At 45.6% G+C, this 72,089-nt stretch overlaps 1 protein-coding gene and 1 long non-coding RNA gene across 2 annotated transcripts; both read right to left on the bottom strand.

Moving 5' to 3' along the window:
- Positions 1–26,899: 26,899 nt before the first annotated feature.
- LOC109765040 (uncharacterized) lies at positions 26,900–52,003 on the bottom strand. The gene is made up of 7 exons (XM_040393603.2): positions 51,779–52,003; positions 30,356–30,619; positions 30,174–30,293; positions 29,157–29,358; positions 28,193–28,327; positions 27,557–27,639; positions 26,900–27,138 (listed from the first exon to the last, which is right to left on the bottom strand). Exons 1-5 carry the CDS (start codon positions 52,001–52,003, stop codon positions 28,224–28,226), a joined length of 915 nt encoding a protein of 304 aa, XP_040249537.1. The 3' UTR covers positions 26,900–27,138; positions 27,557–27,639; positions 28,193–28,223.
- A 10,825-nt stretch (positions 52,004–62,828) lies between these two features.
- On the bottom strand, positions 62,829–66,528 carry LOC120965822 (uncharacterized). The gene is made up of 3 exons (XR_005758829.3): positions 66,199–66,528; positions 65,056–65,128; positions 62,829–64,409 (listed from the first exon to the last, which is right to left on the bottom strand). It is a non-coding gene; the product is annotated as an uncharacterized lncRNA (long non-coding RNA).
- Between the last annotated feature and the right edge of the window lie 5,561 nt (positions 66,529–72,089).

Here is a 72,089-nt window from a genome sequence, read left to right as displayed (position 1 = left end):
GCTGATATTGGATCATGGAATTACAACCGATTGAAATTGGAATTTCATCCGAAGTTTTATCCTATGCATCTGGTTCATCGTGATCGGAATTATATATATAATTTTTGGCCTCATGAAGGAGAAAGTATCTCTCAAGCTTGGGGGAGGCTTAAGTCAATGTTATATTCATGCCCCAATCATGAGCTCTCAAGAGAAATTATTATTCAAAAAATTTATGCTCGGCTTTCTCATAATGATCGATCCATGCTCGATACTTCCTGTACTGGCTCCTATATGAAGAAGGATATTGAATTCAAATGGGATTTATTGGAAAAAAATAAACGCAACTCTGAAGAGGGAACTCGAGAAGGTAAGGAGTCAGGTATAAACCTTAAGTTTTATTGTGTTAAATCTTTTATGGATACTGATGCTTTTCGTGATTTTAGCACTAAATATGGACTTGAGTGTGAGATAGTAGCTTCTTTTTGTGAATATTTTGCTACTCATGTTGATCTCCCTAAGGAGAAGTGGTTTAAATATCATCCTCCCATTGAAGGTAAAGTAGTAGAACCTATTAAAGTTGAAGAATAAACTATTACTTATAATGTTGATCCTATTGTTCCTACTGCTTATATTGAGAAACCACCTTTCCCTGTTAGAATAAAGGATCATGCTAAAGCTTCAAATGTGGTCAACAAAATTTATATTAGAACACCCAAACCCTCTGAACAAATTAAAGTTGAACCTAGTATTGCTATGGTTAAAGATCTCTTGGTTGATAATATTGATGGGCATGTTATTTACTTCTGTGATGAAGCTGCTAGAATTGTTAAACCCGATATGAAAGATAAACATAGACCTGTTGTTGGCATGCCTGTTGTTTCTGTTAAAATTGGAGATCATTGTTATCATGGCTTCTGATGTGGGTGCTAGTGTGAGTGCAATTCCCTATACCTTATATAAAGAAATTATGAATGATATAGCACCTCCTGAGATAGAAGATATTGATGTTACTATTAAGCTTGCTAATAGATATACTATATCACCAATTGGGATTGTTAGAGATGTTGAAGTCCTGTGTGGGAAGATAAAATATCCTAGTGATTTTCTTGTTCTTGCTTCCCCACAAGATAACTTTTGTCCATTATATTTGGTAGACCTTTCTTGAATACTGCTAATGCTAAGATAGACTGCAAGAAAGATATTGTTACTGTTGGTTTGGGGGATATGTCTCCTGATTTTAATTTCTCTAAATTTCGTAGACAACCCCATGATAAAGAATTGCCTAGTAAGGATGAAATTATTGGTCTTGCTTCTATTGTCGTGCCTCCTAATGATCCTTTAGAACAATATTTGTTAGACCATGAAAATGATATATTTATGAATGAAAGAAGGGAAATAGATGAAGTATTCTTTAATCAAGGACCTATTTTGAAACACAACTTGCCTGTTGAAATCCTCGGAGATCCTCCTCCACCCAAGGGTGATACTCTGTTTGAGCTGAAACAATTACCAGATACTTTGAAATATGCTTATCTTGATGAAAAAAAGATATATCCTGTTATTATTAGTGCTAACCTTTCAGAGCATGAAGAAAAGAAATTATTGAAAACTCTGAAGAAGCATCGTGCCGCTATTGGATATACTCTTGATGATCTTAAGGGCATTAGTCCCACTCTATCTTAGCAAAAAATTAAATTGGAGAAAGATGCTAAACTAGTTGTTGATCATCACTGACGGTTAAATCCTAAGATGAAGGAAGTGGTAAGAAATGAAATACTAAAGCTTCTGGAGGCAGGCATAATTTATCCTATTGTTGATAGTCAATGGGTAAGTCCAGTTCATTGTGTCCCTAAGAAGGGAGGTATTACTGTTGTTCCTAGTGATAAGAATGAATTGATTCCTCAAAGAATTGTTACAGGTTATAGGATGGTAATTGATTTTCGCAAATTAAATAAAGCTACTAGAAAAGATCATTACCCTCTATCTTTTATTGATCAAATGCTAGAAAGACTATCCAAGCATACACGTTTTTGCTTTCTAGATGGTTATTCTGGTTTCTCTCAAATACTTGTGTCAAAAGATGATGAAGAGAAAACCACTTTTACTTGCCCTTTCGGTACCTTTGCTTATAGATGTATGCCTTTTGGTTTATGCAATGCACCAGCTACCTTTCAAAGATGTATGACTGCTATATTCTCTGACTTTTGTGAAAAGATTGTTGAGGTTTTCATGGATGATTTCTCCGTTTACGGAACTTCTTTTGATGATTGCTTAAGCAACCTTGATCGAGTTTTGTAGAGATGTCAAGAAACTAATCTTGTCTTGAATTGGGAGAAGTGCCACTTTATGGTTAATGAAGGTATTGCCTTGGGGCATAAAATTTCTGAAATATGTATTGAAGTTGATAAAGCTAAAGTAGATGCTATTCAAAAGATGTCGTTTCCTAAAGATATCAAAGGTATAAGAAGTTTCCTTGGTCATGCTGGTTTTTATAGGAGGTTTATTAAAGACTTCTCTAAAATCTCTAGGCCTCTCACTAATCTCTTGCAAAAAGATGTTCCTTTTGTTTTCGATGATGATTGTGTAGAAGCATTTTAAATACTTAAGAAAGCCTTGATTTCTGCACCTATTGTTCAGACACCTGATTGGAATCTACCCTTTGAAATTATGTGTGATGCTAGTGATTATGTTGTTGGTGCTTTTCTAGGACAAAGATTTGATAAGAAATCAAATGTTATTCAGTATGCTAGTAAAACTCTAGACAGTGCCTAGAGAAATTATGCTACTACTGAAAAAGAATTTTTAGCAGTTGTATTTGCATATGATAAGTTCAGACCTTATATTGTTGATTCCAAAGTAATTGTTCACACTGATCATGCTGCTATTAAATATCTTATGGAAAAGAAAGATGCTAAACCTAGACTTATTAGATGGGTTCTCTTGCTACAAGAATTTGATTTGCATATTATTGATAGAAAGGGAGCTGAAAACCCCATTGCAGACAACTTGTCTAGGTTGGAGAATGTTCTTGATGACCCACTACCTATTGATGATAGCTTTCCTGATGAACAATTAGATGTCATAAATGCTTCTCGTAGTACTCCATGGTACGTTGATTATGCTAATTACATTGTTGCTAAATTTATACCACCTAGTTTCACATACCAACAAAAGAAAAAGTTTTCCTATGATTTAAGACATTACTATTGGGATGACCCACACCTTTATAAAGAAGGAGTAGATGGTTTTATTAGACATTGTGTACCTGAGCATGAACAGGAACTGATCCTACGCAAGTGCCACTCCGAGGCTTACGGAGGACACCATGCTGGAGATAGAACTGCACATAAGGTATTGCAATCCGGTTTCTATTGAACCACTCTCTTTAAGGATGCCCGTAAGTTTGTCTTGTCTTGTGATGAATGCCAGAAAATTGGTAATATTAGTAGACGTCGGGAAATGCCTATGAACTATTCACTTGTTATTGAACCATTTGATGTTTGGGGCTTTGATTATATGGGACCTTTTCCTTCCTCTAATGGGTATACACATAATTTAGTTGTTGTTGATTACATTACTAAGTGGGTAGAAGCTATTCCAACTAGTAGTGCTGATCATAACACTTCTATTAAGATGCTCATAGAAGTTATTTTTCCAAGATTTGGAGTCCCTAGATATTTAATGACTGAAGGTGGTTCACATTTTATTCATGGTGCTTACCGTAAAATGCTTGCTAAGTATGATGTTAACCATAGAATTGCATATCCTTATCATCCTCAGTCTAGTGGTCAAGTAGAATTGAGCAATAGAGAGATTAAATTAATTTTGCAATAGACTGTCAATAGATCTAGAAAGAATTGGTCTAAGAAACTTGATGATGCATTATGGGCTTATAGAGTTGCTTATAAGAATCCGATGGGTATGTCTCCGTATAAAATGGTTTATGGAAAAGCATGTCACTTACCTCTTGAGTTAGAACATAAGCAATATTGGGCTATTAAAAAGCTCAATTATGATTTCAAACTTGCTAGTGAGAAGAGGTTATTTGACATTGGCTCACTTGATGAATGCAGAACCCAAGCCTATAAGAATGCCAAGTTGTTTAAAGAAAAAGTTAAAAGATGGCATGATAAAAGGATACAAAAGCGTGAGTTTGATATAGGTGATCATGTTTTGCTATACAACTCTCATTTAAGATTTTTTGCAGGAAAGCTTCTCTCTAAATGGGAAGGCCCCTACATTATCGAGGAGGTCTATCGTTCCGGTGCCATAAAAATCAACAATTCCGAAGGCACAAATCCGAAGGTGGTAAACGGTCAAAGAATCAAACATTATATCTCAGGTACTCCCATAAATGTTGAGACCAATATTATTAATACCGTAACACCGGTGGAGTACATAAGGGACACTTTCTAGAATGTTTCAGACTCTGAAAAGGAATAGGTATGTGGTACGGTAAGTAAACCGACTCCAAAATGTTTCCAATGATATTTTTTCTATGTTTTGGAATATTAAAAAAATAGGAAAATTAAAAGTAGTCAGAACGAGACACGAGGCCACCACAAGGGTGGAGGGCGCGCCCCCCGTCCTTGTGGCCACCTCGTGTGCCCTCCGGGCTCCGTTTTCTTGCACGATACTTATTTTGGTCAGTAAAAATTCATTATATAATCTCCCAAAGGTTTTGACCACAGTACCACAACCACACCCTCTGTTTTCGTTTTGAGTTGTTTCTGCAGCAGATTTGGAGCAAGATGTCTTCGCAAGAGTTGGTCGGGGAGAGTCGTGTATCTCACCCGACACCAGGCCCAAGAGCATACAGCGAAGCTAACCCGGGCAAGCGACGGAGGAAGAGATGGAGGCTGACCTGAAAAGAGTGGATGCCATGGAGGAGCATCAAGAAGTCACCTCTCGTCTTCAAGCTAGATTCATGATGGAGGAACTTCAGAGCGCAACAATACCAAACTCGGTCATCCCTCCTAATGCTAGATTTCTCTCTTATGAAAATATGAAAAAGAGTGTTCGTTTTTCTCCCGCAGCTATGAAATATCCTTGGGTGATTGGAGCTCTAGCCGTCAGGGTAAACTTCACAAGGAAATAATGGATCTTAAGCGGCAAAATAATAATCTCGAGGAGGAGAATCATATCTTAAGGGGAATCATCGCCAAGAATATCACATCATCACCCCTGAAGAAAGAGATCTAAGTACATGGGTATAGGCACTCCCCTTGGCAACTGCCAAGCTTGGGGGAGTTGCCCTAGTATCGTATCACCATCACACCTCTATCTTTATCGTTTTTCTTAGTTCAATCCTTTTGGTTATATCTTGATCTAGCAGAATAAAGATTTTTGTATGATCTAGCTTTGAGTTTTATTTCGATCTCTATCTATGTAATCGAGTCCTTGAGATATATAATAAAGAGTAGTCTTGAGTTAAGGGCTTTGCTTTCTTGCTATGAACTTGAGGTAACTAAATAAAAGAAAGAAAGAAAAAAGAAAAAAATATCATATATTGATCTTATGGAGAGTAATGACTTAACATATAAAGAGTATGTTGAATAAAAGTTGTTGAGAGTTGACAAACATAGTTTTGGTTAATGTTGCAATTAATAGGAAGTAATAAAGAAAGAGAGGCTTCACATATAAATATACTATCTTGGACATCTTTTGTAATTGTGAGCACTCATTAAAATATGACATGCTAAAAAGTTGATGTTGGACAAGGAAGACAACATAATGGGTTATGTTTTCTTATATCCGAATAGAAGTTATATTGTCATTGATCATCCAACATGTTAAGCTTGCCTTTCCCTCTCATGCTAGCCAAATTCTATGCACCAAGTAGAGATACTACTTGTGCTTCCAAACATCCCTAAACCCAGGTTTGCCATGAGAGTCCACCATACCTACCTATGGATTGAATAAGATCCTTCAAGTAAGTTGTCATCGGTGCAAGCAATAAAAATTGCTATCTAAATATGTATGATCTATTAGTGTGAACAAAATAAGCTTTATACGAACTTGTGATATGGAAGAAATAAAAGCGACAGACTGCATAATAAAGGTCCTTATCACAAGCGGCAATATAAAGTGACGTTCTTTTGGATTAAGATTTTGTGCATCCAACCATAAAAGTGCATGACAACCTATCTGTCCCTCTGCAAAGGACCTATCTTTTACTTTTATCTTCTACCCTTATACAAGAGTCATGGTGATCATCACCTTTCCTTTTTATACTTTTTCCTTTGGCAAGCACTATGTGTTGGAGAGATCCGGATATATATATCCACTCGGATGTACATTATCATAAAGTATTATTGTTGACATTACCCTTGAGGTAAAAAGTTGGGAGGCGAAACTATAAGCCCCTCTCTTTCTCTGTGTCTGATTGAAACTTTGAACCCATAAGTATTGCGTGAGTGTTAGCAATTGTGAAAGACTAAATGATAGTTGAGTATGTGGACTTGCTGAAAAGCTCTTTAGTTGACACTTTCCGATGTTATGATAAACTACAATTGCTTCAATGACTGAGATCATAGTTTGCTAGTTTTCAATGAAGTTTCTGATTCATACTTTACCTTGTGAACGAATTGTTACTTTAGCATAAGAATTTATATGGCATTATGTTAATGTTCTAAAGATGATCATGATGCCCTCATGTTCGTATTTTATTTTTATCGATACCTCTATCTCTAAACATGTGGACATATTTTTTCGATATCGGCTTTTGACTGAGGACAAGCGAGGTCTAAGTTTCGGGGAGTTGATACGTCCATTTTGCATCATGCTTTTATTGATATTTATTGCATTATGGGCTGTTATTACATGTTATATCATAATACTTATGCCTATTCTCTCTTATTTTATAAGGTTTACATGAAGAGGGAGAATGTCGGCAGCTGGAATTCTGGGCTGGAAAAGGAGCAAATATTAGAGACCTATTCTGCACAACTCCAAAAGTCCTGAAACTTCACAGAGCATGTTTTTGGAATATATAAAAAATATTGGGTGAAGAAAGTACTAGAGGGGGGCCTCCAGCCAGCCACAAGGGTGGAGGACGCGCCCCGCGTCCTTGTGGGCCCCCTGGCAGGCCTCTGATGCCCATCTTGTGCTATATGGTGTGTTTTGAACTGGAAAAAATCAAAAGGAAGCTTTCAGGACGAAGCGCCGCCGTCTCGAGGCGGAACCTGGGCAGAACCAATCTAGGGCTCCGGCGGAGCTGTTCTGCCGGGGAAACATCCCTCTGGGAGGGGTAAATCGAAGCCATCGTCATCACCAAGGATCCTCTCATCGAGAGGGGGTCAATCTCCATCAACATCTTCATGAGCACCATCTTCTCTCAAACCCTAGTTCATCTCTTGTACTCGATCTCGGTCCAAATGTGACGCCCCTGATTCAGTCGTACACTAATCATGCACGCAAACGTGTACGATCAAGATCAGGGACTAATGGGAAGATATCATCTCTAAAATAAAATAAGTCATACAAGCATCATAATACAAGCCAGGGGCCTCGAGGGCTCGAATACAAGTGCTCGATCATAGACGAGTCAACGGAAGCAACGATATCTGAGTACAGACATAAGTTAAACAAGGTGCCATAAGATGGCTAGCACAAACTAGGATACAGATCGAAAGAGGCGCATGCCTCCTTCCTGGGATCCTCCTAAACTACTCCTGGTCATCGGCGGCGGCCCGTACGTAGTAGGAGGCACCCTCGGTGTAGTAGGAGTCGTCGAAGGTGGCGTCTGACTCCTGGGCTCCAGCATCTGGTTGCGACAACCGAGAAGAATGGAAAGGGGGAAAAGAGGGAGAAAAGCAACCGTGAGTACTCATCCAAAGTACTCGCAAGCAAGGATCTACACTACATATGCATGGGTATCAGTGTAAAGGGGCAATATCGGTGGACTTAACTGCAGAATGCCAGAATAAGAGGGGAATAGCTAGTCCTGTCGAAGACTACGCTTTTGGCAGCCTCCATCTTGAAGCATATAGAAGAGAGTAGATGGTAAGTTCACCAAGTAGCATCGTATAGCATAATCCTACCCGGCGATCCTCTCCTCGTCGCCCTATGAGAGAGTGATCACTGGGTTGTATCTGGCACTTGAAAGGGTGTGTTTTCTTAAGTATCCGGTTCTAGTTATCATAAGGTCAAGGTACAACTCCGGGTCGTCCTTTTACCGAGGGACACGGCTATTCGAATAGATAAACTTCCATGCAGGGGTGCACCACATTACCCAACACGCTCGATCCCTCTAGCCGGGCACACTTTCCTGGGTCATGCCCGGCCTCGGAAGATCAACATGTCGCAACCCTACCTAGGCTCAACAGAGAGGTCAGCACGTCGGTCTAAATCCTAAGCGCGTAGGGGTCTGGACCCATCGCCCATTGCACACCTGCACGTTGCGAGGGCGGCCGGAAGCAGACCTAGCATCCCTAATACAAGAGCAGGCGTTCCAGTCCAATCCGGCACGCGCCGCTCAGTCGCTGACGTCAACAAGGCTTTGGGTGATACCACGACGTCGAGTGCCCATAACTGTTCCCGTGTAGTTGGTTAGTGCGTATAGGCCATTGGCCAGACTCAGATCCAATACCAAGATCTCGTTAAGCGTGTTATTTTGAAGTAACCACCGACGCCGACCAGGGCCAGTCCCACCTCTCACCTAGGTGGTCTCAACCTGCCTTGTTGCTCCGCCACAAAGATCCACCCAGAGGGCCATCGGGACAAATGCCCTTTTAGCCCCCAATATGTGAATCACTCGCGCGTACTCTACGAGCCGACCCGACTTTAGTCACCACATGTATCATATATTATGTATATAAGTATATACCCGTGATCACCTCCCGAGTGAACACGGCCCGATAGTATAGCATGGCAGATGGACAAGAATGTAGGGCCACTGATGATAAACTAGCATCCTATACTAAGCAATTAGGATTGCAGGTAAAGGTAACAACAGTAGTAGCAAAGACAGACTATGCAGCAGAATAGGATTAACCGAAAGCACTAACAAGCTACTCTACTCTAATGCAAGCAGTAGAGAGAAGGAAGGCGACATCAGGTTGATCAAGGGGGGCTTACCTGGTTGCTCTGGCAAGAAAGAGGGGTCGTCGTCGATGTACTCGATCACGGGGGTATCGGCGGCGGTCTCGAGGTCTACCGGAAAGAAGTAACGAAGGGGGAACACAAATAAATAATACAGCAATCAAAGCAACACCAAGCATAACATGGCAATACGCGGTGCTACGGGGTGACCTAACGCGGTAGTAGGTGATACCGGCGAAGGGGGGAAAACATCCGGGAAAGTATTCCTAGTGTTTGACGTTTTCGGACAAACGAACCGGAAGGGGATTGTTGCATGTTCGCTATGCTAGGGATGTGTGGCGGACGATCGGACTACGCATCAGGATTCATCTCATCGTTCTGAGCAACTTTCATGTATAAAACTTTTTCATTCGAGCTACGGTTTATTTATTATGATTTTTCCAAGTTTTAGCAATATTCTGGAATCATTATTAATTCGAAATTAAATAGCTATAAATGCTAGGTGCACCCAGCTCTACATACACAGAAGTGTAACAGAGGCTGACAGGTGGGCCAAGGGGTCCCAGTTGACCAGTCAACGTTTGACTGGTCAACAGGGGGTGGGGGCCCCCTGTCATTGACTGTTACATTAACTAACAAGTAATTTAGTCTAACTAGGTTATTAGGCTAATAAATTTTATTTAGTTTAGTTAAACCTATCTGATTAAGGTAATTAATCATATAATATCATATATATATTAATCTTTATTTATTTCTTTTTCTCTTAACAGGGGGCCGGGCCCCACCTGTCATAGGCCCAAGTGGCCAAGCGGGCGGGTGGCTTAACAGGCGCGGGCGCCCGTGGAGGCCAAACCCGCCTGGGCGCAGGGCGAGGCCGAAGCCATGGCGAGGCGGGCCGGCGATGGGGAGGTGGTCAGCGGCCAGGTGCGGTGGTGGCTGGGGTGGATGGCGGAGGGCAGGGCCACGAGCTACGGCGGCGGGTACCGAGCAGCGGCAGAAGGAGGAGGCGACGGTATGCGAGGGAGGGGCCGTGCGGGCACGAGCGGCCGCGGGGAGGAGCAGCGGCGCCGGGGGAAGCGGGGCACGAGCGGGCGGCCGGGTGCGGCAGTGGCAGACGCCGGCGGAGCCGCGTGCGGTGGCGTGTGGGGAGGCGCAGGGTGTGGGCGAGACGGTGCCTCGATCCCGGGCGCTGGCATGGTCGGGTGTTGTCGGGGACGACGCCGGTGACGAGCAGAGGCCGGAGGCGAGCAACGGCGCGAGCGAGGCGAGCGACTGCGGGCGCGCCGACGCAGCAGGCAGCAGCGGTCAGCAGGCGAGCGGCAGCGATGCGGAGCGGGGAAGCGAGCGGGGTCGGCGCGCTGGAGCGGAGCAAGGGCCGGTGCAGGAGCCGCGGTCGACGGCGGGCGCGAGCACCGGGCGGAGCTGCGGGGGGAGAGCAGTGCCAGCATGACAACAGGTGGTCGAGCACTCGCGCTCATGGACATGCACGAGCAGGGCAGACGGGCACGGTGGCATTAGTGGCTGAATCAACGGCAGCAAAAGCAGCAGTAACCAACAGCAGCACGAAACAGCAGGCAGAGCAAGAAAAATAGCAGGAAGCAGCGGCGGCAACAGCCAGTAGCAGCGCAGGCAGGGCATCGAGGGGGGAAACAGAGGGGGATCATGACGGAGCTCACCTAGGAGTGCAGGATGGCTCGGTGGAGGTTTAGGAGCAGTACATGTGTGGACCGGCGCGGCGGACCTCCGGTGGCCGAAGACGAAGCCGAGGCCGATGACGACGTCGTGGTAGCTCCCGACTCGATCCGTTCCTTGCAGTCGATGCGGATAGGGCCAGCGGAGCTCCCCGACACGTGGTTAGACGTGGGGCGCTCGGGAGCGCGTGGACCATGGAGGCCATGACGGCAGCAGCTCGGCCTTGCATGAGGAGGAAGAAGGGGGCGCGAGGAAAAGAGGAAAGTGAGCTAGGGTTTGCCCAAAGGCGTCGGGGTGGAGTTTTTAACCAATCTAGGGCTACAGTGGTGTCGCGGTGGCAGCATCCGCGCAACGCACAGCGGCGGACGGTGATGGCGTGCTCAGGCTCCGTGTGGTGACGAGAAGGGGAAGAAAGGCCGAGGTAGGTGGATTGGGCCACACTGTGGCTTCAGTCGGGCCAAGTGCACAGTCCAGCTTTGCCATTTATTCTTTTCTGTTTTATGTTTTTCTTTACTCTTTTTACATTTTCTGTTTTCTTTCTAGTTTTATTTATTTTAGTTTTATAGAATACCAATTTATCACCTAAAGTAGTATCATTAATACAGGCTACTGCCAAACTTAGTTTGGACCCAAAATAAATTAGTTTAATACTTTCATAATTTAAAAAGTTGTTAAATTATTATTTTAGCCACTGTTTTTAACTAGTTTAGGGCATTTAAACACTCTATAAAAGTGTGGTTTCTCCACCATTATTACTTATGAATTATTTGACACATCCAGAACATTTTAGTCTTAATGTTTGAAAAGTTTTATTGTTTAACTTGAATTTGAATTTTGAATCCGAACGGGATTGAATCATCGGGAGATTAACAACAGTAATCGTGGTGACGTGGCATCGTTAGCAGAGATTACTGTAGCTTAATTTTTCAGGCGTCACAATTCTCCTCCACTACAAGAAATCTTGTCCCGAGATTTAAGAGGTGGGTAAGGGGGAGGTTCTCGCTACGAAATTCTAGCGAGTCTTCTCGGTCTTGGTTGCTCTTCTCGAAGAGGTCGATCCATTATGTTGATGTCTTCATTTCTCTGCTTCGGGTCATCACGATGAAGTCGTCTTCCTTTCTTCGAGAACTCCATCGTACTTATGGATAGATAAGGGGCAGCTCGGCAACGACAGAATGTTATAAGGGTAATAACCTGGGGTTAACCCATGAATGAGCATAGGAGTACCTCTCGAGTTGGAACTTAGGAAATACATCGAGAGAGATATAAGTAGGCATGAGAATCTTCAAGCGGGTAGGTAAACATTCGATGCCTGAAACAGAGTATGAGAGGGGTTCAGAGCAACCGGAATAGGTATCAAGTCTGACTCCAAAATAGGTGATAATAAGGTGGCTCATGAATCTCATTCAAAGCCAAACGGTTGGAATAACTTTGGAAACAGGGGTATATAAGAGAGTCAGGTTTCAATCATGTGGAACTGTGGGTTATGGGCCCACCATGTGGGTTAAAAGAAGGAAGGGCGTTGACATATTGCACGGTCATGATAGCAAGGCATGTCAGAGAATAACCGGTCAGTTATGTTGGCAACATCGTTGGTACCAAGGGCGAGGGACGAAGAAAACCATTTTCCTGCTCGCTGAAACGAGATGGACCAATAGGCAAGGTTCTTGTCCATCGGTGGTTACCGGAATGATATCAACAAACGCAAGAGGGTCTTACTGACACGGTTGTACACCAAGGTGTTTACATATGCAGAAGAATACTACTGCTTAGATCATATAGATGACAAGAAAGGTTACAAAACAATGGAAAGGAAAAGTGATTAGTATACTAATCAGAACAATGAAGGAAATTGTGGTTATACTCGAGTATCAAGAGTATATCTTTCCCATCCATGTCAGGACAGCAAGTAGATGACCAATTAAGTAAAGGGGCAAGGGATTTCATGATGTTGCCCATACCATGGTGTTTGGATAACAGATTAAGAAACATTTAGCATTGCACTTCAAATGTTCTTATTGATGACCGGAGTACAGAGACATGCTTCGGGATAGCATTGACATGGTCTTCAAGCAAAGGTCAGACTTTGGATACACAAAGGATCCATCATGAACAACTTATAGATTAAGTCTTACAATTTCAGCAAGGAAAAGATGAGAATGTGGCTGATGGGCTCAGCAACAATTCTTCGAGATTTCCATAAACAAGGATTTCATAATTATGTGAACAAGGTGATAGCATTGGGCATCCCAAGGTGTGAAATGGAGTATGTTCGGGGAGAATATCCACAATTAAACATTGATCAAAAAGTGCAACTGGAAATATGGACTAGATAGCATGATCAATGTTAGAATGGCGATTCAAAACCAATAGACTAAGAATGAAACTATCGCCCATTGGCTCCAAGCAATAGGGTTGCTAGAAGTTTTGAATTTCACACATCATAGTTTATTTGTTGGTATTTCGGTTAGAACAACACGGAGACCAAGAAATGAATAGAGATGGCGATAAGTATTACTATATCAAGAATTCTTAAGAGGTGGTGAAATTCTAACAATATTCTTGGCATAAAAGATGATAATACTCCAAGGTAGAACATAACATAGGTTGGATAGCAAGGAGCTCATGGTACAACACAAAACAAGAACAAGTATTGTGTTGGAGGGAAAGCAAGAATGTTCTCGATGATAACACAAATCCTCGAGGGGCAAGGATGGTATTCCCCATCATGAATTAGATTGATATCCTGGAATAGCTCAGAATGTTGATGATGATCATGAAACATTTGTCGAGAGGTTTCATGAAGATGTAATCGATCATCGACGACATAAAGCAAAAGGACTGATGCAGCGAAAGATTATTGGAACCACAGATACAACACAAACTCGAAATTAAGTTTGTTGTTCGAGGTGGGACGATAAGATGAGGAAATCGATGTAGGCTTATCTCATCATCGAAAGTTGTGCTCCGGGATTAAGAACCAGGTAACACAGATAAAATCAGCACGATAATGATATAGCCAATCAGGCTAGGAATGATGTGATCGGGTACGAACTAGTAAGCAAAGAAGATTGCTAAGAATTGTTAAATCGCAGAGCGGACATGATTCAGTTATCGGTGTCCTTGAGTGTCTAATAACTCAGAGCCCATGAAAAAATTGGAATCAGTGAGAATGTAGTACTCGATAATAAAAGAACTCATAAGAAGTTATGCAGTTCCGTGATAATCTCGATATACCAGGGGGTAATACTCGATGACAGATCAAAGTAGAGATTGGACTGGGGTATTTCTCTGCAGAAGACAAGTGCTTAAACATGCATGACAAATGGTATTTAAAGGAGAACATGGTCGGATCCCAGATATAAGATGAACAAATACCAAGGGAATAAATAATTTAAGAGAAGCTCTAATGATAAGATCTACATTAAGTCCATGGGCATGTACACAAAGTTCAAGGTCGACTCCCACTTCTCCAATGCATGACCATTCATTCACTACTCTAGTAAAAAATAAATTGAGTGTGAGAACCTACCTGGTGAATTACCAGAGGAGTATGACCCGTGAAAACTTTCAGGTTCGCACAGATTAAGGAAGGCATAAGTTCAACCCATCGGGGCATCTTGAAAACATATACCACAAGCTTCAAGAGTAAATATCACCATCTCGAGAGTAGAGCATGGTTGGCCAAATCAGAGAATAGGATTTACCAATGGAATATGTATCAATGAAAGAACTACTCAAGGTTTTTCGTATACGAAGGACACTATCAGATGATAATTCAACAAAGGATCTAACGGTCCACAACAGAGTTGATGTGAGCATCGGCACACAATCAGAGGAGGAAAACAATGCAAAGACATTGGATTATAGAAACAGCCGACTAATTCAAAAGCTCAAATGCGAAAGAATTATGATTTCCAAATCAAGGGATCAGAAGCAAACACTTTGATTAAGGATGGATAAGTTGAGAAGGCTTAAGGTACAATCGATGGCAATTTGATTAGTCGAGATCCATCTCATGTTTAAAATGACGTCTGAGCCGGAAGGATGAATTCTATGATCTGATTGAGGATTGCGAGCATTCGCAAAATATGGAATCAAGGGAATCGAAATGATAGTGACAAAGGACATCAACGAAGATTGCTAGAGATATGGAATTAACCATAGTGTCGGAAGGCAAGGAATTCAGGAGCAATAGGCTTCAGAGGATTTTCAGAAACCCGAATAGTATCCCGAAGAATTTTGTGAAACGCAAGAACAACTTGGAATGAAGAAATCCTCGATAAGTGTGAGGAATTATGCGTAGGTGTAATCATGCAGAAACTGGGCTTCCTAATACCACCCAATGGTGAAGTGGGCCCGTAAGCCACGCAGCCATGTTAGTAAAAGTTTTTCAATGACTAAACTCAACTTCGGCCAAGGAGTTGGAAAGGGGGATTCCTATAGGCAGTTGGCTCTGATACCAACTTGTGACGCCCCCAATTCAATCGTAAGCTAATGATACACGCAAACGTGTACGATCAAGATCAGGGACTCGCGGGAAGATATCACAACACAACTCTAAAATAAAATAACTCATGCAAGCATCATAATACAAGCCAGGGGCCTCGAGGGCTCGAATACAAGTGCTCGATCATAGACGAGTCAGCGGAAGCAACAATATCTGACACTATAAAAAAAGACACATCTGTGACATTTTGGGCCGAACGAAAAAAATCCGTCATGCTTATGACACTTCTATGACGATAATTGTGACAAAACCCGGTATCATCATAGATGTGGTGGGCTCCTACTTCTATGACAAAAAATCATGACAGAAAATGGGCTTTTTGTCCTGGGCGGGCCGGAGACGCAGCTGCATGACATTCTTTGGGCCGTCCATGACGGAGAAAACCGTGGTAGAAGCGAGGGAGAGGAAAATATTGGGGGAGTTCCAGGTTACGGCGGGTGGTCGGGGGAAGAGTGATGCGCGTTTCTATCGTACATACGCTCGTGTGTGCGAGGCATTGCGCTCTAACTGAACCCGAGCGAGGCGTTGGGCTCTAACTGAACCCGAGCGATTGCATTGCCGGCTACGCGTTACTGAACCTAGGCGATCGATCGATCCCTTGCTGTTAACTGAACCCGATCGAGTGATTCCTTCGCTACTGCTGCTAACTGAAGCCGGTCGATGCTGCCTCTGGATGAACAGTGAGTGTTGTTGGGGGTTTGGATGAACAGTTCCCGGTAGGGGGTTGGATGAACAGGACCCCGTGGTAGTAGAGGCCATTACCGCTGGATGAACAGGACCCCGATCGAGCCGGTGGATGAACAGGACCCCGTGGAGGGCTGGATGAACAGGACCCCGTGGAGGGCTGGTTGAACATTAGCCGGTGGTGGGCTGGTTGAACAGTAGCCGGTGGAGGGCTGGATGAACAGTAGCCCATGGAAGGGTGGTTGAATAGGACCCCGTGGAGAGGGTTGTTTGAACAGTAGCCGGTGGAGGCTGGATGAACAGGAACCCGTGGTTGAACAGTCGATGGTGGAGATGAACAGTATCCCATGGAGTCCCGTTTTGCGGTACGCCACACCCCTCCCGATGAACATGACCCCTGTTTCGACCGTAGCGCTCCAACACAAGTCTGTTTCCTCCGTTTTGTGGTACGCCACACCCCTCCCGATCAACAGGACCCCGTTTCGACCGTAGGAGGTCTGTTTCCTCCGTTTTGCGGTATGCCAGACCCCTCCCGATGAACAGGATCCTGTTTCCACCGTGGTCGGTCAAACACAAGGCCGTTTCCTCCGTTCTGCGGTACGCCAGGCCTCGTTTCCATCGGTTGTTCCATCCAAGCCGGTTGGCTCCCGATGAACAGCACGCGTTCTGTTGCCTCCCGATGAACACGACGCATTCCATTGCCTCCCGATGAACACGATGCATTCTATTGCCTCCCCATGAACACGAGATGACGCAGTTTTTCTGTTCCGACCCAGCCACAGCCATGTACACGAGCCCTGGTCGTACATATGCGCGAGTAGGCGTTCGAGACCTCGCCCGTATGTACGTACGTGGCCGTATTTACTTTCTTGCACCCTGGCCGCTGTACATACGTATACATGCTACGTGCGCGCCTCTACATCGACCAGTATGTACGTACACATTCGCAACCAGAATGACAACACTACGTACGCCTCGACCGGGTGGGTCCCGACTGTCAGGCACTTCCTTGCGTGCGAAGATGTAGCAGGTGGGTCCCAGTAGTCAGGGGGAAACGTTTTTTTTTCGTGAAATACGGTGGCGCGTCCGGTGGGTCCCTGCTGTCAGGTGGAGGAATCATTATTTTCCGCGTAATAAGGAGGCACTTCCTTGCTGCGGCCATGGACCTAGCTGTCAGCCTCTCCATGTACAGTACTCTTTCGATCGAAGTCGTTCATTGACCATGTTGACCACGCCGTGCCGAGAGCAATAGGGCGGTGGACGACGGTGAGGCCTAAGAAGGGAACGACGCAGAGACGGGGAAGACGCGGAAGTGGATGCCCACGCGGAGAGGGGTACGAGGGTTCATTGGTTCGGCTACGGTGTGAGGCTGCCGTCACCGCAGGGCCTGGCCAGCGATGGGAGTGGTAGGGGCGGTGAGGCCTCCGCGGCAGCACAGCCGGCCACGGGAGGCAGGAGCAGGTGGCGCGACCGGCGCTGCTTTGGGCGGCTGGAGCAAGAAGACCAGAGGTTGAAGAATCACGAGGGTCGTTGGATGGACATCGTACGGTCACTGCAGCTAGAATCGTTTATATTGACTAAGTTGACAAAGCCCATGGTACGCGTCAACTTAGTAGGCCCATAGGTCAGCCTCCGAAATGGTGCGCCCCAGATGTCAGGGGGAGGAATCATTTTTTGGGCGGCTGAAGCTAGAATATCTGAGATTGAAGAAGAAGCACGACATCCGTTGGATGGACATCCAATAGCCACTGCTGGTAGAACCGTGTGTTGACTATAAGTTGACAAAGCCTTGCATACGCGTCAACTAATTTTTTTGGGGGGAACGCGTCAACTTAGTAGGCCCACAAGTGTGTGGCAGAGAACTTATAGCCCATTTGCGATTTGTAAGAATGTACAGCCCATTTTTGAATTCTAATGGAATTTACTACAGCCCATTTACAGTTTGTTAAAAGTACAGCCCATTTTCTAGCTAGGACAACGATTAATAATTTCAACCAACCGTTCAAAACAGAATTCAATAAAAATTTCCCACATTTTGATGGGAACCGAAATATTTTTATCCCGAAATTTCTAGTCAGATTAAATACAATTTCAATATAAATTTGTATTACGTAAATATCCTACGAAACATTGCGCGCGCAACAACTAATGAAATTAAAATTTTCAAAATCCAAAAGTAATATTTTATAAACTAATTACGTGTTTGGTGCATGTTTTTGTAGTTACTGCCTAGTTTTTATAATTACATCCCATTTATTATTTCTTAAAGCCCATTTCTTGTTAAGCCTAATGCATCCCTCCTAGGAAAGATTTGCAGCCCAGCGGGGCGGAGAATAACAAGTTGACCCAGATTGTGTACAACTATCGGCCCAGTTGCATTGCTGATGTTGAAAAAAAGGCCTGTGTAGTACAGTACAACCTTATATGGCTACTCAGCCCACATTCAGCGACGCCGAAAAGGCGCAAACAAGGCTTCTGTACAACTTTTTGAAGTCACTAAGATCAATTAATAATTTAAGAAAAAAGTTCGAGTACAGTGGAACCTAATTAAAAGCTGTCACGAGCGAAGAAATAATTCAACGGGTCCCACTTGTGCGTGTGTGCATGTGTGTGTGTGTGTGTGAGAGAGAGAGAGAGAGAGAGAGAGAGAGACCCATCGGTCGATGCTCGTAAATACATATTTCAGTCATATGCATTGATGATGCTCAGTAAAAACTTATATAGTTGACACAATCATATAGAACATCATAGCACACTGAACTTGCATACAAAAATTTCACGCAGGCGGCACAATCAGGGTGGAAGCAGTGGATCGCTACGGGTAGGGCTATGTTGAAAACAACGAACTCGTACATAATGGTTCATGGTCTTTATCAATGATGGGGAAATATCTTGAATGTTGTGCAAAGAAAGCAGACAGACAACGCAATATATAAGTTCTGCTAGAACATTAAGTTGATGTACAGCCCTTTCTAAAAAAGAGTTCAGGTAAAAAAATAGAACAGGTCACAATCAAATGTACTGGCACATCAGTGCTTCACACCCATAGCTCGGATTTAACTAGATTCAGTTGTTACCTCAAATTAGAGCACATCCAGGCAGCCAGCCCTGCCTCTTCTCCCAAAGAAGCAGTGGCCTCCACCGCGCGATGGAGTAGGCCCTGTGCCATCCATCTTTCCGAGAAACACAGGGAAAGTCTGACGTTGACTCCTGTAATGGACGTCGTCGACGGACCCAGGCACCAGCGGCGGCGGTAGGACTTCGATTGATGGATTGACCACTTCTTCGACATGCACGAACACTCGATACATTACATCCCTAACGTGGTCCGCGGCGGCCTTGGTGGCGATGAATAGTACAACCCCGGTTCCTGCACCGGTATCTCAACACCAATCACCTTCGGTATGGTGGACGGCTTCTTCATCCATGCCATAACCGTCAGAGCCCAGCTGTCTGGAGGAACAAACATACTTACAAGCTCACCTCCAAGGTCGTTGATAAGCTCATTCATGGACTCGCTGTTCCAAGCACGTTGAGGCATGCCGTGGAAGGTAAGCTTTGTTAAAAACTCAAGCTCAGAGGGCACCGAGCCCCATCCTAGGTGCCACCGATCAATGCTCACCAGCGCGCCATCGCAGAACAAACGCCGGGAAGATTCGAACACACGACTGCAGTCGAAAGTTTTCCGGAACCTGACGAAGAAATCAGCCGGTGGCGGACAGACTTCGATGAGCAAGTCACTTATTTGGATGCCGTGCACAATGCCAAGAGCTTTGACAAGGTTGTCCGGTGAGACGGGAGGCCGGTCGCCGTTGATGGTTACCATCAGCACTTTGCCGGCAAACTGGTCATCAAGCGCCGCCATGCCACTATTGAGCGACAGCACGCAACGCCCGAAGGCAGGATGGACCTCAGGATCTCCGGCTCAGAGATCCACATTGACCGGCGACATGATAGTGCCCTTGAGTACAGGGAGTACAGGAGGGGGATTTGGGGGAACTGGAGTAGGAATCGAGGTTCCAGAGGTGGGGGAGGGGTGGGAGATTGGGGATGAAAAGGTAGCATGAATTTCGAACACGCGCCAATATGCTCTCGGCGCACAAGCGCACGAAAACATCGGTGGCGCCCACATGTCGGCCTAAGAGTCCCTGTTCTTTCTTTTTTGAGAGCTCGGCCTTTTTTTAGGATCTTTTGAGAGCCCGGCCTGAGAGTCATAATTGACCTATTTGGCATTGCGTTACTACTCGGCCCATATTCAACGACACCTCACTAGCCCAGACAAGTGTACATCATCGAAAAGACACTGAGCTCAAATTATAACTTGTAAAAAGGAGATATACTCTGAACACTGGAGAATGGTGATGCCCTCATTTAGCCCGCCAGCAGTTCGAGACAATAAACAGTTCGAAACAACGATATATACATCATTCAAACATTGACTAGTGAATACTACTGACATAAACAGTAAGACATGATAGTTCATAAGAAGTCTTGCTACACCACCAAAACGCACCCATCTGCAGCGCTCAGACTCTCATGATCCAGACGAGAATGACATTGTAAATACAGGCAACTATTACATAGTAAGAGTGACAAAGACGAGGATGACCAAATGACAAGGAATATGCATAACAAAAGAGAGAACTATCCATCCAGAACAAGCAGCAAAGACAACAAGTCATTCGAAGAGGGATGATCCAACACCATCATAATTTGCAGCCCCGGTTCAGCCACCAGTGATCCGGAGACACCAGTTCTCCACCCTTTCGACGCAACAACCCAATTACCTATCAACCTGAAGGCTTGAACCACATCACTGCCTGTCGGACTCGACACATCCAAGGATCAAAGTTAATCCAGATGCCTTTGTCATTCCCACCTTCTTTTGGCTGCAGGCTGTATCGTTGACAATCAGGGGAGTTTGCTCCCGAACTCCTAGGGCTCGCTGTGTAGACATAGTTTTCCATAGCAAACAGAGCCTCTGTGCCATCAAGGTCCTTGCCAACGGTGATCTCCTGGTTAATCGAATAATTGAGTCCGAGAAACAGAGAGTGTGAACCAAGGCTGTTTACCCGCCTCCAACTCAAAAATCCTGAAGGCCCCAACAAGCTGGTATCCTGCTCATAGACGTAACAGCCACTGTCCGGAAACTCACGTATTTCACGGTGCTTGCATACAGTGGGGTTTTTGCAATATAACTTTTCCGGCTCATTTGTCGGGATGATTATCAGTCTTTTGTCGTCACCTGATCGAGCGAGCAACTAGTTGTGCTTCCCTGTTTTTGGCAAAGGTGGTGTGATTACAAAGGGCAGTAACTGTAGGGACACTGCATCATATCAAAAAGGACAGACATTGTTAATGTAAGATCAGCATTGTTCAGAGTATGAGTACGATAATGCAAGAAACAGCATTGATATGTCCGTGTTGGAACTGGGAGGAAAATATAGGCAAATGTATACTGGGTTCGAAAATATAGAAGTGCCATGCATGGTTATACTCATGTTATCTCACAATCAATTCTTCAAAGGAAACTACCATGTCATGCATGTTATGTAATCATGTTCTGTTCTCACAAACAAATTCTTCAAGGAAACTAACAGACCATGCATTGTTATATACTCATGTTCTGTGGGCAAAAATTTTGTGAGCATATTATTCTAGCCATTGATTGCTGAAGGGCGAACATAGGTATGTACACATGGTAAGCATTACAGGATTTCACTACTTCCGATTATAGAGTTCTCCATATGCACATTTACTTCCCTAATGTATGGTTAGATGAAACCAATAGTGTGATGCATGTTTCTACATCATGAAAATGAGGAAACTTACATGGCCATTGATACACACTCATATTTAGTAGTATATAGATTACTATAAAATAAGGAGAATATCAATATCTTCCTAACCGTTTGATTATTCAGGGGTACAAATTGGCTGTAATGACATGGTCACAATCGCATGAATTAACTCATTCCAAATAGAGCTGATTTAAGGCGTCTCTAATACATTGCCATAGTTCTACTCAAATTCTGCTAAAACAGGGATATGTCAATCATCAGAAAAAGTTCAAACAGTGTCATGGCGTCATCATTAACATCAGACGGAAACAACTTACACGCGTCGTCCCAGCAATACGTGGTGCCATCTACTTTGTCGATCGCGTAGATGATGCCATTGTGTTCAATAGCATCACAGAAGTGTGTATCAGCTTTGATGATGATCCACTGTGAGCTGAGTTGTCTCCAGCTAAAGAAGGCACCGGCGGAAAGATAGGTGAGTCCCTTGTCGAACAAGGCAATTAGCTTGAAGTCTGCGTAATCCGCATGTCGTGTGGGCACTTGGCAGATTACAATCTTCTGCAAAACAAGATGCGTCCAATTGATGACGTAATCTAGATGACTTGGACCGCGACGGTAAAACTCTATATCATGCAACGGAGGAAGGATAATCTCATGGGAGGTTTGTAGTTTCACGAGCACCAACTTTTTCCCGTCTTCTCTGACGGCAGCCATCCAGTGGAAGTTCATGCCGACCCAGTACATACCTGCAAGAAGTTTCAGGCGATGGTGATCGAATCAAAGTCGAGGGAAATGATGTACGGCGACCCACTACATACCTGCAAAGAAGTGTCGGCTAATGGTGGTCAGATTGAAGTCGAGGGGCATCATGTATGCCTCTGTATCATGGTGAGCAAATCTCGCAAGACCAGATAGCAGCAAGCATGGTGTCTTGAAAATCTTAGGCCTCGCTTCGATGATGGCCGTGTGCATGCCCCTCGAGCATGCAGCCAGCCGCAGGGCGCTCAACATATCCATACACGAACAACAGAGGTCGAGGACGTCATTGGGGAGATCAATCGTGGCTCATATGGATGTTGTGCGGTTCTCGTTCAGCCATGGTGGAGTTTGGAAGGTGGGGTTTTGGGGGGCTTGATTTACGGGGGAGAAGGCTCTCGGTACTGGAGCGGCTAGCGAGGGAATAGTGGTACTGCGGGAGGCGAGCGGAGCGAGGGTACGCGGGGGCACAGTGAGATGATGAAGAGTGACTTCAGGATCTCCGGCGAGACGGAGATGGAGATGGAGATGAAATGGTGCTAGGGAGAGGGAGACGAGGTGAGGCATGCAATACAGTGGCGGTGATAGTGACTACACAGTGCACAAGGTGAGGCTGACTTTGGTAACCCGGACACGCCGCCTGGACTGGTGTCACCTCGGGCGCAGGGTCTTGTCACTTCAAAGTGAGGACCGGATGAATAATAGTATTTTGACCATCAAGTGTACCACAGTTGTACTACTACTAGTAGTAGAAGAAGTAGTAGGAACATGAGTAGTACTCCCGTGCTAGCATGCCTCTGGGTTCACTTCATCCTCCAGGTATCATCCATATTGCAAGCAGAACCAAATTCTCGTGCATGCGGAAGCGCGAAGAAGGACTTTTCTTTTTTGAGGATCACCGCATATTCCTTAACTAGAGAATGTTGTGTCTCCCACGCACGCGCCAATATCCATCCGAACTAGCTACAACACATTTTTTTATCCATTTGCATAGGTCCCACCTGTCAGGAGGGGTGCAGAAATAAAAAGGAATCATAAAATGTCTCGCCGCGGTGATTCGAAAGGACCTCAACTAGCCAGTGGCACATGTAGTGCTAGAAGGATGGGCACGTACAGGGACAGGTACCACTCCTCAGTCTACTCGCGTAGCCTTTTCGTTTAGTCTACCTAGCCGTCTAATCAACTGCCTGCAGTCCACTTCTCCCATTTACTTCTCCATCGGGAACCGGTTTTCCTCGGCTTCTTCACTACTCCTTCATCTTCATTTGCATCCAAACCACACTGCATTCATGTTGTTTTAACCTCTTCACATCCTCCTGGAGTAATTCCTAAGCCCCTTTAAATAATCATCTTCTTCAGTTAGACTAGCCATCTAATCCTAATTCTCCAAACCATAGCCCTCCGGTCCAGCGGTTCCAAATGGCGAAAGAGATCGAGATGTAGGTTTTTAGCGTCCAACATGTCCTCGTCGAAGGCTCGTTGACCATAGTTGCCACAGTCACCGACCACCCAAGGGTTGTTCGGAAGTGGATCAACAATGTATCCAACTCCCTCCAAAAGGTGGAGATGAAGGTCATCGGTCTCGATGCAGAGTACACGGAGCGTGCCACTGGGAAGATCCAACGCGACGCCGTCCTTCAGCTGTGCCTCGAAGATGATGTTTTGGTGTACCACATCATACACGCGCCCTCCATACCAGGTGAGCTTCATGATTTCTTGTCAAGGGAGGACATATACTTCTGTGGGGTAGCCATCGCAGGGGACAAACAGAAGTTGGAGCCGTACAACCTTGATTTGAAAAGCATCGCTGACGTACAAACCAAAATAAAGATTCCTGTAGAAGATTGTGATAAACTGACACCATCCCTATTCGACGTAGAAAATTTTGTGCTCGGAACAAATCTTCAGAAGGGTGACGAGACACTGGCATTAAGGTCGTCTGGATGGGAGAATTATCCCTTGACGTACGAGCGGATAAAATATGCTGCCCTCGATGCCCGTGTGAGTTTCAAGATAGGTGCAAGGTCTAGAGAGCTTGTTGCGAAGCCGTCTCCCACAGAAAATGAGAACAACAACAACAACAACAACAACAACAACAACAACAACAACAACAACAACAACAACAACAACAACAACAACAACAACAACAACAACAACAACAACAACAACAACAACAACAACAACAACAACAACAACAACAACAACAACAAGAAGAAGAAGCTGCACCAGTAGCAGGGCATTATGGATGGATGAACTATTTCCTCTCTTGTAAAAAAAATATTCCCTCTCTGTGTATATTGATATAGATGGAATATTTCGATGGTGTGCATGTCTTTGAAACAAGTAGTAGCGTGGGTCCGCTTAACTATACGGAACTATTTATCCCCCTAGCTTTTTCTACTACTACTCCTTCCAGTGATCGGTATGCAATGCATGTGTCCGTAGAGATGACAGCTTGTCCATGGAAGTTCAACTACGGCGACCATCACGTTTCATCCACTGCCACTCGCGATTCCCATGATGCCGCTCCAACCCACGACACCACGTCCCCCGACGTGCACCTCACCCCTCTCGGCCGCACTGCCCCTCTGCCTTTGTGTGCTTGACATGTGGGCCACCTGAAATGCAGCGAGCATCAAGTTTCTACCACAGCCACACGCGATTCCCACGATGCCGCTCGAACCCATGACACCACACGTCCCCCGACCTGCGGCTCACCCCTCTCGGCCCCACTACCCCTCTGCCTTCGGGAGCATTACATGTGGACCAGCCACCTATCGGGTCCACATGTTATTGACTCAAAGGCAGGTGTAGTAAGGCGCAGAAGCTCAGTCCCGAGGGCCCCGAGAGGGAAATGTAACTCATGTGCCAGACCTTGTGGTGCTACCGCTGCACGAACTCGTGCCAAACTCAAGATTTCTTTCTTTACTATACATGCACGCAACGATTTAATGGGCATTGTAATCTCAACATGTCATGAGGAGCTCTAAATTTGAATTTGAAACTTATAAAACGAAAAAATTCAAAACAAATAAACTGGGAGAGAGCGAGTATACCGTAGGATGTGTCCCATACGAAACAAGTCCCCTGGTTTGTCACCGCAAAACTGGGAGACAGCATGGTCCACCTTTGACCGCCATGTGCAAGGTTCGTGCTATCTTCTTCAATCTCACTGTGGTTCCATCGTACCAATTCAGGCGGTGGCCCGTTGCATGGCTGATCCCAATGTTGGACAAAGGTTCTACGGGAACGGTGTCACCGTTGTAAATGTTGTGCAAATTGATGTTGGTACCCTCCCGTACATATGCAAGCCAATCTCCACTCGCACCGAGCCTAACCAGTGAAACAGTGGCGAGGGGGAGAATTAGGAAATGGACACGGAAGTAGTCTTTAGAATGCATTTACTACGTGATCAAACTCATCTTACCTGCTCATCGGACAAAATCCGGGTGCCCCTCAAAGTCGGCATCTCAAGGGGTGTCAACTTGCAACTACGGCCACGCCGCGCTAGAGAGACCCCCAAGGAAACATCCTCGTGCGTTGCACGGAACATCAAGATGCATTTGTATGAGTAGTTTATCTTGTGAGAGAGAAGGATGAATGAGGGAAGGCCTTATTTGCAAATGTGGAGAGGGGTGTGCCAAACTACGGCCACGCCGCGCTGAAAAAAAATTGAGTTTGGGTCGGTGGCACACCTTGCGGCAAGATGCCCGTGTGGGCTTCTTCTATAACTAGCAAGATGCCCGTGCATTGCAGGGAACATCAAGATGCATTTTTTACAAAACACCTGTTGTGATTGACCCTTGCAGGAGTAATCCCATGTGTAAAAACTAATGATATCCACCACAAGAAATATGTCAACTTGCGACCATCACTATTGGTCGCTGAATGGTCATTGTTTTTCATTTGCGACCTTTTTGCGACCAAAAACAGATGGTCAAAAGCTGGCAGTCGTAAACTGAAATTAGCGACCTTCTTTGTGATATGTAAAAGGTCGTTGGTTCCACGACCAAATTTTTGGTCACTAGCAACCTCCCAAGGCCACGTAGGATCCAGCGTGGCAAGCTGACATGGAGAAGAATTAGCCCGGTCCAATTCGGTGTTTTACATGGGCCGAGCCCATTAATTCAGCCCATTTATATACTTTTCCCTATGAATTTTTGTCAGCTTCATAGACCAAGCCCAACATTGCAGCCTTTTTATTTTTGGGCCATGGCCTTTTTGTCTCAACAATTTCATTTTTTTCTTTTTGGATAAAGTGGGTTCACTAGTCAATTTCATTTTTTTTCTTTTGTGATAAAGTGGGTTCACTAGTCAGGTGAGTCCCCATTGTCATGTTCTAGTAATGGGTCCTAGCCGTCAGGGCAATATTCTTCAATTTTTTTAATTTAACGCAAATAAATACCTAGTATTTAAATTGGCACACAGAAAACACACGAAATACTTCAAATATTATCAACCATCAAAGTGCTACATCATATAACACACATACAAATGTGATCAGCATCAAGTTTACAATCAGATAACAAGCTCCACAATTAGAGCAGTTTACATCAAGTTTACAGTCAGATGAAACCGTATGCACGACTCACTAGGCGACCATAGTCGACTAGGCCACCTTCGCTACACTAGAACAGCAATAGAACTATCATCATGCCTTCGGCCGTCACCCTGTTACATGAATCAGAAGAGAAGAATCAAAACACTGGAGCCAATATATTATGAACAGGCCATTCAAAAAAAGGACAAGTTCTTTAGAATGATAACACAATTTCTGCTAATACAATGATTTTTGTTCCCCAGATAGCACTTTACTCATAGCATGCAGAGTATCATTATTATGTTCATATCAGCTTATTCTTATGCCTACAATAAGGAAATAAATCTGACCAAATAAGCAACAACTCCATAAATTAAAACATCTGGGCTAAATAAGAAGACTAATCTCTTTGTGAAAAATGTATTGGATAATTGGTTTTACATATACAATACCTTGCATTTAGGGAGAACTTGACGCACAGTGTGCACAAAACTTGGGAGAGCAACTAGAGAAAATACATAGTTGGTGCTGGAGGGAGTGGTGAATTACCTCGATGGCATACTTGATGCGTGATGCTGGTCCTTCTTAAGGAAGTAGTTGTCGTCCACAGCTAAGAAGTTTCATACATTTGTCTACAACAATCAGCAAACCAGCAAACCAGAAATCAGAACGAATGCTTCAATCTCATAAGAAGTTTAAAAAAGACTATAGCAGGACTTAATTAATGCTGCAAATTGTTGTCCCCTACATTTTATAGCTAGGATCAGACCATTGTCAGGTATGCTTGAATGCTAAGATCAGGTCCTGGATCTGGCACTAGAATGTGTATGGCATTAAAAGCCAAGGCCATATAGACCAATGCATCATAATTATTAGTTTTAAACACTACAGGACCAGAAAGTAGGCGATGCTTCAAATTTCAAAACTCAAGCATTCATCATTAATAGTAGCAATTTAATCTTACTAAACATAGGGGCATGTACAACATGAGAGCACACTACAACCAGAACTTGCAGCCAGACCTTCCTAGAATTTTATGCACAACAGCAGCAAATTAGCTATATGAACATGTATTAACTCAAGCTAACAACTGACAAGAACCAGAGACTTGATGGCAGCAGGATCACAATGATGGCTTTGGCATGGCAGAGAGTAAACTAAATAAAAATGGCTTAGTTCACCCACTGTCAAGCTGAAACCATTCATGTGCTCTCTGTCAAGCTGAATTTAGGTCTTTCCATGGAGGAGAGAGCATAGACTCGATCACCGGCCTTGTGCCAAATCCCCCACTCCTTCCCTTGGCGGCCTTCACAAAATGACCTGCAAGAAAAACACAACAAAAACTAAGTCACACATGCATGCCACTAATCCACTATCCTGTAGTTGTTTGGTTATTATTTTAGATTAATATATGAATAATTCAATATGTATTAGCTGTTTTAAAAAATGAAGTAAATAAGTTATGCTAGACTATTGTTTCAAAGAAATATATTAGAATGTTAAATTTAACATGCTAGAAAATTAAAGGAGAGTGCCCCACACACAGCGTAAGTAATACTAGCATATAGTAGTTTGTCTTGTACAGAATGCTTCTAATCTAAGTAAGAATGAGAGTGTATGTGTTGGAACTTTTTCATGCATGCAAATATTTTATGAGGAGAACTAGATACATGTATGTGATCATTAGAATGCATACGTGTGTAGTCATTCTTCCAAGCTAAGTAACGATGCATGCAAATAGAGGTTGTGGTGGCAGCTTTCTATTGGCTGGACTTCACTAGTCTACATGTTGGATTTATGAGTGGCTTGGTACAAGAAATAATACGTGGAGTACAATGTAGCGAGATATTAGACCAGACTATGCTAACCTGTCAGACACTTAATTTTGCCACATTCCAGTTATGCTGTGAGCATAGAACACACTGACAGATTTAATCATTTAAAATAGCAGCCAATCCATTTTCATGTTCACGGTTGCAAGAATCTGAACACTGACAAGAAATAATACATGGAGTACAATGTAGCCAGAAATTGCAGCCAATCCATGTTCATGTTCACGGTCAAAATAATACAGCACAACAACTAAACGACCTCAGGCATTGTGGATTCCGAGTCCAGCGACGAATGAACAGGCAAGTTTCGTATATACCGATGTTCTTGTCGAGGGTGCGGGTGAACTGGTGGAGTGCCTGGGGCACCTTGAGGCGCTGCTTGAGGATGCGGCACTGGCGCTGGATGCGCATGACCTTGGGCCAATTGACAAACCGGTGGAGGTCCTTCTTGGGCGGCAGGGCGCCACTGATGCCGAACTGCTTCGGCCTCTTCTCGAACAGCGGGTTCACCACCTCGTCCTGCAACCACACACCAACGCAACCCAGTCAGATCACACACGCTAGGACCGGGAGATTCCAAGCAGGTGTTATTTCTGCCATTTATTAATTACACATGCAACAGTTATATTCAGAGCACTACTGGTGCTTGCTGTACCAGGAACAGGATTCGGCAGTGGAGCTTCAAGAAAAATATTTAGGGGCCAAAACAAAGAGGAAAACACCAATTGTTCACGTTGAAGATTGAACACATATGTCATTCTGGCATATCCTTGAAGGAACAATTCTCATAACAGGAACACAAGAGAGGGCTGTTGATTTTGATGAGAACTAAATCATAGCACTACTAATGTTATTCTGTTAACAGATACTCAAACATTACTGGAACAAGAAGATTTGCAGAACATCTAGTTGTCCACTACAAGTGCTACTTGTTTCTCCACACGAGTCTCAAAAATGATTATTTTGTGTGTGAAACATACAAGGTCTTCAGTTACCAAGCTACTACAGTGGATTAATTAGGAAGATGCCAGTTCTATGTGAAGAAGTTCTTTTCTGCAATGTTCCAGCAAACCAAATGAAAGATGCCAGTCTCACACTATGCAGAATATGAACCCGCATGAAATGCAAATGAACAGATGACCCAGTACCTGCTAGCATTTGTACAAGACCGAGATAATGTGATCATGCGTTGGGCAAGAGAAACTATTGACAGTGACCTCATAGCACAAAATTCAGCAGACCAACAATGTGTAAGGTAAGACCAACGATCCTAAACTCCAGGAAGTGTCCCAACAAATCTCGCGGGGCAGTGAGATGTGCAGAGACGATGGAACCTTCTTGAGCGCGAGGCTCTGCAGCTTGGGCAGGTCCTCCTCGAGGAGCTTGGCCTTGGCGCGGCGGATCTCGGCGTTGAGCGTGACGACCGTGGCCTCCTGCTTCGCTGCCTCCGCTTTCTGCAACCAAACCGATCAGATTCAGACCAGGGCAGCGGGGGTAGGGGTGGAGAGTAGGGTACCTCGACGCACTGGGAGATCTCGGTGTCGACGGAGCCGCAGAGGCGGGCGAGCGCGTGGAGGGTGGGGCGTCGCGAGGAGAAGACGGAGGAGAGGAAGGGGAAGGGATCGAGAGGAGTGGGGACGGAGTGGCGATGCGGTGATGAAGGGCGAGGATGAGGATGGTGGAAAGCTCCGCCCGATGGAATTGGCGGCGGTGATCTAGCCTCGCCGTCGCCGGAAGTGGTGGATCCCAGCGAAGTTAGGGGTGGTGGCCAAAACCCTAGCTAGCCACGGGGGGAGGGGTAGAAGGCGGGAGCGATGATTCTGGCCGTAGGGGAGGGAAGGGGAGGGTGCAGACCAGTGGGAGAGGTGGGTGGCAGAGGCGAGGGGAGAGGTGGGCGGTGGAAGGAAGGGGAGGACGGGGCTGCGGCGGAGGGATCTCGATCGGGGAGAGGAGTGGGCGCGGGGAGCGATCAGGGAGAGGAGTGGGGGCTAGGGTTCACGCGCGTGAGATAGAGAGAGAGAGGCTGCACTGGGTTGGATCGACGGATGGATTGATGTATGGATGGACGGATGTTTGCCACGTCATCGATCCATGTCACAACGGATTCCACCAATCAGAATTCAGCCTATGTTTCTCTTATAGTTTTTATCCTCTTATTTAGGGCAAACATTCAACATATTAACCACTTATAGTTTGTTAAAATGAAATAATATTGTGCACATGTGTGTATCTTGTGATGACAAACAATGTTGATCTCGAGAGTTTTCATTTTCATTGCAAAAAAAAGCCGTTTTCTATTTTTCAAGTGCCCGAAATGAGTTTTTTGTGAAGGACCTACCATATATTTGTTGCAAATTGTACCAAATCAATTTTCTAAAATACTAGGACATATTTAATGCACAATTGACCAAATGGTTGGGTGTAAAAAGTTTTGATCCACCTCTCATGAAAAAGACAAGTTTCTGCCGATTCAGTTGGAAGCGGGTCAAATTTGAACAGCAGCTGCCTCGTAGTTTGCTCTTTATTTTTTCCAAAAATCATTTATAGGTACATAAGTATCAACTTAATCAGAGAAACATCAAAAGTTTTCCAAGATTCAACCACTAGTTAGGAACGGTCAAGCCCGCCGTTTTGACCGCATTTTGAAACGGGCATAAAAAATTCAAAAAAAATAAAAATTTGGAAAACCTTTGCATTGTGTCATTATATGTGACCAAGTTGCCACAAAAAATTATAAACTTGTAATACGGCAATTATTTTAAAAAAGTGTTCTCAGAAATGAGCTATCATGCGTGAAGATTCATGGCTTTCAAACCAAATGATCAATCTTATGGCCATATTCATGGCATAGTTTGTTCAAATGATCTCATATTGTGCACAAGGGTGCATCTTGGAATTCCAAACAATGTTTCCTAAGGGAGTTTTCATTTTCTTTGCACGGAAATTTCATTTTGCATTTTTTGAGTGCCCGAAATGAGTTTTTTTGTGAAGGACCTACCATATATTTGTTGCAAAATTGTACCAAATCAATTTTTTAAAATACTATCACACATTTAATGCACAATTGACCAAATGGTTGAGTGTAAAAAGTTATGATCCACCTCTCGTGAAAAAGACAAATTTCTGCCGATTCAGTTGGAAGCGGGTCAAATTTGAACTCCACCTCTTTATTTTTTTCCCAAGATCATTTATAGGTACATAAGTATCAATTTAATCAGATAAACATCAAAAGTTTTCGAAGATTCAACCACTAGATAGGAACGGTCAAGCCCGCCGTTTTGACCGCATTTTGAAACGGGCATAAAAATTCAAAAAAAACAAAAAATTGGAAAACCTTCGCATTGTGTCATTATATGTGACCAAATTGCCAGAAAAAAATTATAAACGTGTAATACGGCAATTATTTTAAAAAAGTGTTCTCAGAAATGTGCTATCATGCGTGAAGATTCATGACTTTCAAGCCAAATGATCAATCTTATGGCCATATTCATGGCATAGTTTGTTCAAATGATCTCATATTGTGCACAAGGGTGCATCTAGGAATTCCAAACAATGTTTCCTAAGGGAGTTTTCATTTTCTTTGCACGGAAATTTCATTTTCCATTTTTTGAGTGGCCGAAATGAGTTTTTTTGTGAAGGACCTACCATATATTTGTTGCAAAATTGTACCAAATCAATTTTCTAAAGTACTAGGACATATTTAATGCACAATTGTCCAAATGGTTGGGTGTAAAAAGTTTTGATCCACCTATCGTGAAAAAGACAAATTTCTGCCGATTCAGCTAGAAGCGGGTTAAATTTGAACTGCAGGTGCCTCGTAGTTTGCTCTTTATTTTTTTCCAAAATCATTTTAGGTATATAAGTATCAATTTAATCAGAGAAACATCAAAAGTTTTCCATGATTCAACCACTAGCTAGGAACGGTCAAGCCCGCCGTTTTGACCGCATTTTGAAACGGGCATAAAAAATTAAAACAAACAAAAAATTGGAAAACCTTCGCATTGTGTCATTATATGTGACCAAGTTGCTAGAAAAAATAATAAACTTGTAATACGGCAATTATTTTAAAAAAGTGTTCTCAGAAATGAGCTATCATGCGTGAAGATTCATGATTTTCAAGCCAAATGATCAATCTGATGGGCACGTTCATGGCATAGTTTGTTCAAATGATCTCATATAGTGCACAAGGGTGCATCCTTGAATGATGAACAATGTTTCCTAAGGGAGTTTTTATTTTCTTTGAACAGAAATTTCATTTTCCATTTTTTGAGTGCCCGAAATGAGTTTTTTTGTGAAGGACCTACCATATATTTGATGCAAAATTGGACCAAATCATTTTTCTAAAATAGTAGGACATATTTAATGCACAATTGACCAAATGGTTGGGTGTAAAAAGTTTTGATCCACCTCTCGTGAAAAAGGCAAATTTCTACCGATTCAGTTGGAAGCGGGTCAAATTTGAACTGCAGCTGCCTCATAGTTTGCTCTTTATTTTTTCCAAAAATCATTTATAGGTACATAAGTATCTATTTAATCAGAGAAACATCAAAAGTTATCCAAGATTCAACCACTAGCTAGAACGGTCAAGCCCGCCGTTTTGACCGCATTTTGAAACGGGCATAAAAAAATCAAAAAAAATAATAAAAAAAATTGGAAAACCTTAGCATTGTGTCATTATATGTGACCAAGTTGCCAGAAAAAATAATAAACTTGTAATACAGCAATTATTTTTAAAAAGTGTTCTCAGAAATGAGCTATCATTTATGAAGATTCCTGGTTTTCAAGCCAAATGATCAATCTTATGGCCACGTTCATGGCATAGTTTGTTCAAATGATCTCATATAGTGCACAAGGGTGCATCTTGCAATGAGGAACAATGTTTCCTAAGGGAGTTTTTATTTTATTTGGACAAAAAATCAATTTTCCATTTTTTGAGTGCCCAAAATGAGGTTTTTTTTTGTGAAGAACCTACCATATATTTGTTGGAAAATTGGACCAAATCAAATTTCTAACATACTAGGCCATATTTAATGAACAATTGACCAAATGGTTGGATGTAAAAAGTTGTTGATCCACCTCTCATGAAAAAGACAAATTTCCGCATATTCATTTTCCATTTTTCGAGTTCCCAAAATGAGTTTTTTTGTGAATAACCTAACAAATATTTTTTGTAAAAAAATTGTCCATTTTTCAAGAACATTAGACCACATTTTATGAACAAATTTGTGTACACTAGAAACATTTTTTATAGATATTAAATGGTTTTTAGTTACATCATTAACATTTTTAATAAATATTTTCATGTCTAATATTTTGAGCACATGTCTACATTTTTAAGACACATTGTATATATTGTTTATATATGTTTAACTTTTTTCAAATACATGATTAACATATTTTCATATATTCCTAACAAAAAAACATCTTTTCATACATACGTTTTGATGTCTATATTTGTTTTTACACATTGTACATTTTTATATACATATAAAACATTGTTGATATTGGTTAGAAATATTTAAATACATGAAAAACTTGTTATTTTCCCATTTTTGTTGGGCCGAATTTTTTTTAGTAGCATGAGGGTATCCCACATTTCTTCCTGGATGGGCCAACGCCTACATGGCACACAGATTTTTTTTTTTAAAAAGAAGGTGGCCTCGTTCCACCGAGGCCCAAGCCCACCTTGAGCGACACCTTAAGTACCAATGCATCCACGTTCACAACCTCATGACCATTTATATTGGTCGTAATCAGGTAGAAATAAGGTTGTTGACCACTCTTGTCTGCTTTATGACCATTTGGTGTAAGGCAATTTCAGGGTTTGAGCCCTTCCAAGCGAATAGCCATGGATTTATGACCAATTCAGCCGGGGTCACTGAGAGAAGGTCACAAGTTGACATATTTCTTGTAGTGATCTCGAGAATTTCATCGGGAAAATGGTACCTTTGGAACAAGTTTTCTCTACTACTGCTCCTTGCAGTGAGCGGTATGCAATGCATGTGTCAGCAGACATGACAGCTTGTCCATGGAAGTTGAACCACAGCGACCATCACGTTTATTGTTTCTACCACTGCCACACCCACACGCGATTCCCGCGACGCCGCTCCAACCCATGGCACGACGTCCCCGGACGTGCGCCTCATCCCTCTCAGCCCCACCGCTCCTCTGCCTTTGTGTGCATGACATGCGGGCCAGCTGAACTACAGCGACCATCAACTTTTTACCACAGCCACACCCGATTGGACGCGGGTTGCCTGCTCCGATCCGTACTCCCGCACCATCGAATTTTCATCTAGCGGTTGTGACACATTTCGTCCCGGGCATCAATCCTCAGCTGGAGTACTCCCTCCGTCCCAAATTCTTGTCTTAGATTTGTCTAGATACGGATGTATCTAACACTAAAACATAACTAGATTAGATACATCTGTATCTAGACAAATCTAAGACAAGAATTTTGGGACGGAGGGAGTACTTCTGTACTACAGGTAGTACCCACCGGTGTGGCCATCTACGCCTCGTAACGCCTCGACGCACAGCTGTGGCACCCTAGCGACGGCTATGCCATCACCGGCCGGTTCATCTCGAACGAGTGAGTCGCGAACCACGCCACTACCATGAGAATGACATGTGGGCCAGCCGCATTTAAGGTCCGCATGTCATTGACTCATAGGCCGGTGCACTAAGCCACTGAAGCTCGGTCCCGTGGGCCCCAAGAGGGAAATGTAACTCCTGCGGCAGGCCTTGTGGTGCTCCCGCAGTACGAGCTTGTGCCAAACCCGACATTTGTTTCTTACTACTACCAACTACTCCCTCTGTTCCTAAATATAAGTCTTTCTAGACATTTTAAATGGCTACCACATACGGATGTATGTAGACACATTTTAGAGTGTAGATTCACTCATTTTCTTCCGTATAGAGTCACTTGTTAAAATATCTAGAAAGACAAATATTTAGGAATGGAGGGAGTAGTAAGGTACACGTGCATTGCACGCATGAGATTTGGTAACCAAATTATGAATAAATAACACACTATAGCATGTAAGCTTTGAATCATATATGCATGATGTAGATGTTCATTTAATTCTTATAGTTCATCTAGTTCAAAATCAATTAGTTTTATAAAAAACTATTTTAAGATTCATGGAATTGTGCATTGTAAAGCATAAAGTAAAAATAAATAGTGACAATTCATTTAAAAAAAAAGAAGTTTGGGCAATTAAGATATCATTAGTTCTTACACATGGGATTACTCCTGCATGGGTCAATCACAACAGGTGTTTTGTAAAAAAATGCATCTTGATGTTCCGTGCAATGCACGGGCATCTTGCTAGTCTCTACTCTTGTAAAAAAACGAGTTGGTGATGATGGTGTGCCTGCCATCCTGCAATATGGACCGTCTGACGGATAGAAAGCAAACTATGACAATTTTGCAAAAAGATACCCACACCCCTCTCCACATTTGCAGATAAGGACTTCCCTTGTTCATCTTCGTCTCCCACGAGATAAACAGCTCGTATAAATGCATCTTGATGTTCCATGCAATGCATGGGCCTCTTGCTAGTTATTAGTATCTCTACTCTTATAAAAAAGCGGAGTTGGTGATGATGGTGTGCCTGCCATCCTGCAATATAGGCCGTCCAATCTATATCTGACGGATAGGAAGGAAACTATGACAATTGACCCGCACTCCTCTCCACATTTGCAGATAAGGCCTTCCCTCATTCATCCTTTTCTCCCAGAAGATAAATTAATCATACAAATGCATCTTGATGTTCCGTGCAACGCACATGCATCTTGCTAGTTATTATTATTATATATAAAAAACGGAGTTCGTGATGATGGTGTGCCTGCCATCCTGCAATATATGCCATCCGATTTATATCTGGCGGATAGGAAGGAAACTATGGCAATTTTGGAAAAAGATACCCACACCCCTCTCCACATTTGCAAATAAGGCCTTTCCTCGTTCATCCTTTTCTCTTACAAGATAAACTACTCATAGAAATGCATCTTGATGTTCCGTGCAACGCATGGGCATCTTGCTAGTAGGGGTATAGATGTGTCGGCCCGTGCGTTGCAATGGATCCAAAGTATATCTATTTAGTGGGGTGCACTCTAAACACACTATCTATTTATTTTTCTCTAACCTTTCGTAGCCATGCAACCGAGCCACATAAGCTTCATGGGTGCCCCCCACATCATATTATTCATACTACGTTGACTGAAAAAAGATAAATCTCCCAAAACAAGATCTTCCCGTTTTTTGTTCCTACGATGTTGTGTCGTGCACGTACCTAGTTGTATAGTGGTAGTACTAGTTGTAGTACAAACTTCATACTAGTAGGAGTAGTAGTACAGAATGCACCTACTTTATCAACGAGCCCCATCAGACACCAAATTTCTTGGCTTCCGTGCTACAGCTAGATCTTCCCCTCGTTTCTGTTTTCCAACCCGGCGGCGGGCGGGGTGCGGTTTGCCAATAGTCGGTTTGCTCAATGGTGGTCCCACATGAAGTGAAAATGCTAGGCAACACGCCTTCCCTAGCTATGTGGCGTGCCAGACGGGCCGTGGAGTACTCCCGATTCCCGGGCGTGTGGGGGTGCGACGCGAACGCGGCAGGCCTTTTCCTTTTACTAGCAATGTGCCCGTGCATTACGACGGATCCAAAGTGTAGAATAGTAGTACTTGTTCACAAACTTGAAAGAAATCACTCTTGTTTTGATATACTCCTAATATATTACTTTTCACTCAAAATATATTTCTCAGGCTGTTTTGATGAGGTGAGGGAGGGATGTGGTTGCTTTGAAGATAATAATGGGTTTTCTGCAAATTGGAGCAGAGAAGTGGGCTATTGTTGCAAAAATGCCACAACTTACCTCACAGCCGTTAGATGCAGATCTAATGGTCAAAAACGACGGATTGCAGACACACCACCATCACCAACTGAGTCTTCTACAGGAGTTGGAGTAGAGAAACATGTATAAATTGTAACATTTGGTTTCGCTCCTTGGCATGATCGATAGATATAAATAACGATTGGAAACGATAATACGGGACTATTTCCACCAGATAAGCAGGGTACGTAGTAGCTATAGGTTGGCGCATCGTTAGTTTGGTCACATGCGGTCCGACATGTTCCTAGTGTTTCTAGCAAGATGCCCGTGCGTTGCACGAAGTTGATGGAAAAGGTAAGCACAACTTATAAATTGACGGATGGAGTACTAGTTACAGTGATGCATATAATTAAGCAAAGGGATCGCACATGTCGGTATTGACTGGAACGAGAATGCAATAGCACAATAAGAATTAAGGCCACGATGATGCGGTCGCAGTGGTGGTTACAAGAGGCAAGAAGAAAGATGCATCCATCAACGTACGACCTCCTCCTCCTCAACTTAGTGCGCCGGGCCACCGACCGGCGGCTAAGGAGCGGCGGCTTTTGTGGCGAGGTCAAGGTGCTTCTCAGCAAAGGCATCCAAGGCTTCCAGCCGGTTGAGGAAGGCCAACGTCGTAGCGTCCTCACTGGCCTTGTAGATACCTATGTACACGATTTGCTCGTACACGTGGATGTGTAGGTCGACGAATTCTTGCAGGCGAGGCGCCTCTCGGTGAGCGCGACCTCTAGGTGGACATTCTTCGTGGCATCGGCGGGCAGTCGCAGGGCCACCAATGCTTGAAAGAGGTTCCGGCCATGGAGGCCGATTAGGGTGGCAGGTAATGAGGAGCCCGGGCGCGTGGGCTGGAGGAGTACGGCGATGTCGTTCGTGAGCTTCTTGAGGACGGTGAACTTGTTGGTGGTGGCAACGATCATCTGGTCCAACTGAGAGTCGTAGTTGGCGTCGACGGCGGCCATCCACCAGTCGGTCGCCAACACCGTCTGGAGACGATCCTCGGTACCATGCCGCAGGCCGACGTCGTGGACCATCTGGCACAGCCGTTGGCCGCTCGCGCGCATCGCTGCCATGGGTCTAGAGCGAGGACTTTTGTGCTTAGTCTAGGTGCTTAGGCAAATGCTTAGGTGCGTACGATGTGGTAGATGCATTGGAATGGAGGGGCACCTTTATATGAGTGCAAACTGCGTTGCATTCACATTGTGCAGCCTCTTTTCCCGGTCCTCCTCTCATTACTTCCCTCATGCATTCACGATGCTAATTGTAGGAGGATGTATCATTGGTCGTTCGATATTTCGGGAACCGCTACCCCCTCCCTCGTTTGCATTAAAGCCGTATCGGGAACTGCGCCACCCGCTGTCAAATCGAATAGTACTGCGGCGCCCGCTGCACGCCCGGCTGAACATGCCTCCTCGCCTCCATCAAACCCCTCCGTTAAACCCGCATGCAAACCGAGAAACCTACTCCGTCCACACGTCCTTTCATGAGCGGGCCGGAATTAAACACAATCACCGGCTGAGCTCCTCCCGTCCGCCCTCAGTTTAAACGAGGCCAGACGCCGGCCAAGCTCCTACCGTCCGCCCTCTATTTAAACGAGGCCAAACAGACAGCAGGCAAGAATCGCACCCCTCCGCCGCTCCCCCATCTCCTCCTTCACCATTTTCTCCACTCTTCCGATGGCTTCCGAGGAGCCGTTCTCCGGCACACTACCCGGCAGGTGGCCCGCCGAGCCCTCCGGATACGGGCGAGGCTGCTCGGTGCTTCACCAACCTCGCTTGGCCCGACGAAGCCAGTTGCCGCCCCAAGCCGGCGCGTGGTTCAGCAACTCGCCGCTCCAGTTCAGCTCGATGAGGACTGGCGAGTTGCTCCACACCGGCACGGCTGCGAGCATGCCGGTATGGGCGTCGTCGCTGCCACGTCGTACCGCGCCACCAGTGTCTGCAGTGGCCGCGCCTCCCGTGTCTGTCGGCGCGCCTCCCGTGCCTGCGGCAGCGCCATGCAGGCACAGACAGAAGCCGGGTGCGTGGAGAGCAACGAGTCGGTGGCCAGCTTCTTCGTGTCCGCCGCCATCATCGAGGAGAAGTAGAACATGGGAGGCCGCCGCCACTTGGGTCCCATGAAGGCCACCTTCGAGGCAACGACTGCGCATTCAAGTGGTTTCTTTGTTGCTTCGTCTCTTCCGAGGACCTTCGTCGACCCCGCAAGTCTCTGCTGGACATGAGGAAGACAAAAGGGATCCGCGGGCGGCCATTTAGATTAGGTACTCCCTCTCCGGCTGGCGGGAAATATTTGTTCTAAGAATGGATAAATTGGATGTATCTATAACTAAAATAAGTCTAGATACATCCATTTCTAGGACAAGTATTTCCCAACGGAGGGAGTATTAATTATACCAAGAGAGTCGGACTAGCACCGCTTTGTTCATGTAAATGTAATGAAATCCATCATGTTTATATGAAGATCCGGCTTTTATACGAAATCCTTCATGCTTATATGAAAACAGTCCGTGTTTGCACGAATTTCATCTGGTTGGTTAGAGTTGCAAAAATGTATGCCGCTGGCGTTTTATGTCGTCCTCCGCGGAAGGAAGCGGGAGGAAATTTTCCGACTGCCGTTGGAGATGCTCTTATGCTGGAAATAATAGAGTCACATCCAATCCATTTGAGTTAATTGCGTGTATGATTCTCCCTCTATAAAAAGTTAATTGCATGTACAGTGTGCACGTGACTTGCAGGGTGGCTACAGCTTCGTATAGAAAATTAAAAAGAAACATGTCCATCCTATCTTGTATTGTAAGTACTTTGTGGATTCCACTGTCAGTACAGTATCGAAAGAAGTATATGCTAAATATGTAATATAAAATATAAAAATCTAAAGTTAAAGACATAATTCGAACTCAGGACATCGCATTGCGAGCATCCGGCGCTAACCAGTCCAGCACATTTTTGTTGTAGACCATGCTGGAGATATATCTCCATGTCTACTCTTATATTATACTCCATCCGTTCCTAAATATTTGTCTTTTTCAGATTTCAAATGGACTACCACATACGGATGTGTACGTAGACATATTTTAGAGTGTAGATTCAGTCATTTTGCTCCGTACGTAGTCACTTGTTGAAATGTCTAAAAAGACAAATATTTAGGAATGGAGGGAGTAGAAAACAGAGTTGGTGATGATGGTGTGTGTGCCATCCTGCAATATAGGCCGTCGGATTTATATCTAACGGATAGGAAGGAAGCTATGGCAATTTTGCAAAAAGATACCCACACCCCTCTCCACGTTTGGAAATAAGGCCTTCCCTCGTTCATCCTTTTATCTATTCTTATAAAAAACAGAGTTGGTATTGATGGTGTGCCTGCCATCCTGCAATATAGGCCGTCCGATTTATATCTGACGGATAGGAAGAAAACTATGGCAATTTTGCAAAAAGATACCCACACCCCTCTCCACATTTGCAAATAAGGCCTTCCCTCATTCATCCTTTTCTCTCACAAGATAAACTACTCATAGAAATGCATCTTGATGTTCCATGCAATGCATGGGCATCTTGCTAGTCTCTCACATGATAAACTACTCATACAAATGCATCACGGAGATAATAAACAAACGGTGTGTATGCAAGTGCAGGAAAAAATGAAGCGAGAAACAATGTCTAAGCGCGCGCGTGTCTCTCTGTGTGTGTGTGAGAGAGAGAGAGAGAGAGAGAGAGAAATCTCGAAACAAAAGGTGCTCTGCTGGAATCCCATTGTATGTATTCATATGGTTCCGGAACTCGATTTAACCTTAGGCATATGTGTGAGAGACATAATTATACTTTGAGGCATTAGTGGCTATGGGTGGGCGGAATTAAAGGGGTGGGCGTGTTCGACAGAGAGAGCGTGTGTGTTTCTGTGCGAAAGACTTGTAGGACGGGGTAGAAAGACGAATTCTAACCTTGACGGAGGGAGAGAAATACACGAAGTGCGCGTATATGATTCCGAGGCCCACTGGGAAATGAGATATGTATGCCTGTGAGAGAGATTGCGCAATTCATTCACGTATCACTATCTAGCGATCGTGGACGTGCATCGCTTGAACATAAATCAATATCTACTTCGTATCGTGGCCAAAGGTACAATATCGATTCAACGCTATAAAGATTGGACACTCACATATCATTTTTTCTATCTAAATAAACCTTTTCAATTGTGCATGCCAAAGTTACAGTGATGTTTCTTCAAACAACCAATGTAGCTATCATGTACATGCACCATTATTACTCTTTCATTCAAATTCATTAGTCTTGGATAATTTAAGGTTCTATTATGAAGTAATGTATGTAATATTCATATATGAATTCAACGGGTACGCAATTTATGAAATGGAGGCTATGTAATCATATGAGGTAACACTTTTAAGTAGCGGACTACAATATCCATTTCTTTTGTGGGACTACAATATCCATTTCTTTTTGTGCGCCTCTACACTAACACGTCAATGCATTATGTTTAAAGTAAATAACCAATGGCACTAAATTATCTATTTACACGAGAAAACATAGGTTGAGCGTTTGATCCCTTTTTTAACGCGCCTCTACACCCGTACGATTGGCCGCGCCCGTGTGAACGTCCAAGTTATCAGCGCATCATCCCGGGTTATTGTCTTTTTTCTGGGGTGGACTTCACACCAGTTGTTAACTGCTGACGTGTGCCCCGTGTACACAGTCTCGGATGACCTTCCCGCTAGCATGGTCCAAAATTAGTTGAAACTGGATACGAACGATCCCGCGGACGGCAAAATCTCCCGCCTCCTTCTAAAATTTCCGCCACCTAGTCTTTAGCATGCGAAATTCCCCTTTTGTCCTTCGTGCATGGAGAACAACAGTTACAATACCGCCCTCATCTACATAATAGGTCGAGGCTGCTTTGGTTACTTCCGGTTCCCCCCACCACACGGCACCCCCATTTCCTCTCCCCCTCCCGCAAAAACGACTAACTCCACAACACAAGAGCATCTTACATGACGCCGTCCGTACTTCATCGGCCTTTCTACCCCTCCCCTCTCGAAACCCTAGACTGCTCATCCACCGACGTACCCGAGCCCATTCACTGCCAGCGGCGTCCACCTCGCTGGATTTGCTTCTGCGGCCGCATCTACCCCTCCCACCTCCACTAGAAACAAGTAGACTGCTCATCCACCACTGTACCACAGCCCATTCAGTGTCGGCCTTGTCCACGGCGCCGGATCTGCTTCGCCGGTACTCTGGTCAACCGCAGCGCATCTGCAACGGCTCATTCGTACTCCCCACCGGAGACGCTTCGTCCACACCCCCCGGAGCCGCCCCACCGACGGCCCCGTCGACGGCCTCTGATCCTCTGCGCCGACACCTTCCTCAACCCTACCGGAGCCACTTCGTCGACACCATCGTCAACCCTACCGGAGTAGCTTCGCCTATACCATTCTCAACCCTACCGGGGCCGCTTTGCCAACTCACAAGTCCACGGCCTCAGATCCGCTTCATCGCATCCTCATCCAACCTACTCGAGCAGCTTCTGACGCCCCGTCCACGGCCGCAGATCCGCATCATCGACACCATCCTTAACCCAACCACCGGAGCAGCTTCACCGACGCCCTCGTCCACGGCCATAGATCCGCTTCACCCACACCATAGTCCACCCTACCGGAGCGGCTCCACAAACACCCTACTCGACGGTTCTAGATCTCCTTACCGGACCCCGACAGCCAGCGCAGCTTCATCACCCTTGACATTTCTAACCTGATTCCCACCGTCTGGCAAGATGCCAAGCACCCGCCACGGCCTAGGTACTTGTCACCTTTAAACCCGTCCAGCACCACCTGCCCGATGTAATTCAAATATACTAACAGGTCGCTGTTACCTGTTATGCAGCTGGCAAAAATTACAAGGACGATGTTTCTTCTGGATCTAACAACTTGGCCAACCAAGATCCTGGACTGAGGCATTGCTACGGTCTTGTAAGTGTGTCTCTTTCTCTTGTACTGTTTTGTGCCTGCCAGTGTGCTTTGCTAGGATTTTCGGCCAGTAATCCCTTTGTGCAGACAATATTTCTACTACTGGCTGCTAAATTAGATATGTAGATGTCATACATGATACTACCTTGTACCTCCATTCCTAAATATAAATGTTTCTAGAGATTCCACTATAGGCTACATACAGAATAAAATGAGTGAATCTACACTCGAAAATGCATCTATATTCATCTGTATGTGGTCCATACTGGAATCTCTACAAAGACATATATGTAGGAACAGAGGTAGTACATTACACAAAATCGTAGTTGGCATGTAGGAATTCCAGTGCACTACATTAGGCTCCCTTAGAGTGCCTGCTAGTCCAGCACACAGAGTCATGGCTAGTTTATGCTACGCACACAATCGTTAATTGGTGGTTTAAATATGCGCAAGGGATATGCAATGTATTATCATGTAGAGATGTCTGAAATTAGCCGTGTCAACTTGCAGATGGGGTTACACAATGAAAAAGTACAAGGTGTATGTGGCAATTTCATGGAACATCGCAGAAAAAGGAGAGGCAGCGGTGAGCCTATACAGTGTGCTATGGTAGGTCACTCCTCCATTGCAATCATTGTGACATGTGATTTGTATGTCAGTTCTATTGGCCAAATTTCTTATGGACAGTTTTTACGAGTTATCCTAAGAAAATAAGCTCCAGGTAATAAGCCAACCAGTTCTTTTATTGCCTTACTTTTCAGCTTATCTTTGGTATGATCAGTGAAAAGTCTAGATTGCATTATATTTTGTCATTTTGCTGCCCATATGCAAATTAATTTGACTTGCAAACATCACAAATTGAACCCAGTGCAGTAATTAATATGATAGGAAAACATACCATCACTATTTGTTCAAAATGCAAATACAAAGATACCATCTACTTGGCACAATCTACTTTGGTCAATGTCTTCCATAGAGATCCCATTGCCTAATTTAAACGAAGAATGCATGACCCACATTTAAATGAAGAAAACAATTATTTATTGAAATTCGATGGTCCAAGTGGCTGGTTGTCATCATATAGCAGCAGCACCTGAAAGCATCATATAGCAGCAGCAGCAGCTCATAGCAACTCATCATACAGCAGCAACAGCAGTGTGCAATTCATCATATACCAGCAGCAGCTCATCCCAATTAATCATATAGCAGCAGCAGGAGCAGCTCATAGCAATTCATCATATAGCAGCAGCAGGAGCAGCTTATAGCAACTCATCATATAGCAGCAGCAGCAACAGCTCATAGCAATTCATCATATAGCAGCAGTAGCTCATAGCAATTCATCATATAGCAGCAGCAGGAGTAGCTCATAGCAATGCATCATATAGCAGCAGCAGAAGCAGCTCATAGCAATTCATTGTATAGTGGATCGGAATGAAAGTTTGGAAAAAAAATCAGAGGAGATCCTCACCTTGTTGGATGAGCTCATCCTTCAACAGCACCTCAAGGCCACGACCTGGGAGGTGGGGAGGGGGAATAAGGTGCCTTCTGCCGCAGTGTGGCATCAGCCGTAGTTGTGCAGCGCCCGCCGGAGTAGTGCATTGGACGGACCACAGTGGAGCAGCTGGTGGAGACCATGAGAATGAGGGGGGCACCAGAGGGAGGAGCAGCCGGGGAGATTTGGTCCTACCCGCATGTAGCCTAGCTGGACAGAGCATCGTCGAGGACCAGGCCAGATGGGACCAGCGACGACGGCTCGCTGGAGGAACCCTAGCGCTGCAGGCAGGGGATCGAGGTAGAGGGAAAGGGGAGAGGAGATGCAAGCGGGCAGGGTAATGAACGTTTGCGTGTTTGTTTTTACTTGAGGGTCAGGTGTGACGCAGGCGTGACCAGTTGCATTTTGAGTGTAATATAGGCATACAACAGAGTCATTTCACTATTCCCCTTCCCTTCAATTTATAGTGAGGTTCTACCCGAAACGCCCCCCTCCAAAGCGAAATAAGTTAAGCCCAAGCCCATAATTCAAAATGACTTCTTTACATCTTTTATGGCTTATTTTGACAATAAGCTCTGAAAAGGCGGAATAGAACTGGCCCTTAACCTGCAATTCAATTGTGCGTGCAATGATGAATCACTCCTGCCTGCTATAGTGTACATTTAGGCATCATCATACATGGCATAACCTAATACATGTGCACTCCATTGTAGAATCTGGAATATGCAATGTTTATGTTAGTTCATACGTTGCACATGATGTTTAAATGCCCCTTAAATCTGGTCAGTCAAGTGATGGTCTTTAGGCCTCCTTCTTTGCTTCTTTTCTTGATACTCCCTCCTTCCATCTATATAGGGCCTAATGTGTTTTTCGAGACCGCCTTTAACTATTGATAAGACTAATAATACATGAGATGTATAATGTGAAAATTATATCATTGGAAGCTCCTTTCACATACGAATTTGACGGTATGCTTTGTGTAACTTGCATGTCATATATTATTGCTATAACACTTGGTCAAAGTTAGCCTCGAAAAATGATTAGGCCCTATATAGATGGAAGGATGGAGTATGTAAGATTTGCTCACACATCTGTTTAACTGCTTGTTTGCATCAGCCAGCCATTGCTCACACATCTGTTTAACTGCTTGTTTGCATCAGCCAGCCATACCAGGACTGTTTGCTTTGATTACTTGCTGTTCTTGACCTAACACTCTAACAGAGCTTGTCAACGATTTAAACACTAAGGGCTACTGTAGTGGGGCCTTGTCTAACTCATAGGTGACATAAAGGTTTGGCTGTACACTAAAGTAGGCTCTCCAAGAGTACCTGGAGATCCAGTTCGAAGGTATGCCTAGTTTTTACATAGCGCACACATAGTAAATGCTCATTTCATTGTGTGCAAGTGCAAGAGATGTGGCATGTTTCATTATGTGGTGTTGTTTTGTTATAATCTCATCCTTTTGTGTTGTTAACAGACTGGAAAGTATGCATATTTATCTTCCAAGGAGACGAGTAACTAGTTTGTGTCACCTTGCAGAGGGGGTGCAATGAAGATAAGATTGAGGATTTCCAAGTACAAGATGTTAGGAAGGAGCCTTGCAAGAGAAGTAGAAGCAACGCTGAGCCTATTCAACCAGTTAAGGTAAGTCACTGTATCCGACTCAACAGTTCAATTCCTTGTTTGTTTCAGGCATAGTTAATTTACTCTTTTCAATTGCTTTATTTGTCCTCAGTTAATGAGATGCCCAAACAATGATGCCTGATGTTGGGTACTTGTATAACTATTAGTTGACATAATTAAAGGCCTTACCATTTAATTACTCTGGCGAAGTGTGCCTGAAGCTTTGAAGTCTATTAACAACCTATTACTGCATGAGGCTCACAATCTAGTTTATACTAGGCTAATGATTGCATAGTTTTGCTTGCTGTAGTAGGTTTGTATTGATCCCTCTGCTGTTCATTATGCTCCCTAAGACTTTAATTGAGCTACAGAATGCCAAACTGCCTGCTTACTTATACGCAACATGCTATCTAAATTTGTAACTTGTCTGTGTTTTGGATTTGGCCCCAACATCATGCTCCTCTGGTGAGCTAAGAGAGATTTCTGTATGCAGGCTGCACAGACTACCATTTTTATAATTTTTAAAAATATCACCTGCTTATGCTTCATGACATGTAACATTATTGTTAGTCCTGTTTTTCCATTTACAAAATAGTCTGTCTTGCTCGCTTCACTGTTGTAACTATATTTTTTCCCTAGTCAAGTGTACTTACAGAAACATTTCAGGATGAAGTGACATTAACACAAATATCTGCGAGCAGTGCGGCATGGACGTTACCGAATGATTATGGATTGGAATTGGAATGTGCTGATGTTCTCGAGCATCAACTAGAGGTGGCAAAACAACGTGTACATGATTCTCAACGTACAATCAACAAGTTGAGACTGGACATGCAGGTATTAGATGCAGGTGTCAAAAAATAAAACAAGACACTGAGGTAACCACGAAGGAATTGGAGATTTTGCAGACTGAAATTTGTGCTATCTGAATCCGGCCAATCCTATTTTCTGAAGAGATTATAGTTCAAATGGTAAGTTATGTTGATACGTGTCCATGATGTATGAGCTTTATTTGTCCAGTGTATGTAATTTGCTATTTGTGTACGCTTTATTATCACTGGTGCCGAACTATAATGCCTAGTGGGTATATTCGGCTGTAATTTCTTTATTGTATAGTGTAGGATTATTCTACGTATCTATGCCTTAGTGTTTTTATTGTATAGTGTATGTTTTTAGAGGCGATAGTATGTCCAACACGCACAAACATTTCCTGGATGCCATACAAACGAACAAACATGTGTAGTCAAAGCGGGCCTTAACTGGGCTGGTCAAAATAATATTAAGTGGATCCCAAATGATGTGGCCCACCGAAACAATGGCTCTTAGCAGGCTGTTAACAGGCCAAAAGCTCGATAGGGCCGTATAAATGGAAATGGCCCACGGGCCTCTAGCAGGCCGAAATAAATGTCAATTTTGTCTCGACCCTTTTACTTTACGGGGCAGTAAGAGGCCGAAAGTGTTATGGGCCAGAGGAGGCCCAATTTGCAAACTAGGCTTTTAATAGGCCGAAAGTCGCGTTGGGCTGAAATGTTGCCCTACGAAACATGGGCCCCTAGTGGACCTAAAGTGAAAGGCCCAACTGTTGTGCGGGCCGTTAACAGGCCGAGAGCAAAATGGGCTAAGAGTTGGCCCATTTACCGAATGGGCCGAGGACAGGCCTAAAGTCACAGCGGGCTAGAATTGGCCCAACTGCAGAATGGGCCGAAAAATGGCTGAAAGACGTTCCGGGCCGTTAACGGGCTGGAACTGACGATGGGCTGCTAATAGGCCAAAAGAAGCTCGGGCCGCAATTGGGCCTAAAGACATAGCGGGCTGTTAACGGGCTTAAACTAACGATGGGCTGGAAATTGTCAAATCTAGAATGGGCCTTTTATGGGCCAATTCTGTGTAAGTTGTATGGGCCGTACTTGCAAATGGGCCTGACTCAAGTAGGCCGCTAATGGGACGGCCCGCTTATTTTGATAGGCCCAGCCTTTTCACCGGACTGGGCCTCTGTTGGGCCGTGCGACGTGTCCACCTGTCATAGGCGCCTCCTGTCCAATGAATGGATGACATCTGTCCCAACGGTGAGCCAACACGTGTTTCCTCCGGCCAATGAGAATTTTACACGTGGAAAATTCCCATTGGTCCGGGCTGTTAACGGGTTATCGGATCCAAAACCGGACCCGATAGCTTAACGGCATCCTGTTACGGTGGATGCCATGTGTCGGTCACCCTTGACGAAAGCACTTCTATGACGAGCGATTTATCGTCATGGAAGTGGACACTTCCGTGATGATAATTTTGGTAATACCATGGAACACTTCTACGACAGCACAGGTATGACTATCTTGATTCTGTCATAAATTTGTCATGGATGTGCATGCATGACAGAAAACGTGACCTACTATGACAAACACGTATCATCACGGAAGTGTATTTTTGTAGTAGTGTAAGTACAGACATAAGTTAAACAAGTTTCCATAAGATGGCTAGCACAAACTAAGATACAGATCGAAAGAGGAGCAGGCCTCCTGCCTGGGATCCTCCTAAACTACTCCTGGTCGTTGACGATGCCTGCACATAGTAGGAGGCACCCTCGGTGTAGTAGGAGCCGTCGAAGGTGGCGTCTGACTCCTGGGCTCCAGCATCTGGTTGCGACAACCAAGAAGAATGGAAAGGGGGAAAGAGGGAGGAAAGCAACCGTGAGTACTCATCCAAAGTGCTCGCAAGCAAGGATCTACACTACATATGCATGGGTATCAGTGTAAAGAGGCAATATCGGTGGACTGAACTGCAGAATGGCAGAATAAGAGGGGGATAGCTAGTCCTATCGAAGACTATGCTTCTGGCAGCCTCCATCTTGAAGCATATAGAAGGGAGTAGATGGTAAGTTCACCAAGTAGCATCGTATAGCATAATCCTACCCGGCGATCCTCTCCTTGTCGCCCTGTGAGAGAGTGATCACCGGGTTGTATCTGGCACTTGAAAGGGTGTGTTTTATTAAGTATCCGGTTCTAGTTGTCATAAGGTCAAGGTACAACTCCGGGTCGTCCTTTTACCGAGGACACGTCTATTCGAATAGATAAACTTCCTTGCAGGGGTGCACCACACTACCCAACACGCTCGATCCCTCTGGCCGAACACACTTTCCTGGGTCATGCCCGGCCTTGGAAGATCAACACGTCGCAGCCCTACCTAGGCTCAACAGAGAGGTCAGCACACCGGTCTAAATCCTAAGTGCGCAGGGGTCTGGGCCCATCGCCCATGGCACACCTGCATGTTGCGAGGGTGGCCGGATGCAGACCTAGCTTCCCTAATACAAGAGCAGGCGTTCCAGTCCAATCCTGCGTGCGCCGCTCAGTCGCTAACGTCAAGAAGGCTTCGGCTGATACCACGACATCGAGTGCCCATAATTGTTCCCGCGTAGTTGGTTAGTGCGTATAGGCCAGTGGCCAGACTCAGATCAAATACCAAGATCTCGTTAAGCGTCTTATTTTGAAGTAACCGCGGACGCCGACCAGGGCCAGGCCCACCTCTCACCTAGGTGGTCTCAACCTGCCCTATCGCTCCGCCACGAAGATCCAACCAGAGGGCCGTCGGTACAAATGTCCTTTCAGCCCCCAATCCGTGAATCACTCGCGGGTACTCTACAAGCTGACCCGACTTTAGTCACCACATGTATCATATATTATGTATATAAGTATATACCCATGATCACCTCCCGAGTGATCACGGCCCGGTAGTATAGCATGGCAGACGGATAAGAATGTAGGGCCACTGATGATAAACTAGCAACCTATACTAAGCAATTAGGATTGTAGGTAAAGGTAACAATAGTAGTAGCAAAGACAGGCTATGCAGCAGTAGGATTAACCGAAAGCAGTAACATGCTACACTACTCTAATGCAAGCAGTAGAGAGAAGGAATAGGCGATATCAGGTTGATGGAGGGAGGGGGCTTGCCTGGTTGCTCTGGCAAGAAGGAGGGGTCGTCGTCGATGTAGTCGATCACGGGGGTATCGGCGGCGGTCTCGAGGTCTACTGAAAAGAAGTAACGGAGGGGGAACACAAATAAATAATAGAGCAATCAAAGCAACACCAAGCATAACATGGCAATACGCGGTGCTAGGGGGTGACCTAACGCAGTAGTAGGCGATACCGGCGAAGGGGGGAAACATCCGGGAAAGTATTCCCAGTGTTTGACGTTTTTGGACAGACGAACCGCAGGGGGATTGTTGCATGTTCGCTATGCTAGGGATGTGTGGCGGACGATCGGGCTGTGTATCCGGATTCATCTCGTTGTTCTGAGCAACTTTCATGTATAAAACTTTTTCATCTGAGCTACAGTTTATTTATTATGATTTTTCCAAGTTTTAGCAATATTCTGGAATCATTATTAATTTGAAATTAAATAGGTATAAATGCTAGGTGCACCCAGCTCTGCGTACACATAAGTGTACCATAGGCTGACAGGTGGGCCAGGGGGTCCTAGTTGACCAGTCAACGTTTGACTGGTCAACAGGGGTGGGCCCCTCGTGTCATTGACTATTACATTAACTAATAAGTAATTTAGTCTAACTAGGTTATTAGGCTAATAAATTTTAATTACTTTAATTAAACCTATTTGATTAAGCTAATTAATTAATTATATAATATCATTTTTATATATATTTGAACTTTCTTTATTTCTTTTCTCTTAACAGCGGGGCGGGCCCCACCTGTCATAGGCCCAAGTGGCCAAACGGGGCGGGTGGCTTAACAGGCGCGGGCGCCCGTGGAGGCTGAACCCGCCTAGGCGCAGGGCGAGGCCGAAGCCATGGCGAGGCGGGCCGGCGAAGGAGAGGTGGCCGGCGGCCAGGGGCGGTGGTGGCTTGGGCGGACGTCGGAGGGGTGGGGCCGCGAGCTACGGCGGCGGGTACCGAGTGACGGCAGAAGGAGGAGGCTACGGTATGCGAGGGAGGGGGCGTGCGGGCACGAGCGGCCGCGAGGAGGAGGAGCGGCGCCGGGGGAAGCGGGGCGTGAGCGGGCGGCCGGGCGCGGCAGTGGCAGACGCCGGCGGAGCCGCGTGCGGCGGCATGTGGGGAGGTGCAGGGTGTGGGCGAGGCACGGGCGCGGTGCCTCGGTCCCGGGCACTGGCATGGTCGGGTGTTGTCGGGGACGATGCCGGTGACGAGCAGAGGTCGGACGCGAGCAACGACATGAGCGAGGCGAGCAACTTCGGGTGTGCCGACGCAGCAGGCAACAACGGTCAGTGGGCGAGTGGCAGCGATGTTGAGCGGGGCAACGGGCGGGGCCGGCACGCTGGAGCGGAGCGAGGGCCAGTGCAGGAGCCGCGATCGACGGCGGGCGCGAGCGCCAGGCGGAGCTGCGGGGGGGGGGGGGGGGGAGAGCAGCGGCAGCACGGCAACATGTGGTCGAGCACGCACGCTCGCGCGCGTGGACATCCACGAGCAGGGCAGACGGGCACGGCGGCATTAGTGGCTGAATCAACGGCAGCAAAAGCAGCAGTAACCAGCAGCAGCACGAACCAGCAGGCAGAGCAAGAAAAACAGCAGGAAGCGGCGGCGGCAACAGCCAATAGCAGCACAAGGCATGGCGCCGAGGGGGAAACATAGGGGAAGTTGGAAATATGCCCTAGAGGCAATAATAAAATGGTTATTATTATATTTCTTTGTTCATGATAATTGTCTATTGTTCATGCTATAATTGTGTTATCCGGAAATCGTAATACATGTGTGAATACATAGACCGCAACATGTCCCTAGTAAGCCTCTAGTAGACTAGCTCGTTGATCAACAGATAGTCATGGTTTCCTGACTATGGACATTGGATGTCATTGATAACGGGATCACATCATTAGGAGAATGATGTGATGGACAAGACCCAATCCTAAGCATAGCACAAAGATCGTGTAGTTCGTTTGCTAGAGCTTTTCCAATGTCAAGTATCATTTCCTTAGACCATGAGATCGTGCAACTCCCGGATGCCGTAGGAGTGCTTTGGGTGTACCAAACGTCACAACGTAACTGGGTGACTATAAAGGTGCACTACGGGTATCTCCGAAAGTGTCTGTTGGGTTGGCACAGATCGAGACTGGGATTTGTCACTCCGTATGACGGAGAGGTATCTCTGGGCCCACTCGGTAATGCATCATCATAATGAGCTCAATGTGACCAAGTGTCTGGTCACGGGATCATGCATTACGGTACGAGTAAAGTGACTTGCCGGTAACGAGATTGAACAAGGTATTGGGATACCGACGATCGAATCTCGGGCAAGTAACGTACCGATTGACAAAGGGAATTGTATATGGGATTGATTGAATCCTCGACATCGTGGTTCATCCGATGAGATCATCGTGGAACATGTAGGAGCCAACATGGGTATCCAGATCCCGCTGTTGGTTATTGACCAGAGAGGCGTCTCGGTCATGTCTGCATGTCTCCCGAACCCGTAGGGTCTACACACTTAAGGTTCGGTGATGCTAGGGTTGTAGAGATATTAGTATGCGGAAACCCGAAAGTTGTTGGAGTCCCGGATGAGATCCCGGACGTCACGAGGAGTTCCGGAATGGTCCGGAGGTGAAGAATTATATATAGGAAGTCCAGTTTCGGCCACCGGGAAAGTTTCGGGGGTTATCGGTATTGTACCGGGACCACCGAAAGGGTCCCGGGGGTCCACCGGGTGGGGCCACCCGTCCCGGAGGGCCCCATGGGCTGAAGTGGGAGGGGAACCAGCCCCTAGTGGGCTGGGGTGCCCCCCTTGGGCCTCCCCCTGCGCCTAGGGTTGGAAACCCTAGGGGTGGGGGGCGCCCCACTTGGCTTGGGGGGCAAGCCACCCCCCTTGGCCGCCGCCCCCCCCTCAAATGGGATCTCCAGGGGGCCGGCGCCCCCCCCACGACCCCTATATATAGTGGGGGGAGGGAGGGCAGCAGTAACCTAGCCCCTGGCGCATCCCTCTCCCTCCCGTGACACCTCTCCCTCCCGCTTGCGCTTGGCGAAGCCCTGCCGGGATCCCCGCTACTTCCACCACCACGCCGTCGTGCTGCTGGATCTCCATCAACCTCTCCTTTCCCCTTGCTGGATCAAGAATGAGGAGACGTCACTGCTCCGTACGTGTGTTGAACGCGGAGGTGCCGTCCATTCGGCGCTCGGTCATCGGTGATTTGGATCACGACGAGTACGACTCCATCAACCCCGTTCACTTGAACGCTTCCGCTCGCGATCTACAAGGGTATGTAGATGCACTCCTTCCCTCTCGTTGCTATTAAACTCCATAGATGGATCTTGGTGATGTATAGAAAATTTTAAATTTCTGCTACGATCCCCAACAGTGGCATCATGAGCCAGGCCTATGCGTAGTTACTATGCACGAGTAGAACACAAAGCAGTTGTGGGCGTAGATGTTGTCAATTTTTCTTGCCACTACTAGTCTTATCTTATTTCGGCGGTATTGTGGGATGAAGCGGCCCAGACCGACCTTACACGTACGCTTACGTGAGACAGGTTCCACCGACTGACATGCACTCGTTGCATAAGGTGGCTAGCGGGTGTCTGTCTCTCCCACTTTAGTCGGAACGGATTCGATGAAAAGGGTCCTTATGAAGGGTAAATAGAAATTGGCATATCACGTTGTGGTTTTACGTAGGTAAGAAACGTTCTTGCTAGAAACCTATAGAATCCACGTAAAAAAACTTGCAACAACAATTAGAGGACGTCTAACTTGTTTTTGCAGCATGTGCCTTGTGATTTGATATGGCCAAAAGGATGTGATGAATGAGATATATGTGATGTATGAGATTGATCATGTTCTTGTAATAGGAATCACGACTTGCATGTCGATGAGTATGACAACCGACAGGAGCCATAGGAGTTGTCTTTATTTTTTGTATGACCTGCGTGTCATTGAATAACGCCATGTAAATTACTTTACTTTATTGCTAAACACGTTAGCCATAGAAGTAGAAGTAATCGTTGGCGTGACAACTTCATGAATACACGATGATGGAGATCATGGTGTCATGCCGGTGACGAAGATGATCATGGCGCCCCGAAGATGGAGATCAAAGGAGCAAAATGATATTGGCCATATCATGTCACTATTTGATTGCATGTGATGTCTATCATGTTTTACATCTTATTTGCTTAGATCGACGGTAGTAAGTAAGATGATCCCTTATAATAATTTCAAGAAAGTGTTCCCCCTAACTGTGCACCATTGCGAAGGTTCGTTGTTTCGAAGCACCACGTGATGATCGGGTGTGATAGATTCTAACGTTCGCATACAACGGGTGTTGACGAGCCTAGCATGTACAGACATGGCCTCGGAACACACGCAATACACTTAGGTTGACTTGACGAGCCTAGCATGTACAGACATGGCCTCGGAACACGAAAGACCGAAAGGTCGAGCATGAGTCGTATAGAAGATATGATCAACATGAAGATGTTCACTGATCTTGACTAGTCCGTCTCACGTGATGATCGGACACGGCCTAGTTGACTCGGATCATGTTTCACTTAGATGACTGGAGGGATGTCTATCTGAGTGGGAGTTCATTGAATAATTTGATTACATGAACTTAATTATCATGAACTTAGTCTAAAATCTTTACAATATGACTTGTATATCAAATGGCCCACGTTGTCCTCAACTTCAACGCGTTCCTAGAGAAAACCAAGCTGAAAGATGATGGCAGCAACTATACGGACTGGGTCCGGAACCTGAGGATCATCCTCATAGCTGCCAAGAAAGATTATGTCCTAGAAGCACCGCTAGGTGAAGCACCCATCCCAGAGAACCAAGACGTTATGAATGCTTGGCAGTCACGTGCTGATGATAACTCCCTCGTTCAGTGCGGCATGCTTTACAGCTTAGAACCGGGGCTCCAAAAGCGTTTTGAGCAACACGGAGCATATGAGATGTTCGAAGAGCTGAAAAATGGTTTTCCAAGCTCATGCCCGGGTCGAGAGATATGAAGTCTCCGACAAGTTCTTTAGTTGTAAGATGGAGGAAAACAGTTCTGTCAGTGAGCACATACTCAGAATGTCTAGGTTACACAACCGCTTGACTCAGCTGGGAGTTAATCTCCCGGATGACGCGGTCATTGACATAATCCTTCAGTCGCTTCCACCGAGCTACAAGAGCTTTGTGATGAACTTCAATATGCAGGGGATGGAAAAGACCATTCCTGAGGTATATTCAATGCTGAAATCAGCGGAGGTGGAGATCAGAAAGGAACATCAAGTGTTGATGGTGAATAAAACCACTAAGTTCAAGAAAGGCAAGGGTAAGAAGAACTTCAAGAAGGACGGCAAGGGAGTTGCCGCGCCCGGTAAGCCAGTTGCCGGGAAGAAGCCAAAGCATGGACCCAAGCCTGAGACTGAGTGCTTTTATTGCAAGGGAAGTGGTCACTGGAAGCGGAACTGCCCCAAATACTTAGCGGACAAGAAGGCCGGCAACACCAAAGGTATATGTGATATACATGTAATTGATGTGTACCTTACCAGTACTCGTAGTAGCTCCTGGGTATTTGATACCGGTGCGGTTGCTCATATTTGTAACTCAAAACAGGAGCTGCGGAATAAGCGGAGACTGGCGAAGGACGAGGTGACGATGCGCGTCGGGAATGGTTCCAAGGTCGATGTGATCGCCGTCGGCACGCTGCCTCTACATTTACCTACGGGATTAGTTTTAAACCTCAATAATTGTTATTTAGTGCCAGCTTTGAGCATGAACATTGTATCTGGATCTCATTTAATGCGAGATGGCTACTCATTTAAATCCGAGAATAATGGTTGTTCTATTTATATGAGAGATATGTTTTATGGTCATGCCCCGCTGGTCAATGGTTTATTCTTAATGAATCTCGAACGTGATGTTACACATATTCATAGTGTGAATACCAAAAGATGTAAAGTTGATAACGATAGTCCCACATACTTATGGCACTGCCGCCTTGGTCACATTGGTGTCAAACGCATGAAGAAGCTCCATGCAGATGGACTTTTGGAGTCTCTTGATTACGAATCATTTGACATGTGCGAACCATGCCTCATGGGTAAGATGACCAAGACCCCGTTCTCCGGAACGATGGAGCGAGCAACCAACTTATTGGAAATCATACATACTGGTGTGTGCGGTCCAATGAGTGTTGAGGCTCGCGGTGGCTACCGTTATGTTCTCACTCTCACTGATGACTTAAGTAGATATGGGTATGTCTACCTAATGAAACACAAGTCTGAGACCTTTGAAAAGTTCAAGGAATTTCAGAATGAGGTTGAGAATCAACGTGATAGGAAAATAAAGTTCTTACGATCAGATCGTGGAGGAGAATATTTAAGTCACGAATTTGGTACGCACTTAAGGAAATGTGGAATCGTTTCACAACTCACGCCGCCTGGAACACCTCAGCGAAATGGTGTGTCCAAACGTCGTAATCGCACTCTATTGGATATGGTGCGATCTATGATGTCTCTTACCGATCTACCGCTCTCATTTTGGGGCTATGCTTTAGAGACTGCCGCATTCACTTTAAATAGGGCTCCGTCGAAATCCGTTGAGACGACACCGTATGAATTATGGTTTGGGAAGAAACCTAAGTTGTCGTTTCTAAAAGTTTGGGGATGCGATGCTTATGTCAAGAAACTTCAACCTGAAAATCTCGAACCCAAGTCGGAGAAATGCGTCTTCATAGGATACCCCAAGGAAACCATTGGGTATACCTTCTACCTCAGATCCGAAGGCAAGATCTTTGTTGCCAAGAACGGGTCCTTTCTGGAGAAAGAGTTTCTCTCGAAAGAAATAAGTGGGAGGAAAGTGGAACTTGATGAGGTGATAGTCACCCCTTCCGAACCGGAGAGTAGCGCAGCGCGGGAAGATGTTCATGTGGTGCCTACACCGACTGGGGAGGAAGTTAATGATGATGATCATGAAGCTTCGGAGCAAGTTACTGCTGAACTTCGTAGGTCCACAAGGACACGTTCCGCACCAGAGTGGTACGGCAACCCTGTCCTGGAAATCATGTTGTTAGACAACGGTGAACCTTCGAACTATGAAGAAGCGATGGCGGGCCCGGATTCCAACAAATGGCTTGAAGCCATGCAATCCGAGATAGGATCCATGTATGAAAACGAAGTATGGACTTTGACTGACTTGCCCGATGATCGGTGAGCCATAGAAAATAAATGGATCTTTAAGAAGAAGACAGACGCGGATGGTAATGTGACCATCTATAAGGCTCGACTTGTCGCTAAGGGTTATCGACAAGTTCAAGTGGTTGACTACGATGAGACTTTCTCACCCGTAGCGAAGCTGAAGTCTGTCCGAATCATGTTAGCAATTGCCGCATTCTATGATTATGAGATATGGCAAATGGACGTCAAAACGACATTCCTTAACGGCTTTCTTAAGGAAGAATTGTATATGATGCAGCCGGAAGGTTTTGTCGATCCTAAGAATGCTAACAAGGTATGCAAGCTCAAGCGCTCCATCTATGGGCTGGTGCAAGCATCTCGGAGTTGGAACATTCGATTTGATGAGATGACCAAAGCGTTTGGGTTTACAGAGACTTATGGAGAAGCCTGTGTTTACAAGAAAGTGAGTGGGAGCTCTGTAGCATTTCTCATATTATATGTGGATGACATACTATTGATGGGAAATGATATAGAATTCTTGGAAAGTATAAAGTCCTACTTGAATAAGTCTTTTTCAATGAAGGACCTTGGAGAAGCTGCTTATATATTAGGCATCAAGATCTATAGAGATAGATCAAGACGCCTCATTGGTCTTTCCCAGAGTACATACCTTGACAAGATATTGAAGAAGTTCAATATGGATCAGTCCAAGAAGGGGTTCTTGCCTGTATTGCAAGGTGTGCAATTGAGCACGGCTCAATGCCCGACCACGGCAGAAGATAGAGAAAAGATGAGTGTCATCCCCTATGCCTCGGCCATAGGGTCTATTATGTATGCCATGCTGTGTACCAGACCTGATGTAAACCTTGCCGTAAGTTTGGTAGGAAGGTACCAAAGTAATCCCGGCATGGAACACTGGACAGCGGTCAAGAATATCCTGAAGTACCTGAAGAGGACTAAGGATATGTCTCTCGTATATGGAGGTGACGAAGAGCTCGTCGTAAAGGGTTACGTCGACGCTAGCTTCGACACAGATCTGGATGACTCTAAGTCACAAACCGGATACGTGTATATTTTGAATGGAGGGGCAGTAAGCTGGTGCAGTTGCAAGCAAAGCGTCGTGGCGGGATCTACATGTGAAGCGGAGTACATGGCGGCCTCAGAGGCAGCACATGAAGCAGTATGGATAAAGGAGTTCATTACCGACCTAGGGGTGATTCCCAATGCGTCGGGCCCGATGACTCTCTTCTGTGACAACACTGGAGCTATTGCCCTTGCCAAGGAGCCCAGGTTTCACAGGAAGACCAGTAATATCAAGCGTCGCTTCAACTCCATTCGTGAAAGTGTTCAAAATGGAGACATAGATATTTGTAAAGTACATACGGACCTGAATGTAGCAGATCCGTTGACTAAACCTCTCCCTAGAGCAAAACATGATCAACACCAGAACTCTATGGGTGTTCGATTCATCACAATGTAACTAGATTATTGACTCTAGTGCAAGTGGGAGACTGTTGGAAATATGCCCTAGAGGCAATAATAAAATGGTTATTATTATATTTCTTTGTTCATGATAATTGTCTATTGTTCATGCTATAATTGTGTTATCCGGAAATCGTAATACATGTGTGAATACATAGACCGCAACGTGTCCCTAGTAAGCCTCTAGTAGACTAGCTTGTTGATCAACAAATAGTCATGGTTTCCTGACTATGGACATTGGATGTCATTGATAACGGGATCACATCATTAGGAGAATGATGTGATGGACAAGACCCAATCCTAAGCATAGCACAAAGATCGTGTATTCGTTTGCTAGAGCTTTTCCAATGTCAAGTATCATTTCCTTAGACCATGAGATCATGCAACTCCCGGATGCCGTAGGAGTGCTTTGGGTGTACCAAACGTCACAACGTAACTGGGTGACTATAAAGGTGCACTACGGGTATCTCCGAAAGTGTCTGTTGGGTTGGCACGGATCGAGACTGGGATTTGTCACTCCGTATGACGGAGAGGTATCTCTGGGCCCACTCGGTAATGCATCATCATAATGAGCTCAATGTGACCAAGTGTCTGGTCACGGGATCATGCATTACGGTACGAGTAAAGTGACTTGCCGATAACGAGATTGAATAAGGTATTGGGATACCGACGATCGAATCTCGGGCAAGTAACGTACCGATTGACAAAGGGAATTGTATACGGGATTGATTGAATCCTCGACATTGTGGTTCATCCGATGAGATCATCGTGGAACATGTGGGAGCCAACATGGGTATCCAGATCCCGCTGTTGGTTATTGACCGGAGAGTCGTCTCGGTCATGTCTGCATGTCTCCCGAACCCGTAGGGTCTACACACTTAAGGTTCGGTGATGCTAGGGTTGTAGAGATATTAGTATGCGGAAACCCGAAAGTTGTTCGGAGTCCCGGATGAGATCCCGGATGTCACGAGGAGTTTCGGAATGGTCCGGAGGTGAAGAATTATATATAGGAAGTCCAGTTTCAGCCACCGGGAAAGTTTTGGGGGTTATCGGTATTGTACTGGGACCACCGGAAGGGTCCCGGGGGTCCACCGGGTGGGGCCACCTATCCCGGAGGGCCCCATGGGCTGAAGTGGGAGGGGAACCAGCCCCTGGTGGGCTGGTGCGTCCCCCATGGGCCTCCCCCTGCGCCTAGGGTTGGAAACCCTGGGGGTGGGGGGGCGCCCCACCTGGCTTGGGGGGCAAGTTTCCCCCCTTGGCCGCCGCCCCCCATGTAGATGGGATCCCAGGGCCGGCGCCCCCCCAGGGGGCCTATATATAGTGGGGGGAAGGGAGGGCAGCAGTAACCTAGCCCCTGGCGCCTCCCTCTCCCTCCCGTGACACCTCTCCCTCCCGCTTGCGCTTGGCGAAGCCCTGCCGAGATCCCCGTTACTTCCACCACCACGCCGTCGTGCTGCTGGATCTCCATCAACCTCTCCTTCCCCCTTGCTGGATCAAGAAGGAGGAGACGTCACTGCTCCGTACGTGTGTTGAACGCGGAGGTGCCGTCCGTTCGGCGCTCGGTCATCGGTGATTTGGATCACGACGAGTACGACTCCATCAACCCCGTTCACTTGAACGCTTCCGCTCGCGATCTACAAGGGTATGTAGATGCACTCCTTCCCTCTCGTTGCTAGTAAACTCCATAGATGGATCTTGGTGATGCGTAGAAAATTTTAAATTTCTGCTACGATCCCCAACAGGGGAATCATGCCGAAGCTCACCTAGGAGCGCATGATGGCTCGGTGGAGGTTTAGGAGCATCAGAGTTGTGGACCTGCGCGGCGGACCTCCGGTGGCCGAAGACGAAGCCGAGGTCGATGACGACGTCGTGGTAGCTCCCGACTCGATTCGTTCCTTGCAGTCGATGCGGAGAGGGCAAGCGGAGCTCCCCGACACATGGTTAGACGAGGGGGCACTTAGGGAGCGCGTGGACCATGGAGGCCATGACGGCAGCAGCTCGGCCTTGCATGAGGAGGAAGAAGGGGGCGCGAGGAAAAGAGGAAAGTGAGCTAGGGTTTGCCCAAAAGCGTCGGGGTGGAGTTTTTAACCAATCTAGGGATACAGTGGTGTCGCGGTGGCAGCATCCGCGTGGCGCACAGCGAGGGACGGCGATGGCGTGCTCAGGCTCCGTGCAGTGACGAGAAGGGGAAGAAAGGCCGAGGTAGGTGGATTGGGCCACACTGTGGCTTCAGTCGGGCCAAGTGCACAGTCCAGCTTTGCCATTTATTCTTTTCTGTTTTATGTTTTTCTTTACTCTTTTTACATTTCTGTTTTCTTTCTAGTTTTATTTACTTTAGTTTTATAAATACCAAGTTATCACGTGAAGTAGTATCATTAATACAGACCACTGCCAAACTTAGTTTGGACCCAAAATAAATTAGTTTAATACTTTCATCATTTAAAAAGTTGTTAAATTATTATTTTAGCCACTATTTTTAACTAGTTTAGGGCATTAAAAGACTTTATAAAAGTGTGAATTCTCCACCATTGTTACTTATGAATTATTTGACACATCCAAAACATTTTAGTTTTAATATTTGAGAAGTTTTATTGTTTAACTTGAATTTGAGTTTTGAATCCGAACGGGATTGAATCATCGCGAGATTAACAACAGTAATCGTGGTGATGTGGCATCGTTAGCAGAGATTACTGTAGCTTAATTATTCGGGCGTCACACCCAAAACCTTAGATTCGTACTTGTGGGTTGCTAGTAGTGTTGATTACTCCTTGTAGTTGGTGCTAGTTGGTTTATCCGGTGGAAGATTATATTTTCATATCCTTAATGATAATTAATACTCCTCTGATCTTGATCATAAATATGTTTTGTGAGTAGTTACGTTTGTTCCTGAGGACATGGGAGAAGTCTTGTTATAAGTAATCATGTGAATTTGGCATTCGTTCGATATTTTGATGAGATGTATGTTATCTCTCCTCTAGTGGTGTTATGTGAACGTTTACTACATGACACTTCACCATTATTTTGGCCTAGGGGAAGGCATTGGGAAGTAATAAGTAGATGATGAGTTGCTAGAGTGACAGAAGCTTAAACCCTAGTTTATGTGTTGCTTCGTAAGGGGCTGATTTGAATCCATATGTTTCATGCTATGGTTAGGTTTATCTTAATACTTATTTCATAGTTGGGGATGCTTGCGAGAGGGGTTAATCATAAGTGGGAGGCTTGTCCAAGGAAGGGCAGCACCCAAGCACCGGTCCATCCACATATCAAATTATCAAAGTAACGAATGTGAATCATATGAGCATGATGAAAACTAGCTTGACAACAATTCCCATGTGTCCTCGGGAGCGCTTTGCATTATATAAGAGTTCGTCCAGGCTTGTCCTTTGCTATAAAAAGGATTGGGCCACCTTGCTGCACCTTGTTTACTTTTATTACTTGTTACGCGTTACGATTCATCTTATCACAAAACTATCTGTCACCGACAATTTCAGTGCTTGCAGAGAATACCTTGCTAAAAACCACTTGTCATTTCCTTCTGCTCCTCATTGGGTTCGACACTCTTACTTATCTAAAGGACTATGATAGATCCCCTATACTTGTGGGTCATCACATATAAATGGGTTCAAAATTGAAATGTGTGTCCTTGGTTGCATGCTTAAGTCCCATGAAAGAAATGAGAATGAATGTCAAACACCTTGCCATCGTCGCTCGGCCGCTAACATTGAGATACATGGTTTTTGAATTCTAGTAATTCGAAAATGCGTCTGAAATTTATGAAACTTGACATGCTAGCATCGAACGGCATCAACATGCCGTGGTAAAAATATTGTCCCATTTGGGGCAGGTTGGGTTTTAGACGAGTGTTGTGTTAATTTTACGAATTTTTCGGGGTTCGTTTGGACATTTCACCTTTCTGGACATTTCACAAACCAGAGCTTCTCACAACAAGCCTCATGGTTACGGTAGGGAACGTTTCACCTTTCTGGACAAAACGATATCCGTTGCCTCGTCTTGATTTCAATTTTTTTCTAGTCTCAACATAGAACAAGATGAGTGTTGTGTTAATTTTACGAATTTTTCGGGGTTCGTTTGGACATTTTTATACATTAACTGAGTTTTCTATGCATTTATGTGCATAATTCAAATTTGAACTACAGGTACATGCTCCGGTGCATGTAAATTGTTTGAAAAAACAAATCTATGTCCTTGACTGCATTCTTAGGTCCCATGCAAGAAATGGGAATGAATGTCAAACACCTTGCCACCGTCCACTACTAGGAAAAAGGCTACTAGCAGCGCGGGTACCCGCGCTACTAGTATTACGCTACAGCTAATAGTTAGTAGTAGCGTGGGAGAAACCCGCGCTACTACTAACTTTGTTAGTAGTAGCGTGTGTCACCCACGCTACTGCTATTACAGACTCGCGCTACTACTAATGAAGTAGTAGTAGCGTGCCTACAATACCAGCGCTACTAGTATCCTAAATACTAGTAGGGCACTTTTTTCCCAACGCTACTAGTAGCAAATTAGGAATTAAAAAAATAAAAATAGATGCAGTATTCATGAATGGAGATCAGAGACACGTCCAGTGCAAAATAAATTTCACAGAACCATCTTAACACTTGCAGTGTTCATGGATGCAACATTCAACATCTCAACTCGAAGAGATCACGAGGACACACACAACCATCATCAAAAGGTTGGTACCTTCCCTAGCGTTTCACCACCAACCTAACTAGACCACTTCTAGATGTATGTACAAAGCGTCGAGGTCCTCCACCTTGAGGAACTCCGGACGGTGGCGTCGTCCTCCACCTCGGTGACCTCCGGACGGTGGCATCGAGGTCCTCCACCCCGGGGACCTCCTGCGTCACAATCACCTGGACGATAATCTGTATGACGCGGTCGCGGGGCTTCACGGTGAAGTCTACCTCTGAGTAGTTGAAGAGCACGACTCCCATCGGGCCGCAGTAGTCCTCGTCGATCACCCTGCACCCAGTCGAGAAAGTGAAAACTTGTTAGTTCACGCCCTCGTGCAGATCCAGTAGGGTATTTTCTTCAATTATCTGTTAGTCTATTATGAATCTTCAAAACGGAAAAACACCTACTAAATGCATACCCTAGCTGTACGTGTTCATGCTATCTTCTTGTTTTGGTGCATTCAAGAAATACTAGTGTATTTGAGCTATATATGCTTGAAATATTTGACAGTTAACTTCTGTTCAAAATTTATCATTTCATGGATAGGGAAATCGCCAACAAAGGACATCAGAAAATTGATTCCCACTGCTCTTCAAAACAGCGCCGGGGTCGACTTTAACTCTCCAGAGAGCACCATTTTAAATCAGGCGGAAAAATGTACAGGGGGAGTGATCTAAACGCTCTTATATTAGTTTACAGAGAGAGTAGTATATAAGGATGCCCATCATCTTGTGGACAATAATGAACTATTCAAGTTGAACAATTTAAATTCGAACAATTGTGAATAATGATTCAGCTTACACATCCTATAAACAAAATGGTCAACTCCATGATGTATCCATCAACTACCTAAATTTTAACATGGAAACCTTCCATAATATATAGACGGGAAAGAGATAGCAAAATGGATCATGCTTGAGATAGAGATTCTTACTGCAAATCTTAACAGAAGACATGACTTGCCAACACCTGAGTCTCCAATAGGCAATAGCTTGAAGAGGTAATCACTGCATGGTCAAATAAGAGAATGTTAGTCTCCAGCAAACACAGTGCCCAGAGAATAAAACAAGTAGTGGTGACATTTTCAAGATGATAAAAAGGGCAGTGCGCTGCACGTAGCTCCTGCTTGCGCAGGGTTCGCAGAAGGGCCCGACCACTTCCAAAGATGATAATAAGATACAATAACTATGTCCAGGCTTGGAAGATTGAAAATAAATTAAAAGAGAAATGTATTCAAGATAATAACACACAACAATTAGATGGAATAATATTGTCAGGCTTAGACAAGTAAGCAGCGACAGATGAAGGGACATTTTGTTGTTTAATACTCAGCCAAAATGCCAGTTTTGCTAAGCTAATAGATCCCTATGTACTAGTGTGTGATTACTGTGATAGAATGTAAAAATAGTTCCCCTTGCAGCATTAAGATATAATGATATTGTAACACTGAATGAGTGGAGTGCAACCACAGTTACAACGCTAACCGAACAAACAGTTATATCAGCCCATGACTGTCACAGTTATACAACAAGAAGAGACAGAGCATTTGGATGTGCTTGTAAAGGATGTTAAGCAGACTTGTGCACTCTACCCACATCTGCAGTGTGGAGACGGATTGGATCATTGATGCAAAGTGACTGCGAAACTAGAGATGGTGCAAAGTGACATTAGCATACATAATTCACCAAAACCGACATATTCTCTGTTCCTCTGTCTTGTTCTTTTACTGCCGTTAGATAGTAGTAGTAGGAATCTAAAATCCACAATAAACAACGCTGGAAACACTAATCATAATGACCGGGTAAAAAAAGAGTACATCCACCCAGCGGCATGGAGCGAGATAGGTGCACACAGCAAACGATTTTGCATCAGATTTCACCTAATTTAAACACAAACTCTGCTGGAAATGTTGCATTCCCCTGGCGGACACGATCCAGACCAAGAAAAAAAGGCACGGTTCTGCTGGGATCGAGAGTCAACCCCTGCGCGCGCCAGATCCAGCGAGATCTCAGCCTAAAAGCCCCAGCCCCGATCGGAACTGCTGGGGGCGAAGCAGAGGAGGGAGGGAGGGACTTACTACTCGGGATTCATGGCGGGATCTAGGCGCTCCCGCGGCGTCCAATCTCTCTCACAGGCAGGAGGACGGGGATCGGCTTGTCGGCGGGGATCAAGATCGAGTCCTGGGCGGGCGGAGGCAGGCGGCCTCACGACTTCCCCGAGTTCTTGGTGTCTCGCTCTTCCCGTGAATCAATCAACAATGTGCTGGGAGAGGACCTGGCTCCAGCAGGCCAGCCCGATTTTAGACCAGGCTCCTCGGAACCGGCCGGCGTGGGTGGTGGAGGCGGCGAGGAGATCATGGGGAGAGGAGCCGGGGTGGGGTGGACCGAGGAACATGTGAGTTCGTGAGAGAGTATTTTTTAGGGATGAGAGAGAGAGTGGTGGGGTGGACACGCTTAGTAGTAGCGTGGGGGTGTTACCTGCGCTACTACTACTTACTTAGTAGTAGCGCCGGTTTTATACCCCTCGCTACTACTATGGCCTATCCCGGGGGCATTGTTGGAGACCACTTAGTAGCAGCACGGGTTTATACCCCTCGCTACTACTATCAACTTAGTAGTAGCGCGGTTTTTATACCCCTCGCTACTACTAATTAGCAGTAGCGCCCACTTTTAAACCACGGTACTGATAAACTTCTGTGTATAAGGTTTTTCCTAGTAGTGGTCGCTTGGTCGCAAACAATGAGATACATGGTTTTAAAATTCTAGTAAATCCAAAACTCATCTGAAGTTCATGAAACTTGACATGCTATCATGGAGTGGCATCAACATGCTGTGGTAAAAAGGTTGTCCCATTTGGGGCAGGTTTGGGTATAAGCTTCTCGCAAATCAGAGCTTCGCACAACAAGCCTGATGGTTTCGGTAGGGGATGTGCCCCCTTTGGGGACGAAACGACATTCGTTGCCTCTTCTTGCTTTTAAAATTTTTCTAGTGTCAACATAGAAGGACAGGAGTGTTGTGTCAATTTTTGGGAATTTTCGGGGTTCGCTTGGACATTTTTATACATTAACTGGGTTTTCTAGGCATTTTATGTGCATAATTCAAATTTAAACTACATGCACATGCTCCAGTGCAGAAAAATGGGTTGACATATGAAATGTGTGTTCTTGGGTGCATGATTAGGTCTCATGCAAGAAATGGGAATGAGTTTCAAACACTAGGGCACTGTTGATTGCCGGTAAAATGTTGAGATACTTTGTTTTTAAATTCTAGTAAATCCAAAACTCGTCTGAAATTCATGAAACTTGGCATGCTATCATGGAATGGCACCCGACATGTTGTGGTATTTTTCGTGTCCATTTTGAGAGAAGGCGCACTCGAATAACAGCCAACAAAGAAATTTTGAAACAAACAGCTGCCACTTTAACATCTCAAACGTTTGTATAATTTAAATTGTGTGCATTCTGTTAACCATTCACGTGACGCCACGTGTCTGGCTTTTAATGGCTATAGGAGGTCTTGTGCGAACAACTGCTTGACTGAACGGGAGGTGTGCGAGCGCAGTCGGGTGCGCAGGCTGACCGAGAGGCGTGCAAGTTGTCCTCCAATGCGCAGCTCACAGGGAAGCGAGCGAGCTGTATGCTGCGCGGGCTCACTGGGAAGCGAGCCCTTTGACTTCCATGGCCGCCCACCTTGCTCGCATTCTCTCCATTAATGGCGCCAGAGCCACTGTTTAATATGGGCGGCCTTACTGTTTGCCTCCCATTGCCCTTCCTCCCTCCCGCAGACCTCCACCAACGCCATGGCGCAGAAGGATCATGTGCCACTAGTCTTCAAGTTTGGTGAAGTCGACTCCGAGCCGGAGGAGATAGAAAATAAGGAGGAATGGGGTCTCATGGACATGGCCCTGAACGAGCTGGTCGCGACGGTTGCTTACCCCACGCCCATCCCAGCTCCCATCCCTGCTCCCGCGCCAACGACCATCCCCATAGCATTGACGGGCTGGTCGCTGAGCACTATCATAGAGCTGGAAGCCGCGGGCGTCAGTGAGGTCTCCGCGGACCCGCGCGAGCTCGTGTACATGCCATCGCCAGCACCCGTGCCCGTGCCGGTGCGGTCCCCGTGCGTTTGCCTTCACCCGCCGCGCCCGTGCCCGTGCGCGCGCCCCCCTCAGCGGCATGGGACGCCACCGTCGACCGCTACCTCGCAGTGCCGCCAGTTGCCGTCCTCCCGCGCCCCGCCCGTCGATCGCGCGACGACATGATGTTTGATTTCCAAGTGAAGAACATTCCGTGCTGCCTTGAAGACTTCAACAACGACGTCCCAGAGGACAACAACGACAACGCCGGCGCGGCACGCCGCCTCCGCCACCGCCGGAAATAAGTTTTTTGGGTTTAATACTGTATCTTAATCATATGAACGTAAATTCATAGTGTGACTGAATGAAAGATATGGTTGAATGAACTTGCATTTTTCTCTCTTAATGTACAGACTTATCAAACGATTTTCTTTTGAAAAAAATGTCAATGGTTTTTAAATATAAAACACTCATCGCAAACATTTTAGTTAGAACACCCGTATGCAAACCGATAGCTTCCCAAGGAAGCTAAGGCAAAATGTGCCGAGCAGGATTTGTGCAGCTCTTGATCGCAAACGTTTTAGATAGAACACCCATGTGCAAAGTGAGAGCTATGGTCTTCCCGAGTAAGTCAAGGGAAAATTTGCAGCACGGGATTTGTGCATCTCTTCAACGCAAAACAGTTCAAATTGAATACGGTATGCAAAGCCAGACTTCGGCGCTAAGCCAAGCGAAAATGTGCCGAGCAGGATCTGTACATCCCTTCAACGCAAATGGTTGTTTTGGATGACCCATGTGCAACCACGTACAGACAATTTGGTAAGATTTGTATCTGTCATATTAGGTATATTGCCATTTGTCAAACTGGAAAGCTTGACATTTGTTGATCTAGTAACATTGCCATTTGTCAACCTTGTAACACTGCGATTTGTGAAAATATGCAGCTAAAAATCACTAGCACTATCTAATTTTTGCAACTAAAATTCACTAATTAAGCATAGATTTCATTCATAGATTAAGCAGTCCTTCTTTATACAAATAGTTCAACTCGACAGCTGAACCGACCAAACTTTTTCCCAATTGTTGCCAACCACGTACTGAATAGCTAGTTCAACTATATATACTAGCTAATTTTAAGTATGTTGTACAGTTTCACCACATCTATAATCAGATGAACTGAACAAAATAGCCCCTAAATACTACTACTACGGAGGGGCTTTGTGCTACTTCCAGCAGCCTCTCCTCTGCCGAGCATGCTTAGTAGGAGGCAGAGGAGGAGGAGCCTACCGACGAGGTGGACAACTGCAACCTGCCGCTGCCACACCTTCAGAGACGCTCACCTCGAACACCCTCTGCCGCTCCAGACGACCCCTCTCGAAGCGGTGGTTCTCCTCGTAGATCTCCTGATTCCTCGCCTCTGCGGCAACATGTGTTGCGGCCACGGCGGCGGTAAGGCTCTTTGCATGCTCGACGAGGCGCTCCTCCTCCTCCCGCGGGAACTCGATGTAGCGCACAAGGTAGCTGACGCACGTGTGGGCCTCCACCTCCGCCTTCCACCTTCGGGCGACGGTGGCGGAGCAGGTGATGATCCCGGTGGTCGATGGTGCGCTGGCAGCCACGGCGACTGACGATGGGGTGGCGGCCATGACCACCACCTCCCGCCTTTGGGCCGCAGCGGCGGAGCGGGTGATGGCCACGGTGGCCGGCAGTGGGGTGGCGGCCACGACGGCCACCTCCCACCATCGGGCCACGGCGGTAGAGCGGGCAATGGCCCTGGCTTTCGACGGTGGTGTGGCAGCCAGGGCAGCCGGTAACAGCTGCCGACGGGCAGCGGCGGCGGAGCGTGTGGTGGCTGTTCCGCCGCTCCTAACAGGGACCCACGCGCACTACACTACACAGGGGACTACGCCACCGCCGTGGTGTAGCCTCCCAGTTGGAGCTGTCCTCTGATGACGGCGGAGTGGCCGAGTGACAATAACGGACCGGTACCATTGACGATTGTGGGAGAAGCAGGCGAGATAAGCTACAGGGAGGGAGGGAAAATGCGACGCAGGACTTGCCGACCATGAGGGTTTATATAGCAGGCAGGTAAGCAGTGGGATTTTGGGGGATTTCACCGACTTGGGCGGGAAGCTTGCACGGGAACCTACGCAGTTGCACGGGAACAGGCTCACTATAGTTTGGCCAAAAGAATGCCCCCGCGCGCTGCTCAAGCTTGCGCTCTAAGCCGTCTGTGGCAGCAGGGTGACAAGACGTGCGAGAGGAGGACGAAAGGACACGTACACATACAATTAATAAAATAAAAAACGTTTGCGATTAAATTACCTACTACCCTCGTCCTGGTTTATAAGTCGTCTATGTATTTTTGTGCCAAATTTTGACTGCAGATTTAACTAATAAAATACGAATGCATGTCATTAGAGATTATATCATTGGATTTGTATTTGAACATAGCATCAAATTATATAATTTTTGTAACATGCATTAACATTTGTTGGTTAAATTTAAGGTCAAAATATGGCACAGAATATAAAGGGGACTAATAGACTAAGACGGCGATAGTAGCACACGGCCGCTCTCTACGCAGCGACGCAACTGTCGTCCAGCTTATAGACAACCATTTTCCTGCGTGTTCAACTGCTCTATGCGTGTGGTTGCTTGCGGTTGAGGCGGCCGCGGCATGCTCTGCTCGGGTCCCGCCGCGCGCGCTCTGCTCTCGCGTCCCTCCGGGCGCTCTACCCTCGTCCCTCCACGCGTGCTGCCAGTGTTTGGGGCTAGCGCAGGATCACACACGTTCGTGTGCATGCGGTTGCGTCGGGCGTGGCGCAACGATCCAGTTACCCGCTGCAAAAACTGCCATGCGGACGCGGCGAGAATCTAGGCCGCCCGGCCCCCATTTATTCCTGCAGCCATTTACCTTCATCTCTCGCGCTACACGACACAATAAGCACACCCACGACGACACATACAGAGAGGACATGCAGCGGTTCCAATGGCGCTCCCCCTGGATCCAATGGCGCTCCCAGCGGCCGACGACGACAACGGCGGGCAGTTCACCACGCATACGTAGTGGACACCCACATGATGGGAAGGCCCTCTCGGTGGTGTACACGAATGAGCCGGTCTCGGTGGAGAGCTCCATCCAAACTATGGAGCAGTTGCTTGCCGAGGACAAGTACCAAGTGGTCGGCTTCGACCTCGAGTAGACCATCGGTCGTGCCGGGCACGATCAGAAGGTTGCCGTCGCACAGTTGTGCGTGCGACATGATGTCCTCGTCTACCACTACCACCTGTCCACAAGGCCTTGCGAGCGTTTCTCCAGGTTTATCAACAGCTCCAACTACAGTTTCACTACGGTGGACACCACCAACGATCTAAAAGCGCTCGAGGTTTCGGGCTTGAAATGCTAGAATCTTGTCAACATCCAGGACCACTACAAGGTCTGGGGCGGCGACAACAACAAATAAAACTCCCTGGTTGACCTCGCCTCGGCCAACATCGACCCCTACTACGTGAAGATGAAGGATGAGAGTAAGAAGGACAAGAACGCCTGGCACAGTGTCTGGCATGAGATACTGGATGAACAACAGGTCAAGTACGCGGCCAAGGACGCATAGACAAGCGACGAGATGTACATGCGGATCGTTGACACGAGGGAGTGTCTTCTTCCTGCCCCAGATGAGGGATCGAGCCACAAAGCAGTGGCGGGAGCATCACAAGAAGTAGATGACTAGACGATCGTTTCTCCTAGTTTAGAATGCATACAATTGTTTATTGAGGTGTGTGCGAATGATCTATATAGTCACTTAATACACTAGATGCATGCTGGATAGCGGTCAATATGTGAAGTAATAGTAGTAGATGCAGGCAGGAGTCGGTCTACTAATCTTGGAC

This window comes from Aegilops tauschii, chromosome 6 (genome assembly GCF_002575655.3).
Source record: "Aegilops tauschii subsp. strangulata cultivar AL8/78 chromosome 6, Aet v6.0, whole genome shotgun sequence".
Taxonomy (NCBI): Eukaryota; Viridiplantae; Streptophyta; class Magnoliopsida; order Poales; family Poaceae; genus Aegilops; species Aegilops tauschii.
This window is presented reverse-complemented; position numbering and strand designations above follow the sequence as displayed.

Excerpts from the sequence above, each read along its gene's own strand:
- LOC109765040 (XM_040393603.2), bottom strand. The coding sequence starts at position 52,003 with ATGTCGTTGCTCGCGTCCGACCTCTGCTCGTCACCGGCATCGTCCCCG. Across the intron at positions 30,294-30,355 it reads AGATCTCCCAGTGCGTCGAG|AAAGCGGAGGCAGCGAAGCA; the intron begins GTACCCTACTCT and ends GTTTGGTTGCAG. Across the intron at positions 29,359-30,173 it reads AGAGCCTCGCGCTCAAGAAG|GACGAGGTGGTGAACCCGCT; the intron begins GTTCCATCGTCT and ends GTGTGGTTGCAG.